The 72,089-nt window shown below is 39.8% G+C and overlaps 4 protein-coding genes across 6 annotated transcripts; 2 read left to right on the top strand and 2 right to left on the bottom strand.

Moving 5' to 3' along the window:
- Nucleotides 1–20,319: 20,319 nt before the first annotated feature.
- LOC113278909 lies at nucleotides 20,320–22,032 on the top strand. Its single transcript, XM_026527631.1, has one exon. The coding sequence runs from the start codon at nucleotides 20,320–20,322 to the stop codon at nucleotides 22,030–22,032; it is 1,713 nt and encodes a 570-aa protein (XP_026383416.1).
- A 10,300-nt stretch (nucleotides 22,033–32,332) lies between these two features.
- Nucleotides 32,333–34,069, bottom strand: LOC113281268 (probable xyloglucan endotransglucosylase/hydrolase protein 5). The gene is made up of 5 exons (XM_026529968.1): nucleotides 33,915–34,069; nucleotides 33,618–33,816; nucleotides 33,412–33,512; nucleotides 33,126–33,319; nucleotides 32,333–33,037 (listed from the first exon to the last, which is right to left on the bottom strand). The coding sequence occupies exons 2-5, from the start codon at nucleotides 33,814–33,816 to the stop codon at nucleotides 32,644–32,646; spliced, it is 888 nt and encodes a 295-aa protein (XP_026385753.1). The 5' UTR covers nucleotides 33,915–34,069; the 3' UTR covers nucleotides 32,333–32,643.
- Nucleotides 34,070–38,966: 4,897 nt separating this feature from the next.
- On the bottom strand, nucleotides 38,967–44,092 carry LOC113281269 (OTU domain-containing protein DDB_G0284757-like). Of its 2 annotated transcripts, XM_026529969.1 has the most exons (10): nucleotides 43,899–44,092; nucleotides 42,784–43,049; nucleotides 42,528–42,601; nucleotides 42,046–42,100; nucleotides 41,865–41,939; nucleotides 41,689–41,762; nucleotides 41,528–41,576; nucleotides 40,592–40,676; nucleotides 39,514–39,570; nucleotides 38,967–39,376 (listed from the first exon to the last, which is right to left on the bottom strand). In XM_026529969.1, exons 2-10 carry the CDS (start codon nucleotides 42,952–42,954, stop codon nucleotides 39,330–39,332), a joined length of 687 nt encoding a protein of 228 aa, XP_026385754.1. In that variant the 5' UTR covers nucleotides 42,955–43,049; nucleotides 43,899–44,092; the 3' UTR covers nucleotides 38,967–39,329. The 2 variants fall into 2 exon arrangements, with proteins under 2 accessions (XP_026385754.1, XP_026385755.1); XM_026529970.1 differs by lacking the exon at nucleotides 40,592–40,676.
- A 6,601-nt stretch (nucleotides 44,093–50,693) lies between these two features.
- LOC113281270 lies at nucleotides 50,694–54,700 on the top strand. 2 transcript variants are annotated; one of them, XM_026529973.1, is made up of 3 exons: nucleotides 50,694–51,072; nucleotides 53,090–53,168; nucleotides 53,967–54,238. In XM_026529973.1, exons 1-3 carry the CDS (start codon nucleotides 50,762–50,764, stop codon nucleotides 53,979–53,981), a joined length of 405 nt encoding a protein of 134 aa, XP_026385758.1. In that variant the 5' UTR covers nucleotides 50,694–50,761; the 3' UTR covers nucleotides 53,982–54,238. The 2 variants fall into 2 exon arrangements, with proteins under 2 accessions (XP_026385758.1, XP_026385756.1); XM_026529971.1 differs by lacking the exon at nucleotides 53,090–53,168 and having other exon boundaries at nucleotides 50,701–51,072; nucleotides 53,967–54,700.
- The last annotated feature ends 17,389 nt before the right edge of the window (nucleotides 54,701–72,089 follow it).

Below are 72,089 nucleotides of genomic sequence, written 5' to 3' on the forward strand. Positions count from 1 at the left end.
GTTCTGGTCTCAACACCTTCTTCGCTGCCCTCCCTAAACCAGCCCTTCTCCTCCTCTTTGTGGCCGAAGCAAATCCGGAACGACCATTTCTTGGTTTAGGCCATATTTGTATAGATTGATCTCTCGAACTTAAAGTATTCCCGTGCAGTACATTTGTTTAGGGTTTAGATCTGTTTCTCACTCACCCACCGAAATTACCAAAATCAGCAGAAACGATTTGCACCCATAAACAATTGGCGACCACAGTGGGAGATCAATCTCTCAGTTACAAAGTTGATTTGCGATCTCCGGCATTGCCTTTCTAGTTCTATTCTTTCATCATGGTAGAGCTAAGGTCAGGATCCGCAACAAACCCCGAGGACACCAGTACGGAAATCGCTCCCGGCACTGATGGTTCTTCCAACGACACTGCTACATCACTTGCCGACCTTGGCAACACGGAAAGCACCTCTTTAAGCGTTACACCAACTGTCACCAGAGCCAGGGCCGCTTCCATTCTGAATGCCCTTGCGCAATCCGCTAACCCGAGTGGTACAGAAGGTACTCATTCAAGTGTTACACCACCAATCACCAGAGCTCAAGCCGCCGCTACTACCCCTAACGCTTCAGCAAGCGCGGCACCTCCAACTACCACCCGAACAACGTCTAATCCACCACCAGGGCGAGAAACCAGAGGAGGCAGACCTTATATCACCATCGCTGATCTGAAGGAAAGACAAGAAGTTCTTGCTAGAGCCCAGACAGACATGGTTTCAACTCAAAAAGAGGTGCTTGTTTTTCTGAAATCCTTAACGGAACGACTGTCACGGGAGTTACGACAGCCGAAATCGAGGACAGATACTCCCAACAACCCTGAGGCCAGCACCTCAACCCTGCGGGGACTACACCAACCAGAGTCAAGGACAGACACTCCCAATGACACTGGGTCCGGCACCTCAGCAGAGCGCACTAACACAGGCGAAGAAATTCGTGTTGGAGCCTCAATAGCAAGAAACCATCCATCCAACTTTGTCACACGAGAAGATTTAGAGAGACTTCTCCAAAGCCGAATCAAAAGTGACGATACGGATACACATCAGCACCAACCTCCTTACCCAATCGAAATCCAGAAAATTCCTCTCCCAAGAGGATACTTGTCTCCTCAATTTTCTTTATACGATGGAACCGGTAAAGCCCGAGAACATATCTCGCGATTCCTGAAGGCCTTGGGAGAACATGAGTACAACCACGTTCTACGTTTAAGGGAATTTTCGAAATCACTTACTGGAAGAGCATACACGTGGTACAACAGTATCACACCAGGCAGCATCTTCAATTGGGGTGAAATGGTTACGTCATTCTACAGGAAGTACTTCTTCGTGTCTGAACAAGTCACTCTCTCAGATCTAGGGAGAATGTTCCAACAAAATAACGAACATCCGAATGATTTCGTCAAGAGATTCAGGATCCAAGCACTGGACTACCACGATCTGAATGTGACCGAACAACAATTGGTGAATTCATGTATCAATGGCATGACTCCCATCTACCGCACCTTACTGGAGAACCTACGATTCCAGACGTTCTCCGAACTTCATGAAGCCGCCAAACGATCAGCCACGACAGCACCGGCTTTATTGGAAAGAACCAGACCATCCAGAGGCGAAGATGTTCGTGAAGTCCGGAGAAGCGCGCGCCTCCTTAACAAGCCATACAACACCGGATGCTCCTCTGTAAGCATGGTGGACGAAAAAGGGAAGAGGAAGGCCCAGATGATGGATCAACACCCTAAAAGCGCGGCCCTGGCACGACGGGCAGCCCCGCCGTGAAAAGCTACGACCAAGGCTCCCGGATCTCATCCTGAAACAAGTGAGGATGACCTAGATTTTACGTTTCCAATCGAGGAAGTAATCAAACTCTTAGAAGCGTGGGTTCAAGATGATGTCATCAAAATGCCGCCTCTCATACGCCCACCAACCGAGGCCGAAATGACAAATCCCAAATACTGCCACTACCACAGGTTCGTCCATCACCCAACCAGCGACTGCAACAAGCTGAAGCGCATTTTCAAGGAAAAGGCAGAAACAGGAGAGCTTCGGCTAGGGAACGTGGGAGTACATAAGGACTCGCTCCCCGTAAGGAATTGCGGAATCTCTGGGGACTCCGTGCATGAAACTGTGCAGTCCATGATGCAGCACGTATGTGAAATCCTCTATTTCTCCAGGGTACAATGCCAAGACATTTTCGCGGCCCTCAACCACATAGTATCTGGCAAGCGGCTTCTTCCTGCTACAGAAGCCGCACCAAGGGAGCAAATCTTCCCCAATGATGCTACTGAGAAGCACAACTGGGGACTTCTAACTACAGTTCATTTGAAGAACACCGAGTTCAGCAACACACTAATCGATGCGGCCTCAGGATTCAACATTGTTACTTTTAAGACCCTGAAAGCAGCAGGAATAACAAAGCAAGAGGCTGTCCATTCCCCATTAATTATCAAAGACCTTAAGGGAAGAAACCTAAACGCACCCGGCTACGTCAATCTCGAAGACAGCGTGGGAAATTCCGCAACACATGGAAGGTTCCACATTGTCAAAGAATTGAGTTACGACATGGTCCTGGGACGCCCGTGGATACTCGACAACAAGGAAAAACTAGGGACATCCCCTCTGACCATGTCAACACCCGAAAGAGTATACAACAAACCATCCAACCTACTGTTGTGTCAACAACCTACTGACGCAACTCAATTTCCTGGGGAAAGCCTGTCGACGCAAGCTCACGAACTCCAAACTCAAGTAAGTCTGACTGAACAACCCTCTATACAGTCAGTCATTCTTCATCATAACCCGTCATGGGGACTCAACACGATTACCGAGAACGATACCGTCAAGAGGTGTAAATGGAACGCTGGGCCCTTCAAGCGCTTCGCCAAGGACTTGAAAATTGCCAATGATGATGACGAAAGAAGGAACCGAGCGATCGTACAACAACCAAACCCGTTCCAAATCGGAGATATGGTGGTCAGGGCTACCTCGTTTCAAGTTGGAAAGGTGATAGTGGATATGACGGTTCGAAAGGACCCTCCTGAAGGAAAGGAGGATGAACCATATCTGGTGAACAACATCCTTCTAGGCGGTTATTGCAAGCTCATCAACACAGACAAACTGGAAGGTGTGGTGATTCACTCACGGTGGCTCAAACCCTTCAGTACCTGAAATGCCACACCACCTCACTCTCCGACATCCACTCTTTGATATTTCCTTCAGCAATTTTCCTTTTCACCATTATAATTATATTCCCCCGAGATAAATGCACCACTTGCATTTTTTACAGCAGGGTTCCAGTTCTCTTATTATTAAACAATCTTATCTTTCCCAGTAAAATCTCCGAATCAAAAAAAACACACGTTACCCTTCCAAACCTAACCAGAAATCAGAACCGTACCAAGAAGACCATTTTCAGTCAACTGGAAGCTCCAAAAAGAATAACACAGGAAGCAAAGCAACCCTTTCTAGTAGAAGTCTCCGTTTTATGAGTTTTATTCAATATGAAGCCACAAGAGGTACATTGACCAACGAAATATCAAGTTCAGCATAAAGTAAAAAAAAAGGGAGGACTTGCAAGACGTCAAAAAACGACTAGGCAACGAGAAGAAGCAGTAAAAGGAAGAAAGCTATTCGCCGACAGAGGCTCGAATCCCTGACGCCTTATCATGTCTTTTTCAAACACTTTCCCCAGCAATCCTTCAGGCAGCAAAGGTTCCACAAGAAAGGTGTGTCAACAGCAACAGCCTCCATGTCCCACCTGGACACCGTCTCAGCAGCAGCGATATCCCATCCCTTCCTGGCTTAGCTACAGTAGTTGATCCGGTATGCGCCACCATGATTCCCCCAGCATCACCATCAAAGTTTTCGTCGTACATCCCAGAAACTTTCTCAGCAGCCTTTTGAGGAAGACCCCCTGACTCATCCATGTTAGAATCCATAGACGTCTAGGCATTCACCTGTACCTCGCATGGGTAGACGGAAGGAATATCCTGGATGATTGCTTTGATTTCACAAAACAGAGACCCGATCTTGTCCAATGACTCATCATGGGAAGGGGACTGACCTCCACCAACCCCACGACATCTCTCCAAAGACCTGGCGGTGCCAGGACACGCCATCATGATAACGAGAGAAGAACATGGTTTACCCTACCTGCAAACAACTGGAAAAATGGAAAGACGATGCAATTTCACCGGACATAAATACTAGAGAACCCAAAAGGAGAAAAAGAAGAAGTAACGGGTGTAACGTTTCCAGATTTTGAAGAAGGAAAGAATGCCCTGATTAAAGCCGTGCGTGAAGAAGGGCAATCGGGCCCACAGGGACAAGTTTTGCCGCTCCCAAGACACGCGCGTCTTCCCTTACCAACACCGGCCCTACCATGCCTTTCCATACCAGCATCCTCTTTCCAGCACCAATCCGTGTTGGCCATACCCTCCTTGCCAACTCCACGCTCTGCCAGACGGCCCGCACCCATTCCGAACTTATTGATGATGACAAATTCCCTTTCACACCAAGTCTATGCTAGCAGCTCCGCCTCGAGTTCCAAAACCTAGCTCCAAAGACACCTAGTCATACTGGGATTTGTGCAAAGCTACCAGATGCAAGGATTGCGAATTCTACTTATATCTCGAAAAAGGTCAGACAAGTCTCCTTGACCCTCTTTCATGACTTACTATCTCAGTTCTATCCTCGTCTGTCACCATCTTATGCTTACCTCGCAACAAGGCCCCTGTTCCAAGCTAAGCAGGGGACTTAATGTTGATGGTGGTTTTTAGACAAGGGGTAAAACCGTAAAACCTCACATATAGCATGACGTCACCGGTGACACTAGCACATTTATTAGAGCATTTAACGCGCTTATGTAAAAATTACCAGGGTACCCTTTTTCAAATACTAAATTAGGTTTTTCGACACACAAAACCCTAATTCTACGCATACCGCACAACCATTGTGCAAAAGCATGGCAAACATGCCAAATGCACGTACCGTGCAATCATCACGCAATACATAGCAATTGCATGTACCGTGCAATCATTGCGCAAAAGCATGGCAATCATGCCACTCACACATACCGTGCAATCACTGCGCAAAAGCATGGCAAACATACCAAATGCACGTACCGTGCAATCATCACGCAATACATAGCAATTGCACGCACCGTGCAATCATTACGCAAAGCATGGCAACCATGCCAAAAACGAGCCGCACAATCATTGCGCTTCACGGCAGCCATGCCAAAACCAAGTCGCACAATCATTGCGCTTCACGACAACCACGCCAAAACAGAACCGCACAATCATTGCGCTTCACGGCAACCATGCCAAAACCGAGCCGCACAATCATTGCGCTTAACGGAAACCATGCCAAAACTGAGCCGCACAATCATTGCGCTTCACGGCAACCATGCCAAAACTGAGCCGCACAATCATTGCGCTATATATGGCAACCATGCCAAAACCAAGTCACACAATCATTGCGATATATATTGCCACACGCGCCATCGGCACATGCCAAGCAACCCTTGCAAATTAGGGATGTCAAGCCGTGCAAACCTAGGGGCAAAGCCGCCACACACGCCATTGGCACATGCCAAGCAACCCTTGCAAATTAGGGCATACCAAGCCGTGCAAACCTAGGGGAAAAACCGCCACACGACTCATTGGCACATAGCCAGCGACTCTTGCAACATGGCATACCAAGACGTGCAAACCAAGTCCAAAGCCGCCACACGCGCCATTGGCACATGCCAAGCGACTCTTGCAACCTAGCATACCAAGCCGTGCAAACCAAGGCCAAATCCGCCACACGCGTCATTGACACATGCCAAGCAACTCTTGCAACCTGACATGCCAAGCCGTGCAAACCAAGGCCAAAGCCGCCACACACGCCATTGGTACATACCAAGCGACTCTTGCAACCTGGCATACCAAGCCATGCAAACCAAGGCCAAAGCCGCCACACGCGCCATTGGCACATGCCAAGCAACCCTTGCAAATTAGGGCATGCCAAGCCGTGCAAACCAAGGCCAAAGCCGCCACATGCGCCATTGGCACATACCAAGCGACTCTTGCAACCTGACATGCCAAGCCGTGCAAACCAAGGTCAAAGCCGCCACACACGCCATTGGCACATACCAAGCGACTATTGCAACCTGGCATACCAAGCCGTGCAAACCAAGACCAAAGACGCCACACGCGCCATTGGCACATGCCAAGCAACCCTTACAAATTAGGGCATGCTAAGCCGTGCAAACCAAGGCCAAAACCGCCACACGCGCCATTGGCACATACCAAGCGACTCTTGCAACCTGGCATACCAAGACGTGCAAACCAAGGCCAAAGCCGCCACACGCGCCATTGGCACATGCCAAGCAACTCTTGCAACTTGGAATGCCAAGCCGTGCAAACCAAGGCCAAAGCCGCCACACGCGCCATTGGCATATACCAAGAAACTCTTGCAACCTGGCATTCCAAGCCGTGCAAACCAAGGCCTAAGCCGCCACACACGCCATTGGCACATACCAAGCGACTCTTGCAACCTGGCATGCCAAGCCGTGAAAACCAAGGCCAAAGCATCCACACGCCATTGGCACATACCAAGTGACTCTTGCAACCTGGCATACCAAGCCGTGCAAACCAAGGCCAAAGCCGCCACATGCGCCATGGCACATGCCAAGCAACTCTTGCAACCTGGCATACAAAGCCGTGCAAACCAAGGCCAAAGCCGCCACACATGCCATTGGAACATACCAAGCGACTCTTGCAACCTGGCATGCCAAGCCGTGCAAACCAAGTCCAGAGCATCCACACGCCATTGGCACATGCCAAGTGACTCTTGCAACCTGGCATACCAAGCCGTGCAAACCAAAGCCGAAGCCGCCACACGCGCCATTGGCACATGCCATGCGACCCTTGCACTTTGGCATGTCGCGCCTACATCAAAGGCCATGATTCCTCTTAAGATGCAAAATCTCGACCGTCGAAGGTCGCCACCGAGCCGGCATGTCTCACAGGCTCAGTTTATCAAATACCAGCGACATGCTACATGTTTTCCACAAAAACACTCGAGACATCAATACATGTCACAAACTGGGGGATGCTTTTTAGGGTTTTGGTTTGGCGGTTTACAACGTGCGGCATACACAATTGCCCGTTTCAAGATGGTGTATTAAGAATAAAACGGTTAGTAAATGTAGGAAGTAATGGTGAAAGGCTCTTTCATTATGGAACATCAATTCCATCAAATTCCATCAATACCAGGCGTTAACACCTCTTCCCATTTAACTCATCTGTTTCTTTTCTTACGAGGCCAGAGTACGTTTCACTTAGACTTGTAAAAATAGGTCTTACCTATTCCCACCAAAACACAAGTTTTTGGTCAGGGAGAAATACAACACTCAGAAAGGCAACTTTGCTAGCTTTCTCAAAAGCTTTCACCTTCTGATACAATTCAAGTACTACTCTTCCAGAACTGTTCTGGTCTCAACACCTTCTTCGCTTCCCTCCCTAAACCAGCCCTTCTCTTCCTTTTTGTGATCGAATCAAATCTGGAACGACCATTTCTTGGTTTAGTCCAGATTTGTATAGATTGATCTGTCGAACTTAAAGTACTCATGTACAGTACATTTGTTTAGGGTTTAGATCTGTTTCTCACTCACCCACCGAAATTACCAAAATCAACAGAAACGATTTTCACCCATAAACAATTGGCGACCACAGCGGGAGATCAATCTCTCAGTTACAAAGATAAATTAATAACCTTAATTAAAAGATTCTTAACTTATATGTTTCGATCCTGGGATTCTCTTCCATTTAGCCTTTAAGGAATATCTTTGAACAATTATAAAAATACGCATTCAACACGTGTTCAAAGTTTGTCGACATCTTTACTTTGTAAGTTCTCTTTCACACTTACAATCTTGAAACCGATTTGCCACACTTCCAAACAAGTTTAGAATTGGTTCATTTGACTTTCAAGAACTATGTGATTGATCAAACCAACATTCAATCACAATCATGGGTTTGCGGTTCTACCAAAACAAGTTTCGGTTCTACCTCCATGTGAGCACTACGCATAGTCACACTAGTTTACCAAAGATATGGTTGACTAGGTACTAGGATCGGTTCCCTACATATATATGGTATCTAAATTATATGTGTTGCACCCCTTCACAGGATCGGTTCCCCTTTCTTCTGTAAACGTGTTGCACCCCATACAAGGATCGGTTCCCTCTTGCACTGCACCCCTTACTAGAATCGGTTCTCTTCACCCCTTACAAGGATCGGTTCCCCTTACACCCCTTACTAGGATCGGTTCCCTTCACCCCTTACAAGGATCGGTTCCCCTCTTCCATTTGGCAGTTGCATTCCCGATCATACCAAGGTGATTACTTAATATTGGTTTTACTAATAAAAGTTCTACCAATACAAAAGTCAGGACTTTGTGAACAGTTCTACCAAGAACACAACAAGTTGTGAGCGGTTCTAGTTTATATCACTAACCTCAAGTGGAAGGATGATTGTAGTTGTTGTATCTCCTTGCTTCTTCACATCTTCAAGACTTCGCAATACTTGTAATGTCTCATATCCTAATGTTGTCAAGCTAACCTATACGAAATATAACTCTAGTACATAATCAAGCGACTCTTAACATGATTTTTGGTTCACTATAATATGACAACCAAACTTGACATACCAACGCTTGGTGGGTTCAAACGAGCAATGCTCTAACATATTTCATCCTAGGGAACAATGTTTACATGTGTTCTAAGGAAGTAAGTTCATAAACTTGTTTTGTGAACCGAAAAGGAAATTGCCATGTGTTATTGGTTTTGTTACTCATTGCATATCTTATGAACAACCAATATGTGTGATAAAGTAGAACCGCTCAATACTTGTTGTGTTCTTGGTAGAACTATTCACAAAGGCCTGACTTTTGTATTGGTATAACTTTTATTAGTAAAACCAATCTTAAGTAATCACCTTAGTATGTATCGGTTTTATGTATGCCATGGGAAGAGGGGAACCGATCCTTGTAACGGCTGAAGGGAACCGATCCTAGTAAGGGGTGAAGGGGAACCTATCCTTGTAAGGGGTGAAGGGGAACCGATCCTTGTAAGGGGTGCAGTACATCGAGGGGAACCGATCCTTGTATGGAGTGCAATATGTTTACAGAACAAAGGGGAACCGATCCTATGAAGGTGTGTAACACATATAAGTTAGATACCATATATATGTTGGGAACCGATCCTAGTACCTAGTCAACCGCATCTTTTGGGAAGCTAGTGTGACTATGCTTAGTACTCACATGGAGGTATAACCGAAACTTGTTTTGGTATAACCGTAAACCTATGATTGTGATTGAATGTTTGGTTTGATCAATCACATAGTTCTTGAAAGTCAGATGTGTTAGAGCATAGCTCGGTCAACCTCACATGCATTGCTATATCAAGCATATTTGTCAATGTTAGTGATCAAAACTATAAGTCTTAATTTCTAGCCTATTTAGCTAAGTCTTGGACTAGGATAGGAAAGTGTAGTTGAGCTCAAGAACTTCATGGCGATTCAACGAAAACGACGAAGATCTGCACCAAGGAACCGTGGAACTTCATCAACAAAAAGGTATGTGGAGACTTGAACTTATCTATCACTCGAAGGTCTATCTATTCTTCTCCTACTTCTTGAGACGTAAGTCGTATGCTAAATATATAGACTAGATCATAGACACTTGATATTTCGAGCTGAGTATTCAATGCTTATCTTGTTTCTCGAAATCGTGTGTTGGTAAAGCGTTTCGCTTTGATCGGTTTATCTTTACCTAGTGACGAAAGTCATGAAACATTTCAATTGTCTTTGGAAGTTTCTCTGACGAGAAAGGTTGTGAATAACGACTGAATAACGTCCTCTGAGAATGTTTCAATGGTTGAAATAAGATTTTAGATAACATAACCATGTATTCCTTGAACCGAAGTTTTCGAACTTTGTTGAGCAAGAGAAATCGGTAGGATTGTGGAATTGGCTTGCCAAGTCCACGAACCCAGTCCACGAACTGACAGAAGCTCTCATCCCGAGAATTTCTGCTGGGATTTCCAATATAACTCGTTCGCTGTTAAGGCCGCAAACTCAGTCCGCGAACTGGCGGAACTTCTCTTCCCAAGAAATTCTGCTGAGTTTGGAAAACTCAAACCGATTGATTAAGTCCGCGAACTTGTTTGTGTGCTTAATAGGTATGATCTAAATATGAGCTCTGAACATGAATCATTAAATTACTAAGGAATGCTTTATGCAAACCGTGGCTATAATGTTCATTGAGCCGATTCCATCGAATCGTATCATCTTTGATTCAATTGTGTCATAGCAATTGATCACTCTCTAACTAGTTCATTTGAGTCATTTGAACTAGTTATGGTAAAGATGAACATGATTAATATGAGATGCTCATATGGTTGACCTTTTTGGTTATCAAGTTGAACCAACATCCAGGTACACGTTTAGGCATGGTTCTCACGAACCCAGTAGACGTTTACAAAGTCTGTGTGACAAGCTATGTCTTTCGCTCTAACGGTTGAGAGATATTGGCTTGAATCTAAATCTATTTTCATCTAACGGTGAATAAGGATTGCTTTGTACCTAAGGCAAAACCCTGATTTGAAGACTATATATAGGAGACATCTAACTTGAGCAAAAACTTAATCCCCACACGTCTTGTGTGATACTAGTGCGCTCGCTAGAGTCGATCTCCATTAACCCTTGAGTTTCTTCTCTAAATTCGGGTTAACAACTTTAAAACTTCATTGGGATTGTGAAGCCAGACCGATACTACTTTTATCGTAGTTGTGTGATCTGATCTTACATCTTCTATCGTACGAGTATAATCTTTGATTGGCTTGAGATCGTGAGAGTTCTCCGATAGGCAAGATAAAGAAGTCACAAACATCTTCGTCTCACTGTTTGTGATTCCTCGACGAACCGCCTGTGTAGTCAGGAAGGATCGTTGTGAGGTGATTGATTAATCTAGGTTGTTCTTCGGGAATATAAGTCCGGATTATCAACTGGTTCCTGTTACCTTGATTTTACATCAAAAGACGGAAGTAAACTTAGGGTTTATCTGTGGGAGACAGATTTATTCCTCTATAGACTTTTCTGTGTGAGACAGATCTGTTTATTTATCAAGTCTGTGAATTTGGGTTGAAGCAACTCTTTGTTGTGGGTGAGATAAGCAAAGGGAATCAAGTGCGCAGTGTCCTGCTGGAATCAGAGGCGTATGAGTACAACTGTACCTTGTATCAGTGGGAGATTGATAGGGGTTCAACTATAGATCAGTCTGAAGTTAGCTTGGAGTAGGCTAGTGTCTGTAGAGGCTTAATACAGTGTGTATTTAATCTGGACTAGGTTCCGGGGTTTTTCTGCATTTGCGGTTTCCTCGTTAACAAAATTTCTGGTGTCTGTGTTATTTCTTTTCCGCATTATATTTTATATAATTGAAATAATACAGGTTTTCCGTTAGATCATCAACTTCTCTAATTCAACCTTTGGTTGTTTATTGTAGTTGATTGATCCTTGGACATTGGTCTTTGGTACCGTCCAAGTTATCTCTCTTTGATAAAGACTCGCAGATTTCTATTTGCTTGAGTAAAGATCAAATCGAGAGATTGAGATAAAATCTCCTTGAGATACTTTTTATCTAGATTGAGTCTGACTGTCTAGTTGATTCTCTAGCAAAGTGTTTTGGAGTTTGTCCATACAGATTGCTAAGCAAAATATTGGGTGGTATTGTTAGACCCCGCTTTTTCAATATGAACCAATTCTAAACTTGTTTGGAAGTGTGGAAAATCGGTTTCAAGATTGTAAGTGTGGAAGAGAACTTACAAAGTAAAGATGTCGACAAACTTTGAACACGTGCTGAGAATGTTTATTTCTATAATTGTTCAAAGATATTCCTTAAAGGCTAAATGGAAGAGAATCCCATAATTGAAACATAAGTAAGTTAAGAATCTTTTAATTAAGGTTATTAATTTATCTTGGTAGGAAATTATGGAATTAGTAATGTGCATTTACTAATTATATTTTCTGAAAGATTTAGATTATATTTTTGGACAAAGCATTTCCAGGAATTATGAAGACCGAATCTGTGCATTTATGAATATCTTGAGAATATTTTCGGTTTAGGAAATTCCTTGGTGTCCAAACTTCCTTGTCTATAAATACACGAATTTTTCCTTTCTAGCAAACTAATCCTTCGTAACATTTGACTTCCTCTTTTGTCATTGTTATTGGTGTAGCCGCCTATCGGAGAGGAGAGTAATCTAATTAGGTGAAATCTCTTACAGCCGCTCGTTTTATAGTCTTCTTTGGGATTGAGAATCTCTAGCACGACCCGTTGGTGGGAAACTATATAATTGCGGTTTATCTTTGTTTTCGATTGATTTGATTGAATAACGATGGTTGAAATATGATTGCACCTAGTTTGTTTATTCTTGAGAATCTTCTCTTCTGATATAAGATTCACTCAAACTAGATCAGACTTTCGACAGCGATCTTTAGACTGTTGTTAGTTCTAAAGACGATCTTGTGATAATCCATTGTTAACAGACTCCGTTCTATGCGTGATTGTTCACAAGAGATGCAAGTGATTGTGCGCAGGTGTTTATTGAAGATTTAAGAAGATTTGAAGACAAAGAAGATATTGAAGATCTGACTTGGGTTTTATAATCTTTGGTGTGCACAATACTTGTTTGGGAAAAGAGGATCCAATTAACAATCGATTTATCTTGTGGTAGATTGGATTGATTAATTGAGTAGATCGGCATCAACACGTTTCTTCGGATTAAAGGTGTTGTTGGCTTAATCTTTTCCGATTACCTTAGGGTGATTGAATATAAGATAGATCTAGACCCGACGAAGGAGTTTATGTTGAGATAAACAGAAGAGCCTTTGTCTGACTCATATCACTTGGTTGAATAGAGTTGATACCGAACAGATTTCTTGTTCCTTTACAGTTTGGAATACGAACCAAAGGGATTGTTCCAAGTACGTGAATTATTCACAAGTTGGAGGCGTGGGAATACAGACGGAAATAGGTATACTATAGAGTTAGGTACTTGGTCTCAACTATACGAAGTTAGGTGTAATTTTGTGTAGCGGCTTAATCCTGAGAGTATTCAATTATGGACTAGGTTCCGGGATTTTTCCGCATTTGCGGTTTCCACGTTAAGAAAATCTTGCTGTGTCATTTACTTTTATTTTCCGCATTATAATTGTTTTATTATAATTAAAGTAAATTACACAAACATTAATTCATATTTACTTGATAAGCAATCCTATTGTGTTTGGTTAAGTCCGAACCTTTGTAGCAAGTAAACATACTTCGTTGTTGTATTGTCTCGATCTCGTATCCATAGACGATCACACAAAGTGTGAAGCGATTAATTGTATTGTGTCGACTCAGTCCATAGACAATCACTTTCGGAGAAAGGACTTATAGGTAGGAAAAGTTTTAGCTTGAGGTATATTTGGGTACCCTCGCCTTTTCAATCTTTAATATCTCCTACACATATGCAAATGACTCAAAATATAAAGAAAACATATTAGCAAAAGTACAATCAAACCATTCTCAATGTAACAATGCTCATTCAACAGAATAATGCATAAAGATAAGATATCAACAAAAGTTATATACTATGTAATTTAAAGTTACACATGTTGTAAGCCGCGATTACACATTCAATTAAAAAATTTCGGCAAATAATTTTATGCGGGTATTAAATGATCCCAAAATCCAAACACGAAGCCAGTAAAAACATCAATGCCATTGCAACAATCAGTGAAATAAGATGCATCATGCATGCCTAGATAGAGGGACACTATTTTAAACATGTGTATGGCTTGTGTAATATGCAGTTACCCATGCAATTGGAACGCAAGTATCTCAAAAAAATATTTCAAAACCAAATAAAGCAATCAAAATTATTGCCAGCACCATTCAATATTTTCAGCATACTTTGGCCATAAATGAACCAAGAATCGTGTAGATACATATCATCGTGTAAGCTTACACCAGCTGACTTGTGTAACTGAGAGTTACACATGCATATAACATGTGTAATTAAGAGATACACATGCATCTGACTTGTATAACTTTCAGTTACACATGCATATATATATGACTAGCGTAACTAGGAGTTACACATGCATATGGATAGTAATGATGGATGGATGGATAAATTCAATCAAATATGAGATGATGATCAGATTTGTAAACTGATTAATCAAATGCACAAAGGATGAACACATGCATACCTAACTTCACCCGTGAAACCACATCCTTTCTTCACCTAGCAAACAACCACTTGAATCTCATGGTATAATGACCTTTTAGCGAGGTAAGGAACACAAATGGAGGACTGACCATAACCTCTATACAAAAAAACATTCCCAACTACATCTAAATACTTTTAATCCATAGAAGTAGCAAACGTAACAGCGTATTCATAACATTTATCACCGCATCCACTCACCAACAACATATATGGATGTAATTTCAGCACCGTTAGTGTGTCAAAAATCTTCTTCACTTGGTCCTCAGTTCCATTCTGAAATTCCACAATTACTCAATCATGAATTCCACTTCCTAGTCCTCATTTCATCATTTCAGCGCCAACTCCAATTCCAGGTAGACCATCCTACAAAAATACCACAAACAAGCAGTCAATTTTATTGAGTTATTGGAAACCGGAAGAAAACAAAAATCAATAAGCTTTTATGAGATTAAAAAGAACAATACACACAACAATGTATAATCAGTTTTACATGCACTTGACTAGTGTAAATAGGAGTTACACATGTATATGACTAGTGTAACTAGAAGTTACAGAGCATCCGAATAGTCTAACTGAGAGTTACACATGTAATTCGAATGTGTAGACGCAAGTTACACATGCGATTTGGATGTGTAGACGAAAGTTACACATGTTGTGCATAATCATCAAAATGAGAAAATCAATTGTATTGAAATATTAATCAAATTCTGAACAAAAGAACAGTAAACTCAAACCATAAAGTATATACAGTTTCAATGTGATACATTGAAACCATAAAAAAAAATATCAAAGAAACTTATCTTATTTCACTGATTTTCTATCGAAATAGTTGTTGAAGTTGCTTAGATTCAACTGTATGCTTCCAGTTATCTTCATCGATTAAGATTTCATCTTCAAGACAAGGTACTGAATGTAGCAAATATAGATTGAATTTAAAACAATAAGCCAAGAACAAAATCGATTAAAGATGAGCTTAAATCAGTTCGAAAATTAAAGTAAACGAAAATCATGTCAAATAGATGGGTAAAACGAATAATGAGTCACATGTTTCTAATCTGAAAACCGATTTTCGATCGAGATGAGAGATTAAAAGATAGATTCAATTCTGTTCAAGAACCCTTGAAATTTTTCTTTGAAATTTCTTTGGAAATTTTCTCTCAAAAGTAAAATTGAGGTAAGACTATAACAAATGTAACTCTATTAATGATTTATGTAACAGATTTGAACTAAAATGAAACTATTAAAGTTTCCCAAATGATTTTTCAGAAAATAAAAATTCGAAATCTCAGAATTAAATCAACCAATTCAATTGAAATGTTAAAGATGAGTATGCTTATTTGTTCGATTTGATTTTGTAGGCGAATCTTCAGATTCATTTGTTGCTGATGATGATTATGACTTCGTTTTCCGTTGATTTTCACTGAATCTTCCAAGAACAAGTGATGATGATGTTGAATTAGGTTTAGATAATCAGTATCTGTGTTTGTAAAAATTAAATCTAGGTTTTGAAACCATTTTTCTCTGAAAATTTCGATGAAAATTTGTTTCTTCTCGGCTGGATTTTTCTTCGAGGAGAGCAAAACAAAATGAGAGAGAGGAACAGAGAAAGTGAAAACAAACTGAAAACTAAATCTGAACCTATTTTTATTACCTATAAATACTAAAGGGAAATCATGGTATTATTAGAATTATTATGGATAATATTCTTATTGTTAAGCCCTGAATTCTAAAATTTTGGGCCTAGAAATATCAAAACGTGAATGAATGGAGTTGATAGTGAAGGATCCATTTTGTGGGGCTTCTATGTATTAAACCCATATAGTAAGGGGTTATAGTATTTTTTTTTTACTACCTAGTACCCTCGACAAACTTAGTTCTTGTGGGTTTTTTTTTTGTAAGTTAAATGCATTAAAGAAAATTAACTTAGGGAGTTAGTAACCCTTACATCATAGGGAGTAGAGTCATCCAATGTAGAAGCAGAATTAACCGTCCTTACATTAGATGTATCTACTTCCAAAGCATTTCTAATACAAGAGGGAGATATGTTCTCCCAATTTAAAACATGACTAAAAAATTTGGTTTCTTTTGCTAAAGTATCTGCTACATTGTTTGCAGTTCCCGGAACATAAAAGAAACCTAAAAAGTTTTGACATAGATGTAATTCTCTCTTGACTTCGTTCATAATGGCTTGATTCCGCCATTCTATCTCCTTCCACCAAAAGTTTATATAAAAAGTTCTCGTGGTTTATAACATGAAAAGTTTATACAAATAAGTACCCAATAATAATAATACAATAAGACGATATAGTAAGGTGTTATAGTATTTAAACAAGGGTCCTGTTAAGGCAATAATTATTTTACTTTCTCTATATGTCAGATTAATATTCCACTGGTACCCTCTGAAAGACAATTAAAAAAGCAATTTCCACGTTTTCTCCTCGTTAATATCGCGCTCTTATTTCCTTTAATATCTCCTTCTTCTCCGTTGTTGATCCAGAAAATCCCTCATCTCCATTTTTTATCTTTTTAATTTTTCATCTTTTTAATTATCCATTTTTCATCTTTCCCATGTGCAAGAAAAATAATAAAGTCGTATTTTGATGAAGCTCAATGGGAATCTTCTCTTCTGCCATTTATAGATTCATGAGAAACTCAGAAGCCCATCACAAAATTATTATTTTTTCCTTTCTCTTTTCGGTTACCAATCGTCCAACAAAATGAATAATTTCCATCTTTTAAAGCTTAGAATAATAACAAATAACAAATAGAAGAAAATCATTCATTAAAATTTCCCAAAATTAGTGGTCTTAATTTTCGTAATAAGGTGATCCAATGTGAAGATAACAAAGTTGAACAATCTAAAGGAGGCTGATAGAAGATAAGTATTGAACTGCAGTTAGTAATTACTTTAAAAAAAAGTTAGGGTTGCACCAAGATAAATCTCATGTTTTTGGGAGAAATTGATTTGTATTGCTGTAGTAGGTTTGAAATCAGTATTAAATGACGTTTTAATTTGATTTGGTAGTCTAGGTTAATGAAAGATTTTTCTTTTAAACGAACAGATTTTCAGAAGTTTTTTTTTTTCTTCTTTTAATGGAGTTCCTAACCGTGAATAGAGAGAAGAGAGGAAAACGGAAGGGGTTAGAAAAGCACATTCAATCCTGATCGTACATATTTAGCGGATCTTATGTAGCTAGGGTCCACGTAAAACAAACTCAAGGGTACTTAGGGAATATTATTAGCGTAATACTTTTTATATAGAAGTTTCTTGGAAAATGTACAAAACGGTCCTAGAATTAGGATCCGATTCACAAAAACATCCTACTGTTACAAACTATTAACAAATTGATCATACTTCCTTTAAAAAGAGAGTTAAGTGGCGACTCACAGTTAAATATGTTAATAAAATTACCTATATGTCCTTCATATTATCCTTCCACACACAATTTTAACTTTTTCCTTCATTAATAATTTTTTTGACGGTGGTGCTATTTGTAGGTGGTGGCGGTGCCGCGTACATATCGTTACACCGCATTTAGGATCGTAGAACCACATTCAGGTTCGTTACACCGCATTCAGGATCGTTACACCACATTCACCCAAAGGGCTCACCGCTTCCCCTCCGGGATTTAGCAGGTATTCTTAAGTTTCTACCACCACCACCACCACCACCACCACCACCACCGCTTCACCACCACCACTTCAACCAATTAGTTAACTAGGAAGGGTATTTGGAGGGAGGGTATATGTGGAAAAGATAACACTATTTTATTCAAAAGTGTTAAATCGGATGGAAAAAGACCATTTTGTAAACGAATTACAAAAATACGATCATTTTGTGACCGAATTACAAAAAGTATGACCATTCTGTAATTGGCCCAAGTTTCTTTTCCAATATAAAATTTTATAGAATCAATGAAATGATTAGCCAGTAATTAAGGCTAATCCTATAATAATGTAATTATTTAAATATGATAATAGAAATTAATGATAAAATAAAATACACCAGGTGTGAGGACTAGGGATGGCGTGAGGTACTACATTGTCTGTTTGCAGTGAAAATTGTGCAAATATTGGGGATGGTGCTCATACACACCCATATGAATATTCAGGACTCAGAAGGCAAAGACAGCAAAAGTGAAATGATAATGAGAAGCCAAAAATCGAAGGAAGAGAAAAAAATGAAAAGCCAAAAATCAAGCTATCCTGGCAGTAATTGTCTACGCGCCTCGCAACACTTTACATTATGTCTTTATCTTCTTGCTTAGCCCTCTTTTTTATTCTGTTATATGAATATCCTCTGATATTACTGCTTGACTAGACAAGGATGAGTCCAAAGGCTTTGAGTCGATGAGTCATCCCACTAGAATGACTTAATGTATGCAGCGTATCATTTATATTGATTAAACTATATGCGAACATTGTTTGTGAACACGTGGATGCCATCGTGATTTATGTGTTCACAATCTGGCGCTAGAAACAGGGACTCTCTCCCGGTAAAAGATTTATCTTATCCTGTGACTTTTACACATCTTTTCTGTTCCGAGCACCGATCTCTGAAAATAACGGTGCCCGGAGCCTTTTTCTGTTTTAACGATTCATCAGATCTACGTCATTATCAGTAGATCCGCGCTTGCTAAAATATTTTCAAGTTTTTTCCTTTGAAAACCAAAATTTTATAGCCAAATCTACGTCATTATCAGTAGATCCGCGCTTGCTAAAATATTTTCAAGTTTTTTCCTTTGAAAATCAAAATTCTATAGCCTGATCTACGTCTCTTTCAGTAGATCCGCGCTCATTAAGGTATTTTCAAGTTTTTTCCTTTGAAAATCAAAATAAAATTGGGTGTAGGGATCTACGTCATTTTCAGTAGATCTGCGTTTTCAGAAGTTTCAACAAACGTTAATCTTCAGAAAATCAGAACCCACGGGTAGATCTAACTTATCCCAAGGTTTTACCGTAGAACCCGTCTCGTAAAGTCATTAAAACCCATTTTAGAGTCCTTGTTGTTTATAGTTAACCTATAAGTCAAAAACTATGCTAGCATCTATTCCGTGGACCCCAATCCTATTTGTCTGCTACTTATGTTGTGCAGAAAAAGATACCAGGAATGGAGAAAAACAAAGACGGAGGAAAAGTGAAGGTTTCATCGAAAGAAACACCACGAACTACACCTGTAATGACTAGGAGCAAGCAGAAGGGTGAAAAGCTTAAAACAGCGGACAAGAGGCAAGATGGAGCTGAAAGAAAGATGCCTTTAGATGCAACCGCAATTGCAGCGGAAGCACTAAAGGCCGCTGCTGCCAAAGCCGGAGCCTCTAAAACCGGAGCCTCCATAATAGGAGCTTCTAAAGCAACAGCTGCCAGCCGACCGCATGAACAGCGTGAAGGGATGGCAGAGTCATTTGTACAACAACCTATTTACGGGATGCCTCTCACCAACAAGCAGAATCTACCACTCCAAGTTGGACAGCCGCTCTTGATAGCAACTCAGCCCGCGCTGCAGCCAGCAGAGGTCCAAAACCCGCAGATAGATCCCCCAGTTCCCCTGATACAAATTGTTGACGAAGACAACACAACAGATGTTTTAGTACAATTGCAAGTGGGGACACCAAATCAGTGATCAAACCACTCCACGCAGGTGATGGCAGAGCTTGAAGAATTAAGAAAAAATCAGCGGATATACGCGGATGCAGTAGCGCTGTTGGCCCAGGAGAACCAGCAACTTAAAGATAGGATCACACTAAGCGCAGAAGTAGAAAACAACATGAGGAAGCCAATTCCATGACGTCGATGCTAAATCAAGATCCAAGAATGGTGGTCGCTAACAATCCAAAGCCTTTGAACCGAAGAGATGCAAGAAGAAGTCAAAGGTCATACACAGACTATAATCCAGGAGACTCGGACTACTTCGATAGTAACACCTAAAGACCAGGACGATCCATTATTCATGAGGAACATCAGCGTGCAATGGAGAATCTTCATGCTGAAATGATGGCAGAAATCAAGGAGATGAAGACCAAGCAGGGGGGTGGAAGGCTGGATCAAGTCATGAAAGAAGCAAATACCACCCCACTGACTCAACTCTTGGCCAAGGCTCTCATCCCCCAGAAATGCCCGGTCCCAGCTTTCGAGTGTTACGACGGGTCCAGTGATCCCGCGGCCCACCTCCGAAATTACAATCGAATTTTGGTCCGATGGAATTATGACGACGCCATCCTCTGCAGATATTTTCCTTCCAGCCTAAGAGGATCCGCGTTATCTTGGTTCGACAATCTACCATCAAATTCCATTTATTCCTTTGGCCAGCTCACCGAAAAGTTCTTGGCAACCTACATGTACAACAAGGTCGTTAACACTGGAATGGATAAGATCTTCTCGTTGGCAATCAAATACAAAGAGACCATCAAAGAATACACTGATAGGTGGCACAAGATCTTCCAAGCTATAGGGAATGTGGACCCAGTAGTTAGCATCAATTGCTACAAGTGGGGGTTGGACAGAATGAGCCCCCTATTTGTCGAAATCCATGGTACCATCCCTGCTACTGAAGGAGATCTTCGAGTAATCATAGAGAAACATGGCATACTAGAGGAGATTCAACGAGAAAACCCCAGAGCTCAGGCTCAAAGGCCCCCGCGGACCAACTCAGTAGAACAAGCCAGCGGATCCAAAGGAGGTGGTTCAGATGAACGACCAAATGAAGATAGGAGAGAACGAAGAGATGACCGTCGACGTGATGATCGGAAATTCGAAGATCAAGTCTATACAAAATTGAACGCCAGATACGCACGCATCTTAAGGGAAATCAAGGGTCGGGAAAACCTTGACTGGCCTTGGTACAAGGGAAAGCAACCTCCAAGGTCGGAAAAGTCGAAAGAATACTGTGAATATCATTGTTTCAACGGCCACCAAACCGAGAAGTGCAAGAATATCAAGATAATGATTCAAAAGTTGATAGACGCGGGAGATCTTAAGCAATATGTGCAAAAAGATGGCTCTGAAGACAAGGCAAAACGAAGCAAACAAGTTCAGCTTCCTGAAGGAAACCGAACTGTAAACACCATCTCCTGCTCTGAAACCACATGCCCATCTCTGACGGCCCAGATATGGAAAAGATTGAGAAAGCAATTCGAAGACTACTGCGAGTTGTACAAAATCGATGGAGTTGAGGTGGATGAACACGAGCATTGGATGAACGCACCTATGTTTTTCGATGCTGAGGACATCGAAGAAGACATGGAGGACCACAACGACTCCTTGGTGCTCACATTACCTGTAGCAGGATGCAACATCATAAAAATCCTCATCGACGGAGGAAGTTCCATCAACGTCCTTTTTTACGATACATTCAAGCGTATGGAGATCAACGACGAGCAGCTGATGTCTTCGTATTATACAATCTACGGGTTCAACGGAGCGGCAACAAAACCATTAGGAGACATTGTCTTGCAAGTGGAAGCAGGACCAATGAAGGTGGACACTCGATTCAGTGTGGTGGATGCACCCTCACCCTACAATTGCATAATTAGCCGAAGATGGGTGCACAAACTCAAAGGAGTGGCAGCAACTTATCATCAGTACCTCAGATTCCCAACCCCACAAGGAGTGATGAAAATAAAAGGGGATCAGGTCACTGCACGGGAGTGCCAGGAAATACAAAACCAGCTTAATAACGAGTAAGACGATCTGCGAAAATCCCGAAGATCGCGAAACAAAGGAGAAATCAATTGACGCCTATTTGAAGGAAATCTCAGGAAGAAGCCTCTCAAAGGAGAACATAGTTGGGAACGCGGAAGCAAGTATTCTAACACAAAGGAGGCCGAAGAGCCTACCAAATAGCAATTAAAGAATGTTCCTCTCCTTGGGGAACCAAAACCCACGTTCACATTTGTGGAACCTGTGAAAGAAGTTAACATAGGGACTGAAGAGAACCCGAAAATGATCAAAATAGGAACGTTGATGGACAAAGAAAGAGAAGCCTCATTAATCAAGCTGCTCTAGGAATACTCGGACATCTTCGCTTGGAAACTAGGCGATATGCCAGGAATCTACCCGAAGATAATCCAGCACGAGCTTCGTATAAAGCCCGGCAAACCACCCGTCAGGCAGAAGGTGTGGAAGGTGGCACCAGAGTACCATAAAACAGTCGAAATGGATCTCCACAAACTGCTAGAGGCAGGATTCATCAAGGAAGTCAAATATCCAACGTGGATCTCAAACATGGTAATTGTGCCAAAAAATAAGGGAGTTAGAATATGCATCGACTTCACCAACCTTAACAAAGCGTGCCCGAAGGATAGTTATCCACTACCGAGCATTGACCAACTAGTTGAAGCAGTTGAGGGGTACGAGGGGATATCATTCATGGATGGATACTCTGGTTACAACCAATTATTCCTGGCAGAAGAAGATCAACAACACACAACATTCTACACCCCGCACGACCTCTATTGTTACGTAAGGATGCCCTTCGGACTTCGAAATGCAGGGGCAACATATCAGAGGATGGTTGATGCTATCTTCAAGCCATGGATTGGGAATACTTTGGAGGTTTATGTCGATGATATGCTCGTCAAAGAAAGCTGCGCAAAGACCACCATCAAGATTTGAGGGATATATTTGAGGCAATAAGGAAGCACCACATGAAATTAAACCCAGAAAAGTGCACATTCGGTGTTACCTCAGGGAAATTCCTTGGATACCTAGTGACGAAGAGGGGCATCGAAGTTGACCCTGCCAAAATCCAATCCATAGTAGGAATTCCATCTCCGAAGAACTTGAAAGAAGTACAAAAGCTCAATGGATCCCTATCGTCACTAGGGAGATTCATATCTAGATCGTCGGACAGATGTAAGCTTTTCTTCAACATCCTCAAAAAATGAAGCAAGTTCGAATGAACTGGGGAATGCGAAGAAGCCTTCCAAAAAATCAAGGAATATCTAGCCGAGATCCCAATCTTGCAAAAGAACGACCCTGATGAAGTATTGGCCTTGTACATAGCAGCAACGGATGACGCTGTAAGTGCAGTAGTTGTTAAGACAAATACGAAGATAAAGCAGCCCATCTACTACGTCAGCAAAACTCTCGACACAGCAGAGATAAATTACACGAATATTGAGCAGCTCATCTTAGCACTAGTTTGGGAAACCTTAAAATTAAGGACCTACTTTCTGACTCACTATATCCGCGTCCCATGCAAGGCGCCATTGGAGTCAGTCCTCAAAAGCGCGGGAAAAGTAGGAAGAATAGCAAAGTGGAACACACATCTCGACCAAATCAACATCATCCATGAAGTCCAACACTTTCAAAAGTCACAAGTCCTCGCGGATTTCCTAGCGGAATTACCTCTGGATAATGACGAAGGGGTAATAGATATACATGCAGCTAACGAAGACAAAGATCCGGTCGATATTTTTGAGCCTACAAACCCAAGACGATGGGAGGTCTTCGTCGACGGATCAAATAACAGAGAGGGTGCAGGTATAGGCATCGTGATCACCACACCCACGGGGGACAGGATCGTGCATGCCTTCAGGTTGGAATTCAAAGGGCATACCAACAACATTGTTGGATACGAAGCTGTGGTACATGCCCTTCATCTGATCATAGAAATGGGAATAACTGATGTACGTTTGAAAAGTGATTCACAGCTAGTCATACGGCAAATAGGGCTAGAATATAATGTTTATGATAAGACCCTGTTAGCATACATGGCCCTAGTCCAGACACTGCATCTCAGATACCAAGCATTAAGTTCCGACACCTATGCAGAAAATAACTCAGGCACACAGACGCCTTAGCCTATGTGTCATCCATGCTAAAAAACGAAGATGTCAAGGCCATCCAAGTAACCAGAGTCTATGAGCCCTCAGTTGTCTCCCAGGAATTCTGCGCTGCAAATCAAAAAGACAGTGTAGGAGATGACATTGCAGAGGATGATGTAGGGGAAGACATCGCCGACGACTTCCCAGAAGATGATATCATGGCAAGAGCTGACGAAGATGAAGATTTCAGCACAGAAGAAGACTGGAGATCTGAGATTCACCATTTTCTTGAAGAAGGAACACTGCCTACGGATCTAAAACAGGCTCGGAAAGTACAATCGAAGGCAGGGAGGTACGACTTGAGGGAAGGAATTTTATACAAGAAATCATTCCTCGGACCTTTGTTACGCTGCTTATCTAGATCCGAGGGGCATCTGGTTCTGAAAGACATACACCATGGGGACGCAGGAAACCACAGTGGGATGAGATCTCTGGCAGACAAAGCAAAAACTCAGGGATATTACTGGCCAACAATGATACGAGACGCGGCTAGAATGTCAAGAAGATGCGAAGAATGTCAGCGTTTTGCTAAAAGAATCCACGCACCTGCAACAAAGCTAAACTCTGTGGACAACACTTGGCCATTTTCTAAGTGGGGCATAGACATCATAGGTCCCCTGATTGAGGGGTCGAGTAAAAGGCGATTCTTGATAGTAGCCACGGATTATTTTAGCAAATGGGTAGAGGCAAAGGCACTCGCAAGGATCCGTGACTCGGATGTCTTCACATTCATCTTTCAAAATATCATTTGTAGGTTTGGAATCCCGGAAGAGATTGTCTCCGACAATGGCAAGCAGCTACAAGGCAAGAACATTGACTTACTCTTCGATACTTTCAAAATCAGAAAAAATAAGTCAACACCAATATACCCTCAGAGCAACGGACAAGCGGAGGCCACAAACAAGACCCTTGTGCTCATTCTCAAGAAACAGCTAGATGAGCATAAGGGGAGGTGGTGTGAGCAAATGCACAACGTATTATGGGCATACAGAACAACTCGAAGATCAGCCGCAGGAGAATCACCATTCCTACTCACCTATGGAGCAGAAGTTGTAATCCCCACAGAAATCATCTTGCCAACCACAAAGACCGAAGCATGGGAAAAGAATCTGACCGCGGATATGATGCTGGAAAGACTTGATGATCTCGAAGAAAGAAGGGAGGCGGCACTGCAGAAAATGAAAAATTACCAACGAAGGCTAGCAAGAGAATACAATAAAAGAGTTAAACTCAGAAACTTTGTAGAAGGACAGTATGTGCTGAGAACCATACCCCAATACCAGCGAGAAAAGAAGTGGGGTAAATTAGCACCAACATGGGGAGGATCTTTTGTCATACATGATATCACAGGAAATGGATCCTATTACTTGCGCAACCTAAAAGGGGAAGTCCCCAGACACCCATGAAGTGCAAATTATCTCAAGCCGTACCATCCTTAGAAAACAGCGCAGTTCTGCATCTGCGTGAAGAAAACCAGAAGAAGAAGACGACGCATCCGCTCGGCATGTTTCTATCTCTGGGCGAGGAATAGCAAACCTTAACTTATCAATCAAACAAGATTTTTGCAAAGAGTTCCTATCTGTGTAAATAATCTAAGTAAAAATCAAAGGGCAGCATATCAGTGGGATGAATGCTTGTAAATATAGCGTATTACAGACCCGGGAACGCTGCGTCTACGCAACAAAATATCACTATTGGGTAAAGTAACTAGTTACAATCTCTCAGGACTCCCCTATCAGCGTCTATAAGTGTAAGACCACGAGGAAGGCTTCCAGCAGAATGAGATACCCAACCAGTTATAAGGCAGCGGGTCAACGGAATGGGTGCATGTAAATATTATAAATAAGCACCACATATCCTAGAACGCAGCCTCGACCCCCACCGTATGGGAATCCTCTGGCCAAGGATTAACCAGCGGGGTGACAGGTCTCAAGACGATCACGAAGGTACATGCCTTCAGCGTCGCACTCAAACACTTTAAACTTCATTAATTCTTTACTTGCGTAAACTCAATAATCAAAACAATAGATTAATTAATAATGCAGGTAAAGCATAAGGCATACATTCTAAAACGATGATCCATCCATGAAAGTTGATTACAAGCTCGGAAAAATCAGCAAAAGGCGACAAATTCATCAAAACAAATGGCCCTAAGCCAGGTAATCAACAAAGATCAAATTTTTATAATCAGCACGGGAATCTACTTAGATGACTCGGCTTGATCAGTGGGATTCTTCTTCTGAGAAGAAGGCATGCTCCCACCCGAAGACGGACCAGAAGACTGAGTCAACGGCTCGGGCATTTGACAACGAGGATAGTTCTTAACGATGCCATATTTTTTCTTCAGATCCTGCTCAATCTTGGCCAGAGTCTTGTTTGTTTCTTCGGCTAACTGACAATGAGCCTTGTAACCAATAATGGTGCTTCTTAGTTCATACTGAGACAACAGAGACATTAGCCTGGTCACTTCCTTGGCAGCACTATTGGCAGCTTCGTTACGAGATCCATCCAAGCCCTTGTAATACGTGGTTTGGCAACGCGAAGGAAGATTGAGCTTTTTCAAGCTTTTCATTTGCAACGCGAAGCTGTCCCTCAAGCGCTGAGAAAGAAAAACACAAGATATTAGAATCACAGAATCACACACGGAAAATCAAAGATATACCTTCGACATTAGCCGAAGCTATTTAATATTCGTTAACAACAGCGTCCCGGGCTTCGTCAAGAAAGTCATATTCGTCGGATATTTTCTTATAATCCGTTTGGAGGATTGTAAGAGCAAATTGACACTCATATAACTCTACCTGCTTCATGGAATACTGATGACGAAGATGATTGACTTCGTTATTCAATTCTTCTATCCCTTTATTAATTCTGTACATATTCACTTCAATATTTCTCTCAGACTCAACCAAGTGAGCCACGTCGGCCCGAGACGCAGACAAAGCCTTACTAAGGGCGCTGGCCTCATCCCTGGCATCGTCCCTCTCCCGATCAAGACGCTGGATATAATCCATGACTTCTGAACCCTGAGATGAAAAAGCCTGCGTAACTCTTCTTCTTGAAGAGTTACTCTAGCTTCTAGAGACGAAGCATATTCTCTAGCTTCACGAAGATTATCCCGCGTCCACATCAAAGTACCATTAAACTGACGATGATCGGTATTATACTTATTCTGCATATCAACTATCTGAGTATGTCTCAGCCGCCACACCTCGGCCTTAGCATTCCATCTATCGGCCTCAGTCTGCATAGTTTCCACTAACTCTTTGATACGAGACTTTTGTCGTTCCCTGTCATTCCGAAGCCATATCAACTCTGGGACACTACCCACTGGAGATAGGATGGGGAGACTCAGACAGAACTCTAAGTGCGGGGAAGAAATAACAATGGGAAGAATGGTCTATGAAAACAAACCTGTAAAGGACGAAGCGTTTTTATGGGCCTGATCCAACTCACTACGAACCATGGCTAGTTCAGTACGAAGCTTCTCCTCTTCTGCACCAAGTTGTTATTTTCCCTTAAGACGATTCTTTAGTTCAAGTATTTCTTTATCTTTAGCAGATTAGCGGTCTCAGCGGCAGATAATTCTTCCTCCCTATGACGAAGCTTGGCCTCCAATTTAAGAGACTTCGCCCTAAAGAACTGGTACAGGGTGTGGTTGCAATGCTCGCTCCTCATCATTTGTGTTTCATTAAAAAAATATGGATAATCGTCACGAGGCATGACAGAAACACCTTGCAATTTATAAAAAGGAAGAGCAACTTACTTCTAGCAGTCGTTGTTGGGGGAAACCATACTGATACCCATCATCTATGGCCATCATATCATCAACGGCGGAAGGAGGATTGACCAAAAGATTGGCTTCTAAAGCTTTTAGATCTTTGTCCCACACACCAGTCACTTTTTCTTCAGAGGATAGCTGCATCATCCAACGAGTATAAGCGTCGGAGTTCTTCTCACCAGGGACTACTGGAGCAGGGTTGGGGAGGAACATCAAGTTTTTCTTTTGAAGCCATTCAAGGATGGCATCGTCTCCATCATGCATCAAGGATTGCATAAAGTCCTCCAAAGAAGACTCATAGGAAGCTACATCAGTAACAACAGCCTTCCCAACAGCTGGATTCTTCTCGGCCGCGGACTTCTTCTTTGCCTCCGCCTCCTTAGTAGCAAGAGCTTCGGCATCCTCGCCCTCAGATGAGTCTTACTCATCCACGGCCTTCTGACCTACGGCATTCCCCTTGTCAGAGTTACCAAGAACATCCCAATCATCGTTTGGGGAAATCAATGAAAACTCTGAAGCAAGACCCATGGCAGCATTCATATCAAATTGTTCCCCCACGGAGTAAATCCTACCAAAAGAAAACTCTTGGTTGACAACGGGAATAGGACCATCACCAGGGAAACCTTCCTCGTCACAAGTTCCACCACCACCAGGGGAAACTTCCTCGTCACCAGTTCCACCACCACCATGGGAAACCTCTTCATCACCAGAACCATCAGTACCGTGGCCACCAGGGATAATTTCTTCCTCGCCTCGACCTAGTTCCTCCTCGACGACATCATTACCATCTTCGTGATTAGGAGGAGAAGTATCAGTACGTTCTTCCCCATCAGATAGCTCCTCTTCAGCAATAAACTCTTCATTCACAGGACTGTTGACCTCCTCGAGAACCTCTGTTTCATCAGCTGCAACGGTGGAAGATTGCTTAGTCCCAAGCTTATTTTTCTTCGTCACCTACAAAAGCAATATAAGGAATCAATCTGAAGGTCGTTTCCTTCTTCCTTTAAGAAAATATCATGTTTTCTCAAACCAAGAAGATAAGGGGCAAATATACGGAAAAACCATACCTTAACCGCAGCAGTACTCTTCGAAGGAAGAGTGGCTTCAGAACTTTCTTCGTCATCTGCGTCAACAACGTCGAGGGCATAAGGAAAAGTCATGCCTTCTAAATTCAAGTGACAGGGGCAGTAATTTCCATAACGGGTTGGAGCAGCTTCACGAGCCTTGCTATCAGCATTAGGGCACCATCCGCGGGGACCAGGTACCCAGCCATAAGCCCAAGGACCAACGACTTCGATAACAGTAGAATGCCACTCATAGTCGTGATCACGCTTAATCCTCTCACGAGCAGGAAAAATCTTTTTCTTGGAAGACCCTTCAGTACCAGGGACATACTTCAGCTTGGCATCACTCACCTCACTTAGAAGACGAACCTCACCACGAGGAGCAGCAATATTACGAAGACCAACACTCCACGGCTTACGGTTCTTTCTATTAAAGTAATCTCCGAAGGAATTATTGAAGTTTTCGGGGGTATACCACTCCCGCTCGTCAGGGTTAGGGATGTAGTGAGTCATCATCGTTTCTCCCTTACTTCGAAGATAACATTCCCTGAGTGCCCGAAGGTAATTCCCAGTTAGCTGCGACACTGAACGGTTATGGGTGTGTTTACTGGAACCCTCGCGGTTAGCCAAGAAATCGTAATAAAAAGAATCACCATACTTGTACAAAGGCAACATAAGGCCAGCTTCGAAGACCCCCACGATAGTCAGCAGATGAAATTCATCGAACTTGTACGACTAAATCAGATCATAAGTAAGATCATCATCGGGAGCATAGAATCGAACATCGAAGCTATTGAGTTCATGCTTCTTTTTTTTTGAAGATATCAAGATCTATATGTTTGAAAGTGACTTTCTTCCTACCAACCCAAACGCTTTGTATTTCTAGGGCAGCGTCTTCATCATCAACGGGATCATATGGAGGATCCTTCGGAGGACTCGAACCCAAGGTTTTCTTCTTGAGAGGGGGATCTGACAGGGTACTCTTCGGAGGGCTCATATCCAAGGCCTTACTTTTGGAAGGAAGATTCTTTGACAAGTCAGCCTTTGAAGTAGTGACTTTAGAAGACTTCTCTTTAGCAGGGGGAGCCGAAGGCTTCTGTTGTATTGTCGTAGGTGGAGCCACGGAATGAAGAGGTTAAATATTCAGTGTTTCACCACGAGAAGGAGGAGGACCCTGCGTATTCTTTGGCTCAGCACGCGGAGGAGCAGAAGGACGGGTAACAACGTACCTAGAACCTGGAACACCCTTTGGTAGATCTCCCCTCGTGGTAGTGGAAGCCCTTTGACCGAAAAAGATGAATTTTTCTGGGTACGAGGATCTAACTGAGAAGTTCTAGATGAACCACCCCCGACGGAGATATATCAGGGTTTCTACGCGGAGGAGATCTACGAGGACTAGGCGGCAGAGTCTGATAAGGAACCCGCTGACGATCAGCCATATATGCGGGAAAATACAAGAAAACACAAGATAAAGACGTTAATAGAAAAGCAGATAAAGATCAAAAACTGGAGGAACACCAAAACCTCTATCAGTTTATCAGAAAGGTCTACCAAAAACCCTAGATTTGAAAAATTAGTCCTATCTTCAACTGACACATTAGTCAGAAGAAGAGGGGTAAGTATTATCAACACTTTCATCATGGAATCTGCAAACATCAGTCCGTGAGTTTTGTGATGAAGAACATGGGAAAGTATATATACTTTGTATATTTGTTCTTCATCACAAAACTAAGAACACAGTAGCAAAAGATGAACTAGCGATTAAGATCGAAGAAAAAGCTCATACCTATATCAGAAAGCTATATGAGTAGAAGCGGATGGTGAGAAGACGATAAACAGCAGAAACTGTCGCACTCTGGAAAGTCCAAGGAAGATATCTCTCACGACAACACCAGCAGAATTCAATGGCAAGAAGACAAGAAAAAAATGAAAAAGTTCAGGAGAAATAAAGAATTATGAACTGACAAGAGAATGAAGGAATGAAATTTATTTCAAACTTTTAACATTCTATCTCCTATTTATAACACTAAAGGAATAGAAACCGTCTCATCACCCAAGGAGGATTTAATGCGGGAAGTTATTGCAAGGCGTGGGAAACGTGCCCTAAAATCTAGGGGAAGTTATTGAAGAGAGGGAGAAAATATATGCGATCGTGGTTTTCTTCTAACTTCAACTGACGCCTAAGTTAGAAGAAAGGGGAAAAATTGTATGCACATAATTTCATCACTCGCCACCTGTCCGAAAAGATACACGTGAAGGACGCATGGCTCAGAGCATCAAGCTAGGATGTCACACGTGGATAGCTGAGAAACACGCCTTATCCATGCAAGATCACCATCCGGTACAACCGACGGCTGAGGACCAAGGAGCACTGGAGAGAGGGTCCACTGCGAAGCACTAGAGCAAGCCCAAGGATTCACTTTATTCCATCTCGGGATTGATCCAAGATCAACGGCGGGGGTTGGTCCAACTGACACGGACGCGACAGAGGCAGCAGACGACTTTCTGATGCGTGCAGACAGCTCAACCACCCGCATTAAACACCCAAAGATAGGATACGTGTCGAATAGCCTATGGAAGATATAGAGAAAGGTCCGCGGGATAAAGCACTAAGCACTGGGGGAATCGTGTAAACACGAGGATATCAACGGAATCATCACAAAGCACAAGACGATAAAGTTACAACGGTCTTCAGAAGTGGACCCCATGTAAAAACCTTATAAATACCCCCCTCCACCAAGAGAGAAGGGGTCGACCAATCCTTAGCAGTGAGAGGAGAAATTAGGAGAGAGAAATAGGAAGAGTAAGTAACCCCCATGTCCCAATAAGCTTTGTTGCTCACTTAAAAATCATTTGACTACCATTGTAACTTCTCAAAGCATAGTGAAACACCAACCCCGTGGATGTAGGCCTTAGTGCTGAACCACGTAAATCATTGTCTTATTTACATTCAACACTTACATTATGTCTTTATCTTCTTGCTTAGCCCTCTTATTTATTCTGTTGTATGAATATTCTCTGTTATTACTGCTTGACTAGGCAAGGATGAGCCCGAAGACTTTGAGTCGATGAATCATCCCACTAGAATGACTTAATGTATGCCACGTATCATTTATATTGATTAAACTATATGCGAACATTATCTGTGAACATGTGGATGCCATCGTGAGTTATGTGTTCACACGATGATAAGCACAAGATGAACTCATAAATGATTGTGGATGGAGAAGTACTTGTCTGAGTCGTGGATGGAGAGAATAAGAATAACAAATCAAACACATGCAGTAATGTTGTTGTACTAGATAAAGAAGTGATGTTAATAATAAATCAAGTATTTATTGTATTAATGGAATAAGAAAGAAATCTCAACAACAATTTTTATGGTTTGCTGCTCACACTTGCTTTTACAATAGTAAATAATAAATGGTACATTCCAACTTATGGATGATAATCCTCCTCCTCGGCCAGCCTTCGATGCGCTTGCATTTCTTTTCTTGTACATACACATATTTATAAATAAAAATATCAACTCAAGCAAATAATAAGATACACAATCAAGCATTCCCTTATAGATAAGCTACGGCCGGGCTTTATAGAGAGTTTTGCATTGAATGGTGCAACATTAGACATCTCTGTCGATCTTGCATTCGATGGGCATTGTAGGGAATCTGACTCGGTCAGTGCAATAGTTGTAGATGGTGTATCTTCGTCGAACGTCAGCCAATTTCCTGTACTGAATACCATCAAGATCTTGAAATGCCTTTTGGTCCCACCATTTCTGGCCTTGGGTTCTGCAATATTTGGCTGTCACGGATTCCTCACAGCCGTCTATGTGGAAACCTTTGTAAGCAGCGATGAATGGTGCCTTTGACCAGTCGGTCTTCTCGAGCCCACCCCTTGTTGCCCAATCATCTGCATTCCATAGACTGTTGTAGATTTTCATAGGTTGGTTGAATGGGAATTTTGATCCTTTCACGTTCTTGAATACCCTGATTGGGACGCTATCCACAAAGAATCTGGCAGTTTTATCCAAAAGGGTTTTGTTAGAAAACGATAGACATATAAAACGGGCAACTCAACAATTACTAAGGAAGGAATACTTACACAATCTGGTAAAGGTTCCACAAAACGGAGTAGGAATGGAAATCTTTGGTTGGGTCAAACCAGAGAAAGATCCTTTGTTCCCTGTTACCCGTTCCTCCGGTGAAGACATTTGTCTGTAAAATGTAAGGTTGTCCAGTTCTGTTTCCCAGAAACTCAAAGTCTATCTCATCGTGTTCATTGTTGTTAGATGACAACTGAAAAATCAAAATAACCAATTAATAAGAAACCAAATCAAACTGAAAAAATATATCTAGCCAGAAATGTAAGAATGGTGACTACTTCTTACATAGAAAGCGGTGACTGTTCCTGCAGAATCTCCTGGTACCATCTTAATATCCATACTGAAGTGACCAAACAGGTAAGATCCCTTTGATTGAAATCCAGTTCCTTTAACCAAGAAAGAAATAAAACCAATCAGGATTGCTCAAATAACCAGTTTGTTTAATCTGAAGAGACTTGATTGAGGATTGTTGGTTAGTGAGCTAGTAGTACCTGTGTATTTGTCAAGCATGAGAGTAATGTCGTTACCACCATTGTAGTATTTGATGTGATCAAAAGCCCATGTAGGCTTGTAGTTCCTTGAGAAGGGTACACTCACTGGCCTTCTTGGTGCAGCAGCAAATGCTCCAGAAGCCAGAAACAAGAGACCCAAGCATAGACTTAAAAGCTGTGGAGACGCCATTTTCATCATCTGCAACAATACAACAAGTAGTGTAGCAAGTTAGTTTGCCTGCCAGACATAGAAAGAAAGAAAATGGTTATGAATAAGATTGGTTCTTAGTTTATTACCCACAGAGAAAGAAGACTAGGATGAGAAAAAGAAAGAGAAGGAAGTAGTGATGAATGAGTGAAGAGAAGTGTGTGGTTTGCTACTACTTTTATAGGCAAAGAAAGACAAGAAAGAAAAAGAGTTTCTTTTAATTTTTTAAATTTTTTTAAATTTATGAAAAAAGGTGTTGTAATCTTGTAATAATAACTTAGTACCACTATATGTCATTCATTGGTTCAGAATATTAAAAAAAAAATGTAATTGTTGTGCATCTAGTGTATTATGGAATGTTTTGGTACTCTTCTTTATTAGATGGAGAAAGAAAGAAGGAGAAGTCCAATAATGTATAGTTTTTGAATTAGACTGCTGGTGTTGCTGTTGCTGCTGCTAGCTAGCACGAGTGTTACTGCTTGGAAGGTCTTGGGGAGGGAGAAGCATCAGTGATGATGAAACACTGTAGCTACTTTACTGCCATTGATTATGAGGTCCCATATGGTATTTCCTAGCTAAGCTAGAGGCAGAGGCTCATCCAATACTCTTTTCATACATAATGGTCCTTCCTTTTTCCAGTCTATTTGGACTCAAGTCATTATCATCGGCTTTGGGCTTATGAGAGTGACTAGAACTAATTACTGTTAACTCTAGTCATTATCTATTTCGGTCTCACACGGATATGAAGTCAAATCTTTAAATCTCTGCACCATGCATGTTTCCTAATACAGTAAAAATAAAACATAACTATTATTAGTACTTGTATTAGAGACCATAATGATAGTTAGCACTTAGAAATTAGAATCTGTTAGTCAATAATAGTTTCGCGGACAATTTGTTGGGCAGTCCACAGTCAGTAGATTGATAGCACTAGAAAACATGCATGCATCAAAATACAAACCAAATACTACGAAAGATTCACTAAATAATGGATTTAGTTCAGCTAATGGGATTCATTTCTTGGCAAATATGATTTTTGTTACGTTGTACAAGTCTTATCTATCTGGACTCTGGCCCAACAATGAATATGTGAATGATCTTGTGGCCACAGAATGGTGCATGCAATCAAATCATCGACAGCTAGTTGGATGTATGTATGTGTAACAGCTGCATGATGCGTATACATCTAAGTCTTGATGAACATTTAAAACTCCATGGTCCTACGTGTTCTAAACTCAACGAGTCCTGCTACATTGATTGGTCCTACGTACTTGGCCCAGCTACAATACCTATATTTGGGATGTAATAGTATATTTGGATTTTATTCTAGGTTCTCTGCTTATCAGGCGATGATTATATATTTGAAGCGACCTTCTTGTTTTATCTCTATCAATCGAGGGCGTGGGGACTGTGATGTGCAATGCCCATGGATCCATCAGCTTTTCCGTTTTACTAGCCAAATTTGAGGACTATGAGCTTACCCCTATATCATGTTCAATTCAGTAGTAAAGTTATTAGGTAATGATATTAGAGACCTGAGTTGAAATTTCCCGATATACCAAATACTAATCGGGAAAAGAAAGATACCGTTATTTCTGAATGAACGGTGATACTATCCATTTGTCTTATTTATAAGCTTAACGTTAAAAATTGTCATCTTAAGAATAAGTCTCTCCTCTAAAGTCTACTTGGACCAAACAGACTCGATTTGAAACATCACTAGTCAAAATATATTCGGATAATGGCTCATTTGTTCAAATATTTTTAAATTACGGTTCAAATGGACGATTAAAAAATAGTTTGGGTGAAATGGCCAAAAAAAAAATAGTAAGGATGAAACTGGTTTTATCCTAGTTTAAATTTAAAAAATAGCAAGGATGAAACTGGATACATCCTGTGTAAATTAAAAATAAGAAGAAATATTTGAAAATGTCACGATGAAACTGGTTACATCCTGCCTATTTTTACATTTTTGTCCATTTAAACAGTATCAAAATCTAACTTTCCATTTCACATACGAATTATTGATTTTGGTCTTTTTAACAAATTTTATGAAATATATGTGGCCAGCTAGTGTGAATTTTTCTGCTGTTTGGGACTACTTAATCCATCCACAGGCTAAAATCCAAGTGAAACTGAATTGGAAATGAAAATTTTGAGCACTTATTTTTAAAATTATGATATGATACCAAGTTAAAAAGAAGATAATATTGTTAATCAAACCTAGTAATAATATATTGTTAAGCTAGTAGTACTATGCAATACTAGACTTGACTTTAATTCACATGATAAAGCATATGTTTTATGGTCGCGGGCCGCGATTCGATACAACCCGATTACCATCGTTTATTTTATTATACCTAACTGACCGAATAATTATCTAGCAGTACATTTGTTTTCCTGCTACACGCGTGTGTATGTAGGTTAAGAAAAGAAGATTAAGAAATTAGTCAAAGAATTGATTTTGTCTCGATAAAGTCGTTGTGTTAGTTTTTAAAAACTTTGTATTTAAGCTAGTTCGAAGATTTGCATATTACCGTTGAATGTTCATTTCACATATCAAAGCAAATCATGTTCCGGGCCGGCATGGTATCCAACGTTTTACATCAGCTGATCATTATAATTTGCAGTTTTAAACTGCAACTTACTAAGACGGGGACAATTTGGTTGATTAGAATTAATCAGAGAGAATTGAAATCTGTCTGAATGGTTTGGTTGAGGCTGCGGACAGGAGCCCCAAGGGCCATGTGCCTAGTCTTTAAGACTAGAAACCTCACCACATGGTCATTTGCTCTATCTACTAAATTATTTGAATAATTAGTTTGAGCTAGCACTACCAGCTTTATTGTGATTTATTGCTATGAAATCAGCATCAGAATATATAAGTACATTTATAACTAATTTTTAAGATAGCATTTACCCAAAACAGTTGGAAAGATCAGCACATATAACAAAAACAAATCCTGCTATGTAGGAAGAAATCTTAGTTAGTTACTAGTATAATATTAAATTTTGTTTTTGGATTGATTAGTATAATAAAAATAATAATATTGTGGAGATTGAATGGAGTGAAGTATGAGAATGATTGATTTTAGATGAGTCTACTCACCAAGGACCAAGGTCACACAAATTGTTCTCTAATCAATCAGCAACTTCGACGGTATAGTTTTCCGATCAATCATCAACATATCCGACTCAGGGATGATAAAAATAACACAAAATTGGTTAAAAAGACTGAAATCAACAATTTCTGGATGAAATGGACAATTAGATTTTTATACTGTTTAAATGGACAAAAATGTAAAAATAGCCAGGATGTAACCAGTTTCATCGTGCCCATTTTCAAATATTTTTCTTATTTTTAATTTACACAGGGTGTATCCAGTTTCATCTTTGCTATTTTTTAAATTTAAGATAAGATGAACCCAATTTCATCTTGCTATTTTTTCGTTTTGGTCATTTCACCCAAACTATTTTTTACTCGTCCATTTGAACCGTAATTTAAAAATATTGGTACAAATGATCCATTTTCCGTAAAAATAATAACATACACATAACATGATTTTGATTAACAGCTTCTCCCAGGTGTCGAATGTCGAGTTGGTTATTACCTAATGCACATGCATCATTACTACATGCTGGTTGGTGATCAAATCATATGATTTGGTACATCATGGCGTGGCTAGCTTCTGGCCTGTTTTCGTGCATCTTCTGTATTCCCGAGTCTGCATTACGAACTGTTGATAGTACCATTCAGAATATCAGTATTTAGTCATTTTTTCCTTAGTTTTTGCATACAAGTCTTTCTTTTTCACGTAAGAATTCCCATTTACATTTGACCTTTTTGTTACTGCATGGATGCACAAACTGCCTCAATAATTTCTGCTAAATCTGATACAAGGATTTCCTTTTCATTTAGCTATAGTGTTGGTTTTGAATCCTTAATTTTCTTTAGTTCGTTTGTCTGCTATAGAAACCGGTCAACCATATATGCCCGATAGAAATCAAATAGGAAACAAAGGAATGTGCACAAATCAGTAATAGCCACCGTCATTGAAGGAAGGAAGGAACACAATAATGCATCGGCTACGGTTGCTAGTGGGCAAACTGAGACGCTGAAAATCAGAAACTCAGATATGTATCGGAGATTTGGAGGGCCTTGGCACTGGCCATGCCAATCTTGTTTTTATTAGCTGCTTATTTCATTGAATCAATACTCAAAAAGGTTTTGTCAACATTTAAATTTGTAGGGTTGTGTGGACGTTTCTTTTGTTTTGTTGTTACCGTGTCACATCTGGGCTGGATAAGGGGCAGCAAATATAATCTCCTCACATGCATCCATGCAGAACCGAAAGGTCTCATGCCCACACTGATCCATTTTCTTCCCAAATACAGAATCAAGTTGAGTCTAGACAGCCAAATCGCTGAACTGGCTCTCTTTAATTTAGTTGGTTATGTTTCATTTCAAATCCTCAATTGATATCGTCTTCAAATCTTCCTTTTCAGCACCAACCGAGTAGTCTCACCAAATTCAACAAAAGACTCCAAAGTTTTGCTTTTCTACAGTCCATAAGCATTTGCCCAATAATTCAATTCAGGTATAATCGAACACACCACTTTTTGTAAAATCCAGCTGTTTGATTATTTTTTATGGAATTTTTGAGAAATTTGGAGGAGTACACGAATAAACAACTTCATTTTTCATGGCTTCACATATTTTGTTTCACGACAATAATAATTTACATGGTTTTGATCATTTGAAAAACCTAAAGTTGTGTTATTTTTCTTAAAAATATAACACACAACATAAAAACAAAAAGTTCACTATGAAGAAAGAAAAGAACAGAAAAACAAAAATGTACCAGGCAAAAAAGATCAATATATAGCGGTCATCAAAACAGAGGGACCATCAGTACTAGTTCATGTGGAAGACGACTTTATACAAATCTCTCTAATCAAAAAAAAAAAACTTTATACAAATCTCTGCATTATTTACAGTATGCGGAAAAAGGTTGATTGCGACTGAAAATGAAAACATACATGAGAACTGAGATCATAAATAATTGAAAGTAACCAATGTATTTGAATTCTGATTCAGTCCATTGACATCAGGAGTACACTATTACGATGTAAACAATCTCTAGGAAAACATAGACTGCTTTAAAAATAAAAGGTACAATTAACTCTTCTAAGTCATTGTATTTTGAAATTTATTCATCCAGCACCCTAGAAAAAAATTATTCATGTGTTTACAGAAAGTAAAACACAATCGAGGCAGCAACATATATATGGTACAAAGGTTGAAGAAACAATTTATACGAATCAAGATGAATAAAATGAGCAAAAATGACAACAACCAAACAAATACAGTATATTGCAGTACGGCACTTGATGAGTATGCACAATGGAAGTATCTCTGCAGGACCTCTCTAGGCTCTCCTCCTATTGATCAATGATTGAATCATAAAAATCCCTTTCTTCTTGTTCTTTTCCTACTACTACTACTAGAACAACCAATGCTTCTTCCTTGGCTTGCTAGGTAGTGGGGCATCTACAAAGTACAAAAACAAGAAAAACACTATTTTGAGACAGCACGAAATGTATCTAACCAGAATAATATTAATTTCAATCTTCTATTTTATCAAGGCACCACAAAAGAAACATTAGTAAGTTGAGTCCAGAACGTACTCCTCAGTTCGTATAGCGAGTTATAGTGTACTTCTGACCAGAAACTTAACCATAGCTCTGCATTTGCAATGAAAACTAAAGTTAGTGGGGGCATGACAAAAGCTTTCTGCAACAACAGAATGAGTGCTTGCTCGTAAATACAATCAGACTGATCTCTTTAACTTCTGAACCCAACTTACACTACACAGATTAAAGCTACATCCAATCAAAGGTAATGCTACTATTAGATAACAGTTTAGACTTGTGGACCAAAACCTGCCCACTGAAAAACTTCGTCACTTGTGCAGTACCCCAGTACCACAAATTGACTTAACCTATCAGCTACTGGATCCTTACTTAAACTAGTTTCAGTCTAGTGTACCCTGTAAATTCTGCCCCATAATCTGACACAGCTCAAACTCCGCCTGTGTAGTTTCTCTGCACAGCCTGTCCCAAGCCAGGATAAAGGAGGAGGGTTCGTGATTGGCGTGGGCCACGTGGCAAGCCAACGGTGAAAAACACAGCCATTCCCCTATGAAAATAGGGTCGTGATAGGCGTGGCGAGCCAGCGATAGACCAAAGGAGGGCGAGAGCAGTACCAAGATGGGTGACCGCTTGGGAAGTCCTCGTGTTGTTTGGTTGAAAACCAGCCATTTCCTTAGGAAAGGGCGGCGAGTGCAGTACCAAGATGGGTGACCGCTTGGGAAGTCCTCGTGTTTCCTTTCTAGCTTACCCCAACTTGTTTGGGACTAAAGAAATTTGGTGAAATTTCATATACTTGATCGTGTTTACATGTTCAAATGCAAACGCGAACTACGGTACTTTTACGGACCAAACTCCTTCCTCCTCTCTGGTTAGTCCATTCTGGACAAACAAAGCTAGAATTCTAAGAAAATTGGTTACACCTTTGCTGCATCTAAGCTTTGTTAGAAACATTTACTTAACACTAAAGGCAGTGGAATCATTTCAGTGAAACAAGAGGAAGGCACTTTTACTTTTCAGAGGAAAACAATTCGAAAACTTAAGCATATAAAATCCTGAAACACAACATATGAGAAGAATAGTACGGTTACTAGTAATGGCTTGCCTAAGTTCTTACCTCGTTTGGGAGCATGGTTTCGTGGAGTGATTTCAATAAAGCAGGTATCTCTAAATGAAGTTAGAAGACATATCTTTGCTCCAAACTGCAGATACACAATCAGATTTCAGACCTATGCTACTATCAAGGACAGGGTATGAAGTACTAAATGACCCTTAAATCTCTTATGCATGTATAGTTTTCTCAAAGTGGATATAAAAAGTGAGATGGGGCATGGGGGCGTTTTATGATGGGGAAAAATATTTGATGGGGACGTTTTATGATGGGGGTGTGAGGGACAAATCATGTCTTGACACGTGTCTTTGCTATAAATTGATTCCGTCAAATTTTGTTTCCAAATATATAAAAGAAGTGTATTTTTGGTGAAAATATTGGTTATCTTAATTGATGATATTTTATCCTTTTTATTTTCTGGTAATAAAATTTGTTAAAACAATTAATTGGAAAAATACATGTCAAGACATGATTTGTCCCCCATGTCCCCATCATAAAACACCCCCATCAAAAATTTACTCGATGGAATGGGTGGTAAGCTATGTTGTAAAGGCACCACTTAGGCGCCAAAATTGAGAGTTTTGGTGCATAGGCGCCTCACCCAGCCAAGGTGCCGCCTTTATCTCCGGATCTTTGTTAAGACCTAATTAAGCAATCTAACCCCTGAATGTAGAATTAGACCCATCATTTATATCTTGGACTCGCTTATTTCACTGGGATTAAAGCCCCGGATATTTGCTTTTTGAGTAATATACTATTATATCATCTAATTAAGTGTTCTGGTTGTAAAATAATGTATGACTAGAAGTGCGGCATATATTATACCCCAACACTGCAGTGTACACCTCGCCTTAAACACAATGGTCGGTCAGTTTTCAAATAAAACAAAGTCGTCATGTTATGAACTTATGCAAGAAAAGTTGTGGGATAACAATAGTATACCTTATCGGCTGCTGCTTGTAACGTCAAATGGTCTCCCCACTCACCAGATCTGCATGATGCATGAAATTAGGTCCTGTAATAGGATATACAGATCTTCTTACTTTAATCAACGAAGTACAGCAACTAAATCATGCACAAGATAATCTACAGAAGAAACCTACTTGGCCATTTTCTTGCAATAGTGTTTATACTTCATAGGAACGTAGCTTTCATACAGAGAACGGTTGTCTTTAAGCTGAATGGGAAAGAAAAAGGTCTGAAAGGTGAGAAACCTCACATATATATTGTGAGAGGAAAACAACTAATGTAATGGTATAACATGCTCAGTACAAAATACCTGCTTTATAATCTCTTTTCGTACAAATTTGTGATGATCTGGAGACTTGAACATTTGGTCTGAAAGTGCACGAAACTGCAAAAGTGGAAAACAAGAAAGGATTTAACAAACTTGAAAAATATTAATGTTTCGACGCTTTGCCTTGAACGTTTCTCAAAGATGTTGGCTGGAGTCTACAAACCTGACAATTTCCATCCCCAGAGACCTTCACTTCATATAAACCATATACATGTAGCCTAGGAGAATGTGATGAAAGAAAATGGTTAAGCGCTTTGTACATATTAGATGAGATCATGTAGATGCTACATATAAAAAAATAACCACTCTGGGGATACCGGAAAAAATTACAATCTAAAGATTCATAATTAATGTTATAGCTGTAAAAGATTAATAATGTAGGTATGAAGAAGGCTATATTTGTACTTGTCCCAATCTTTCTGTTACCGGTGAACATTAACATAGGTTACATAGCATCAATTCATCTTTTAAGTAGTTTAACAAAAATCTCCAGTCATTCTGGGGCCAATCTCACAGAACAATCAATCTAAGAAGCAATCAAAACAAGCTTAAGAGAAAGCTTCTGCCCAAAAGATCATAGACTTCAACAATGAAGAATTCATATTCTAGTTACTAACTTCCAGATTTATATGTTAAATTAGGTACCTCTGCAGCAGTCGTTGATGATCCAGACTCGCGTCACTGAAGTTGGGTATGTATGAATTTATCCGTGGAACATGCTGAAAATATCTGATGTTAAAAACTAGATGGGCCTCAAGAAGCAACAATATTCATCACGAATGGTAAGAGTTTGAAAGATGACAATACTGAACACAAGCAAGATTTTGTATTCACTTAACAGAGATATTAACAATTAGACAACATAGTTATGAATGCAGATGCAACATGAGTAATAACATGCCTTAATAGGTGCTAAGTTAGCAAGGCGTGCAGCAGCTACACCATCTAATTTAGCATATTCTTCAGACAGAACAACAGCTATCATCTTATCATCCTCAATATCTTGTGGACTACTTAACGATGTAGAGGCAGAGCTTGAACATTCACCAACATCGAGTGTTCCATTTCTCATACTTAACCCTGGTGTCAGTCAGACACTGGAAAATTCAGACTGATTAACTTCCACCAGGTGATCTGTTTTAACAATCTACAAATAGATGCCTGGAGCTGCCAATTATAAAAATTATCAGAATTTTAGCAAGAGCATGTGCGCAAAACAATGACTACATAGGAAAACATCGCGAGTATCTAGAAACCCTTCTGAGATACATCCTGAAATATGAACATTGAAAGATTATCTAACTGTCTCAATAGTGCGCTTGTAAACAACAAACATTTGCAACATTACAAGTATTTTCTCTCTGCTCAATGAGCATTAGGGTTAATTACGACTATCTAGCAGTACAATGTCGTCGTTGTTGTTGTTTACCCAATAACTCATTCTCAAATGTTATTTTATAGTAATGCCTCATGGAATCATCATTGGTTACATATTCTAGAATTCAACAGAAACCAAATTGATGATGATGCACAATAGTATAAAATGAACATCGAAAGCTAATCAGGACAATCTAACCATTTCGATTGTGTCAGTTTAAATAATCGAGATGATATACTCTCTCTGGTCATTCATCAGACATTCACACCTACCTAGCTCTAATTGTATTATTGCTTATGAGTAACTCATTGTCAAATGTTTCCTAGTAGGGACTTGGGAACTAATTTTGAACATTACAGTAAATTCAACAGAAACCTAATTAATCACTACCCATTAAAACCCCCAAATTACGCTAAAATTAGTCATCATACACCTCAATTATCATCCAAGAATCAATCAATATCAGAACCAGTATACACAGGATCATCATAATGATCATCATTATTGGAAGAACGAAGCAATTCAATAGGAAAGTTAATGGAAATATTCAGCAGAAACAGAAAATGATGCAGTGAAGGTATAAGCAAGATCCATTATAACAACAATGAAGATTGATCTAATTAAACAAATTCTCTTACCTATGATCAGCTAGGTCGAACTATATTCTTCTTTGTTGTTGTTAAGGATGAACAACGTGAGATAGAGAATCTATAAACGAGATTAAAATTTCTGGGGAAGGAAGGAATATAAAGGATCTTTCTTAATTTGTAGATGTTTGTGTTTTAGTCAGCGAAATGGGAAGCCCCCGGCCTAGACTAAGAGACAAAACCTAATAATATCTGTGTATCTAAATCCCCCAATAAAAAACGCATTTTGGGTGTTCTGTTCTGTTAATCTGGACCCTAGTTAGCAATTCGGGATTCGGAAAACGTACGGAACGTCAAACGTACGAGTATTATACGGTTTTGTAAAATCTAGAGTCGGTCCAAAATTCGGTCAACGGGACGTGATTCGTCAGTAATTGGGAATGGCATATGTACGTGTATAATTCGATTTATAAATGTGAGTTCGGCTCTGAAAATTCGGTATCTATATATAACAAATAATTTGTATTTATAAGTTCATAGACCAATTTTTATGCATATGTGTGAGTTATTTAAAGAAAAAATAAACTTAATATGATGATATTAATAATATATACAACATTAGTTATCCAAGAGGACGTCGTATGGTGGCTTAGATGCTTGGTTAGTGAGTTTGAGATCTCTCTCACCTTCACCTTCAAATCTCTTCAGTCGTTTTTGTTTCATAAAAATTACAACACGTCTAATATTCGGTCGTGTATGCTCGGAAGGCAGTAAAGCCCAAAAAGTGGAGTCTTTGAAAAGTAAAAGCTAAAGAATTTATGGCGAATTAAGCGGACGTATCATTCGGAATACGTAAAATTCGTGAACGGTTCGCGAATAATCCGGGAATGCCACATAATACGCGACTTGGGTTCGGAGTTGCAAACGTACGCGAATAAGACGGTAAAATTCGTGATACGGAAAAATTCGTGAATGATTCGCGAACTTACTAACTAGGATCTGGACAGTCCATTTATGCGTGAGAAATGAAACCTTACACTCAACCCATGTTTGGTTAGCTTCGACGCGGAAAAGACACTGCCAATTTTTTGCATTTTTCCAAGGAAGCAGTTGAGTTCTTTTCGACGCGGAGTTGGTAGGTGGTCAGGCATTTGCATTCGACGGGTGTTCATCTGTTACGGTCATTCAAGTGGCGTATAATGATTACGCGTTACAGAGTTGCAGGCCAAGTCAGAGTCCCGCCGTAATGGTGCAATGCGAAGCCATAATAGCGCAACGCAGGCCATAATAGCTGTATGTTGTATAGACTGTCGAGCACTAAGATAGTGGAACCCCGCAGGGCCAATGAAGTGCAAGGGTGGCACTACATTGTAAATGCATTTGGCTAAGTAATGAAGCTATTGGCCGACACAATGAAGCTTCATTAAGCAGAAGGCAAGACAAAGCCAAAGTTGCGAGATGCAACATGCAACATGCGAGTTGGCATGTTGGCATGCGGCATGTTGGCATGTCCGTGGAATTGAGTTGGCCCAAACTCAAGGACGACGGAAGCATGTAGAATAGACTAAGGATTGGTCTATGCATGAGTTCCAGGCAGGGCCAAAGCTTGGACAAGTGCAAACAAGTTGGTAATGCAAGAGTTGCATTGTTGTTGTCAAGCTAATTGGCGAAGTGAAGCATATATGACGCATGAGTAACTAGAGTGAGCTTAAGGAGATGGCCTCGATGTATGAAGCATACGGATTGTCCGTGCATGAGTTTGGAATAATAAACATGCAGGGCCAAGAGAGATGAACGTTGGTGCAAGACAGAGTCCAGTATGGCACAACGAGTGCGCAATACGGCTCAAGTAACGGTTATAAGTTGGTTATTGGCTTCACAAGCGTGCCAAAGGTGCGAGACAAGTTGGAAGGGTTATGAAATGAGTTCATAACCTTAGTAGAGTGTCCCTAACCGTTCAAAACAAGTGTGGCATCAGTTGGCATGACAACACAAAAGGTGGCAATTGGAAGTGGCGGTTATGGAAACTACTTGGACACTTGGATGTCCAAGGCTTGTGCAGCGGTTGCACAGAAGTTTTGGCATGATCCTAGTTAGTATAAATAGATTAGGAATCAATAATGTTGGTGTTGTTCGTTTGGGAGAAGAACCACTAATGTAGAGAGTGTTTTAGGCATTCACCAAGAGGGTGAATGGCCTGTTTTTGGTCCATGTAATGGACGAGTTTTGTAATCTTCCTTTAGTGCAATAAAATGGGTTTGTTGCAGTATTCTTTGTGTTCATTATGTTGCTGATGTTGTGTGAGAATTGATTAAGTACATGGCAGAACCTCTTATGCTTATGGGGGCATGAAGAGTTAGAGAGAAAGAAGAAAAGACTTCCGTTGTGCAATGCCTTATGAGCGAAGGCAGATGCGTACTTTGATGCAAGTATGCAACGCTGAGTGATTGTGGGTGAAGATGATTCACTGAACCACAATCATTGTCAGTCATGTCCCATGAAAATTTTAGGCGATTAAATGGGCATGTGACAGCCGGTATTAGAGTTGTGTTAGGGGACACAGTTTGCTGATTTTTCTCTCTTTTACTCAAGTTGGTGTCATTTGTTTGTCAAATTCAGTGAAGAATTGTTTGGGTTTCACTAGTATGGAGACTATAAGAAGTTGGTCTTGTGTGGAAAGATCGAATGGAATGAACTTGAAGCTTGAAGTAGCAGCAGGCCATGAAAGTTTATGACAAAGGTGTCAAAATTCCATCCCAAAGTGTTAGACGAACATGCAAGAATCATTGAAAACCGGTTTTCAAGTGATGGCATGATAAAACTATGGAGTATGCTGACTTTATGATGCAAGTCAGGTGTTTAAAGTCCATGTTTCTCACAAGTATGCAAAGATTACGCATTTGGAATGCATATCTTTGTGGTGTTATCAGTAGCGAGTACATTACAAGAAGTAATGGGAATTTTAGGGGAAATTTCTGAACTCAAAGAAGTTTATGGCCTTTGCAGTGGCAAAGTAGATGAAGAACATGTCTATGCGATAAATTGAAGGTGTTTTCATCGTAGCCAGTTGATGGAAGATTATAGTTATCTCTCTTGAATGTATGTACCTTGGTGGTAATGCAAAGTCTGGTTGCGAACCAGCATGTTTGTGGCAATGTGATGCCATGAAGGAAGAATTGGATGGCCAATTTTATCTAGCATAAATCTTAGGGAAAGGCTGAAGACAGAATCGGAAGTTAGGGGAAAACTGATACACCACGGTCTTGCGTTTGTAAAGAGTTCTTCGTTGATGCTAGATGTGCACAAGGAGTATGCTTGAGTGGGATCAATATGCTTGGACAAGGGTGTCCAAACACCTGCATTTGATCATAACCACAAGCGGATGTTCTTGTCGACTGCAAATCAACAATTGTTGCTACTGAAGTTGATTTTGGAGAAGGAGAAAGACAAGAGTTGCCAGATGTGCATGTGCAGTAAAAATGAGTTCTAAGTTTGAAGAAGAATGTGGCATTCTTGCTTCATGGAATGTAGGCAGTGGCGCCTCATTTGCAAGGATTATGGCCTTGTTAAAATTGTCCAAAGTGTTTATCCGCGGAAGTTATTAAGTGATATGACTTTGCTGAGCTCTATGGTGATGCTCAGAATCACCAAGTTAAGTCTGTTCCAGTTGTGCAAAGGTGCACAAGTTTGTGTCAAGATTTGGGTGCTAATTGGCATAACATATATGCAACAGTAGCATGCGCCAAATGGGATTTTGGCATGGCCAGAATGCATAATACGTGAAGAAGTGCAAGTTAGACAAATTGTAGATGCATGGAGAAAGAGGGACAAAGTAGTGGTGATGCATAAAGATGGCATGTGTCCATTATTGAAGAAATCTTCATGAAAACTAAATCAAAATGATAGCATCAGTCTAAAAGGAGTATTCAACTAATTGTCAATTATATTGTGCTTTGTTATGGGAGTTGCATAAGAACGTTGATAGTTGGGAGAGTGCATGTGGTAAAGTGAATTGCTACATTGGGGACAATAGGTGCTGTCTCGCTTCCTTTGTTGCTTAGAAGCGAATATGAAGTCAGTATTGCAAGGCTTGTTGGGTCTTACAAGTTGCAATCAGTTGGCGCGAGTATTTGCTCAAGTTTGAGTATACTTTCAGTTTGGGTCGAGTGGACCTTGGTGTTGGAATGAAGTCTGTCTATGTAAGGTAGTAGTGAATGAGGGTATTTGAAGTGAAAGATCTTGCCTCTTTCTTTCAAAGTAAAGCTAGTTCGCGTGGAAGATGCTACATAGCATATTAAGCCAAAATATGCAATAGAAGACGCTGAAAGTGAAAGAAGCAAATAGAGCTGGTGGCATAGTCGAGTTTGCTGTTGAGAGTTATGTGGAAGTGCAATATGACATCGATAGCATGGAGTAACGCAGCAAGAATGAAGATGTAAGTCCATCAAGTAAATGAGTTAAGAGTAACTCATTGTTTGGAAGAACATGATGTTGTTTTTCCGCCACATTAAAGCGTAGCAGTTTGAAAGAGCAAGTGATGCTTAAAGTGCTGATTTCAAAGGCGCGTGAAGAGGATGCCTGGTCTAAAAAGAGGGTCTGATGTCAAGGGTATCCTAAGTCATGACTATACCAAAGTCATGCATTTCAATCGCGATGTTGCGACAATGCAAGCAAATAAAAATAAGGTGCAAGTTCTTTGGCATACAAATGATGTAAATCCAAGAAGGTGAAGATTGCAACATGATTTGGAGGCCAAATCTAGTCAAAGTGTTGATGTTTGCAAGGTGCAACAAAGGCTATAGATTGTGGCGCATACTAAGAGTGGGGTGAAGTCATAAAGTGCATACCTTAAGGCATGGCATGATTTGGCGTAGGCGCATATGATTGAAGAATGAGGCCAAGTTTTGTATAAGTCCTGTTATGTTGCGTGGTGCAACTAAAGTCGTAGAATGAAGGCAAAAGACTATGGTAATGATCATTGTGATCAGTTGGGAAGAATCATTTCTTGTGTGTACTTAGGCGCAGATGATTCAAGTGAAATTCAAGCCTAATTCAGGGAATTGACAAGAGGAATTTCAAGTTTGCATTTGGGTGTTGATATATGATTTGAGATGGAGTTGAAAGCGGTCGCGACGCAACAACAAAGTTCAAGATCAGTAGGATCAATGGCAAGGAAGTAAAGCTAAGTGATGGCATAAAGTACTAGGCAAAGAAGTTTTGGCAAGGTTGAAGGTCAAGCAAACTTTGCTGATTTCTGAGAAGGGCTCAGAAGCGTACAAGGCCAGAGAACAAGTATAGAGTTTATACTTGGTTGCGTTCAACGAGGGCGTTGAACGGATTAGGTGGGAGAGGTTTGTTACGGTCATGCAAGTGGCATATAATGATTACGTGTTACAGAGTTGCAGGTGAAGTCAGAGTCTTTCCATAATGGTGCAATGCGAAGCCATAATAACGCAACGCATGCCATAATAGCGGTATGCTGTATAGACTGTCAAGCACTAAGATAGTAGAACCTCGCATGGCCAATGAAGTGCAAGGGTGGCACTACATTGTAAATGCATTTGGATAAGTAATGAAGTTATTGGCCGACACAATGAATCTTCATTAAGCAGAAGGAAAGACAAAGCCAAAATTGCAATATGCAACATGCAACATGCGAGTTGGCATGTTGGCATGCGGCATGTTGGCATGTCCGTGGAATTGAGTTGGCCCAAACTCAAGGAAGATGCAAGAATGTAGAATAGACTAAGGATTGGTCTATGCATGAGTTCCGGGCAGGGCCAAAGCTTGGACAAGTGCAAACAAGTTGGTAATGCAAGAGTTGCATTGATGTTGTCAAGCTAATTGGCGAAGTGAAGCATATATGACGCATGAGTAACTAGAGTGAGCTTAAGGAGATGGCCTCGATGTTTGAAGCATAAGGATTGTCCGTGCATGAGTTTGGAATAATAAACATGTAGGGCCAAGAGAGCTGAACGTTGGTGCATGACAGAATCCAGTATGGCACAGCGAGTGTGCGATACAGCTCAAGTGACGATTATAAGTTGGTTATTGGCTTCACAAATGTGCCAAAGGTGCGAGACAAGTTGGAAGAGTTATGAAATGAGTTCATAACCTTAGTAGAGTATCCCTAACCGTTCAAAACAAGTGTGGCATCAGTTGGCGTGACAACACAAAAGGTGGCAGTTGGAAGTGGCGGTTATGGAAACTACTTGGACACTTGGCTGTCCAAGGCTTGTGCAGCGGTTGGACAGAAGTTTTGGCCTGATCCTAGTTAGTATGAATAGCTTAGGAATCAATAATGTTGGTGTTGTTCGTTTGGGAGAAGAACCACTAATGTAGAGTGTTTTAGGCATTCACCAAGAGGGTGAATGACCTGTTTTGGTCCATGTAATGGACGAGTATTGTAATCTTCCTTTAGTGCAATAAAATGGGTTTGTTGCAGTATTCTTTGTGTTCATTATGTTGCTGATGTTGTGTGAGAATTGATTAAGTACATGGCAGAACCTCTTATGCTTATGGGGGCATGAAGAGTTAGAGAGAAAGAAGAAAAGACTTCCGTTGTGCAATGTCTTATGAGCGAAGGCAGATGCGTACTTTGATGCAAGTATGCAAGGCTGAGTGATTGTGGGTGAAGATGATTCACTGAACCACAATCATTGCCGGTCACGTCCCATGAAAATTTTAGGCAATTAAATGGGCATGTGACAGCATCCATCATCGCGGACGGCCCCATAGTCCTAAATATTCATAATGGGCTCCATTGGCCTCATTTAGTTACGATTCTTACGAACACTTTGGTAGTCAGCCCAACCCAATGCGACTGAAATTATTAGATTCAGAAAACAATACTTTATTGGGAACCATAAGAGACTTGCAAATTTGATTCCTTTGTAAAATTAATATACGAAGAAATGGGAAATCTCGGAAAATTAACAAAATTAGGTGTAGTGATTGGAATAATCGCGATATTGAGAAGTATAAGTAAACAGTATGGATGGGATAAAGAAGAAGCTATAATATTTTTCAAAGGTTTATCAAATGAATTAGGGTTTTGGGCAATACCACTTTATGTATTAACTCATACTATTACTCTTGCTCTTTGTTTACCTTATGCTGTTTTCTTTGAAGCTGGTGCTTCTCTTCTCTTTGGTTTCTTCCCTGCTGTGCTATGTGTGTTTTGTGCGAAGGTTCTTGGTGCTTCTCTCTCTTTCTGGATTGGCAGGTCAGTGCAATTCTCAATATTGTCTTTACTTTGTTATGTGTTTTTAGAATTGGTTTGGTGTATATCTGAAACTTAGATTTAATTCCTAGACATAACTTAGAAATGCATAACATGTAGTCTGAAACTATGCCAGGTGTAAGAGGGATGCTTTTTAAGGTTTATAGAGAGATAGATCTAGAGAGAGGACTTATGTGGTGATGATTAGAATTGTATTACGTTTTTATGTAAAATGGAAACAATGCATGGTGCAGTTGGCACAGTTGTGTCTACGTTGAAGGTCTATATACGGCTCTAAGGGATTGATATAGTCGATATCTGAGCGTAAGAGGAGGAGGTTGTTTTAGGTGTATAAGGAAATCTAGGAGAAGGACTTACCCGTTGATGACAATTTTTTATTTGTGTACATAAATAGAAACAATTCATGATGCAGCAGTGTTGTAGACAGCCTCTTTGTTTGAAGGTCTGTAGGTGGCGGTTGAAGGGGCATTCCATACTTTGTGTTTGAACCTCCTTTTTCAATACTCTGTGATGTGGTTAGCTTTACATTCCTTGTGTTAGATGCAGGAACGGCGAGGCGTAGGTATACCTGAAGTATGCTATCGTACTTAATCTGAGCAAAGTATTCAGTATCATTTTTTACAACCTTGAGTTTAAGTACACAGCATGAAACATTCAACTTTAGCTTTTGAGATAGACAGAATTCCGAATCTAAAATGTGCATGTAAACAGAAACAATGCCTGACCCAGTGCCTGATCTTTTATAGATGATGTGATGGTTTCTTAGAAGCTATTACAGAGCTTAGCAACAAAGAAAATAAAAATAAAAAACGAAGAAGCTATGTCATCGAATCTAACATATAATGTGATGGGAATGGGGTTTTCCTTCTTCTAAGAAAGATAGGCAAGATAGTTCAATAATCTTGCGGATAGTCACAAAGGGCTTAACATTGTGGAAGCTTAATGCAAATTTTTCTTCTCAATTTCATTTGAATTAGCGGATTGCATTTTGCTTCTGAATATCCTTTGGTGATTGTTGTTTTCTTTACCTTTAGTAGGCTGTTTTTGCTTGGGGCTTTATGCTCTTCTTAAGTTGTACTCGCTTTCAACCGGCTTGTGTGTTTTTTAATAAGATAATCTTTGCGGAGGAAATAAATTATATAACAACAAAATAGCATAATAAAACAGAGATAAGCAATAGAACACGAAACTGAAACAATAGAACACATATGAATCGAGGTTAGGTTAAACCCAACACTCTTATATAATCATTTGATAATATAAGTTGTAAGAGAATTAAAATTAACGTCTGTCTACTGACAGACTCAATAAAAGCTATTTATACTATAGAGAAATTTAGAAAAAACATTTTGAAAAAAAAAAAAAATCCTAAGAAAAGAAACCCAAAAGTAAGGACTGAAACACCCTCCTAAAAAGTAGAAAATTTAGCAAGACACTCCTAAATAGGAAACATCCCTAAAGAAGCACCAATGCTCCTGCGTTATAATGTCTTCAGATTGAGACGTTTGAACGGACATATGTTCAATACCAATTTTCTTTTCATATTCGGTGATTATGTTAGCTCTTCAATCCTTTGAATACAGGATATTCGTGAAGTCTGTTATTTTTTTTAACATGAGAGAAGGATTTTTAGTGTCCTTTTGTACGACTTTGAGTTTAAATAAACAACATGAAGTATTCTGCTTTTGCTTTTCTTTCCTTAAACGTAACTCAGAAAATGCTAGGTGTAGACAGAAATCTGTTAGTGTGTCTGATATGAGAGAAGCATTTTATTCTTCTTTTAACAACCTTGATCTTAAGTGAACTGCACGAGAAATTCAGCGTCGAATAACAAACTTGTTATGCACATTAGTCATATCTAAGTTTAACATCGAGGAACTTCTTGAAGTTTGCAAGGCTGTTCTAGGAGATCTGAATGTTGAAATGTGAAAAGTAGCTCAAACATCCAATCCTGAGGAAGATGAATTAATATTCTTGGTTTCGGTTTCTTGCTTTATAGGTTCAGGGTTCGTTTAACAATAAGTTGGGTTTTGGTGATTGGATTTGCCATCGTCGTGTTGCTGCCTGCTCTTTTGGGGGTATTGTTTCTTTTCTTTTTAAATATTGTGGCTTGGTTATCTTAGTGGTATGTCTAAGTTACATAGAGAGGTCTAGAAAGGGGGCTTATGCTGATGACTGAATATGAAATGTGTGTATGTAAATAGAAACAATGCACGACTTGGTTGACTGGGACGAGCTTTTGTAGATAGTGTCTTCTTTTGAAGGTCTATTAATGGCAGTCGAAAGGACCACCCATACTTTATGTTCGGAGTCAATTTTTTCCATATTCAGGGTATGAGTTTCATTCTATTAACATACAGGAAATGCCAAGGTGTAAATATTCCTGATTGTTGAAGGATGTTATGTATCTTAGGTAAGGATTCTCACTGTCATGAAATGACATGAAACATTCGATCTTGTTCGTTCATTCATATAAGACCCAGGAAAGGGTAGGTATATAATAAATAGACCAATTTTTTTGACTGTATCTGATCCAAGAGAAGGCTTTTTCTGTCCTTTTTACAACCTTGATTTAAGTGAATGTCATGAAAGTTTCAGCGCCAAATTTCATGATAACTTTATACTGGCTGCGGGAGTAGCAAACTACTTCAAATCATAGTGAAATAATATAATACTGGCTCCGGCAGGTTTGTGAAACTATAAGTTTGGTTTTGGTGCAAGTCAATATAGTCGATTTGCCATCGTCACGTCACAGCTCTTTATTGGGAAATCGTTTTCTCCTCTTTTAATCCACAAAACTAAGTTTATGCTTCAGTCATGTGTGTGGAATTTCTGCTTTTTGAGCAGTGGTTTATTCTCTAATGGGTCTGTTTCAGGTTTGTATTTCGTAGATCAAGCTCAGCAATGCAATGGGCCCATGCAAATAAGTATTTCCACATCCTCAGCAAAGGAGTTGAGAGAGACGGCTGGAAATTTGTTCTTCTTGCTCGCTTCTCACCGGTCCCTTCCTATGTCATCAACTATGCTTTAGCTGCAACAAACGTTGGGTTCCTTGTGGACTTTCTGCTACCTACAGTTGTTGGAGGTGTGCCAATGATTTTACAGAATACATCCATCGGCAGTCTTGCTGGTGCTGCTGTGGCGTCTGCCTCTGGTTCTAAGAAATCTCCTGTACTCTCTTACATTCTTCCACTTCTTGGGATTGTGTCAAGCGTTTTAATATCATTAAGGATCAGGAAGTACTCCTCGGAGATACATTAGCCGATTCATCTTCTTCTAGTAAGGATATTGTTAGCACTAAAAGTGAGGGGAGCCGATTCATCTTCATCAAGAAGTGTTCTTTTACATTGGTTCATCTTCTCTCAAGATTTGTACCGTAAAACTAAAAGTGAGGGATTAAGGAAAAGATGATACTTATAGCTTCACCATCTTATCAAATCTCTTTACGCTAAGTCCTATGGGCTAGATTGAGCTGCTAGATTAGAAAAAAGTGTTGCAGTTAAAAAAAAAGTGTTGTCTATTTGTAAACACTAGAAATTTTAAAATCTACCAGAATTTCAGTCACTTTAAAATCTACCAGAAATTTTATGTTGCTGGTGAGTTTTAATTCTGCCTCTGTGTCTATTTGTAATGATGTGTTCTCATCCTTCATGTTTTTTTGAAAATGTTAACTTAGTGTGGTGAGATTGCATATAGGCTGTGAAGCTTTTGTAGGGGCTCAGAGAGTTTCATGGGAGTGCCAAATTATTTTGTGGCATTCCTAGGGGACTGCACAATCGTCAGGTTGGCCAAATTTCTGTCTAGTCTAGAAACAGACTTGCACCGTTTTGTGGCATTCCTAGGGGACTGGCACAATCGTCAGGTTGGCCAAATTTCTGTCCAGTCTAGAAACAGACTTACACCTTGTTTGTTTTCTCCTGACTTGTCTGGGTTTGACTGAAATCACCCGACTAATTTGGATTTGGCTCAATATGTTTGTTTTTTGAGTTAAATCGGACTCAAAAAATATGAGCCAGTGGTCTTTCCCCATGAGTTGGGGGTCTTTTAAAACTTGATTTGAACGGGTTCGAGTCAGGGTTAGGTCTGACTTAGATCGTGAATCAAATATGACTCAAAAAAACAAAAAGAAAAAAAAACTCGGGGCGGGTCAGATCCAGATGTCGAGTCAGCAAAAGACAAACATGATGTTACTTTACATTACCTTGTGAAAAAGAAGAAGGTACGCAGTAGCCATTATTTCACGGCTCTCATCAATAAATATTGGCATTCCTATGTTCTGAATTAGCAAGAATTCAAGGAAAATATCATATGAGCAAACATACAAGGGGCAAACAAGGAATCAATAAACAGAACATATCAATAAACGAAACAGTTTGATCTGAAAATATAAATACCCTAATAGGGAAACAAGAACTAGTATGAGCAAGTCCGATGGGAAAACTCAGTTTTGGGCAGTCGGGAAAGAGTTTACCAAGGGAATTATAGCCGATTGTTGCAGATTAAGACGACCGTCTCAATTTCTTATGATAACGGTCACATTTTCAACAACAACAAAAACGGTCACATTTTCAACACCTCTAAATGCGATACTCGTTGAACTTCTCAACTCACACCAAAACTCACTCTTTCCTTAGATTTTTCTCCACTGAAACTTCTTCTAATTTTTATTCAACTTCTCTAAATTTTTCAATAGAAGGTCTCAATCTCAAGATATTAGGCTAAAAAGAAACAGAAAACCACCTCTGAATAAACTCAATCAACCTGTGCAGGAAACACAATCAAAATCTGATTAAGAGAACAATCCCAATCTACTTTCCGGTCGATAATTAGCCAAAGCTCCAGGTCATCTGTCAAGTTGAGCGAGACAACGATGCTCAAAAACCAAGAAGTGGTTGGTACGAAACTAGAAAAGTTTATGCAAAGCTACCTCATGTCGATAAATTTCCTTGAACTACTTTGTACCCTATTGATGCGAAGAAACAACAAACCAAATTGGTCTTTGTATTGGTGGAGTGCTGGTGGTATTACACACACGTTTCATTTTACAGACCTCGAAATAGGTATGTTTAACATTCTATAGTTTTAATGTCATCAATATGAAGATGTGTATGAAATTAACAATTTAGATGTTTTTACAGGAATAACACCATTAGATTTTTACCAAGATTTTTAGACTACGTAGAAAAATATTCCCCTATTGTAGTGTAGTATAATGCCGGTAAGTGGCATAAAAAACAAAACAAAGGAGAGATAAATAATGTACATATGTGGAGATACCAACACATGCTTAGGAGAAAACATACTGATAAATGAATGTCGTATGAGGATTTTGGGGACATAAGCTATCATGTTTCCCAAAGAATCAAAGATTTTTTACTCCAGTGCATTGTGTGATACAGTCCAATCAGGGATCGTGGTTTTTATTGTTATGAAGATAGATGTGTTAGAAAAATAGTTAGTAAAGTTAGACTGCCAAAAAAGCCTCGATCTATGGCTACTGTCTTTGTAACGAAACACACTACATTGAAAAGAAGAGTCTAGAAAAAGTATGAGACATTATTCACCCTTTGTGACAAAGACCAATACAACGAGTGTTAATAAACAGTTGTACATCCGATTATTGGTCAAGATGGTATGCGCATCTATGGTGTTCCGCAGTGGGTAAAGCATTATCGAAAATACCGTGTCCAACACATCCATTTCCGGTGATTCAATCTTTCATCTTATCCTTCAGGAGGAGCTTCATCTTCATAGGCGCCTACAAAACCGGAATCTTCGTCGTCTGGGTCTGATTTTCCAGACCTAAGGCGAGAGCTAGACTCTCTTACTGTGGGTGGAGAGAGTCGGATAATACCAATTGTATCACAAGGTCTCGACCGTCCTAATTCATATACAGGAACATCAACCATCATTAAAAATTGGTAGAACAATTAAATTAAATGGAATTAAAAGATATGAAAACTACGCGTATGTACATATAAGAGTTACGCAGGTAGAAAGCATGAGCTTCAGTCCTAATTTTTTAACCAATAATGGAAATCTAATATCCCAGGATAGAGTGGCAGACTCACAAGTCAACATTATTCTAAGGAAAGAGTATCATCCAGTGAAACCATCTCCGTATCGTCAAGCCCCTCAACAAAATCCCCAAGGTTATCAAGATTATGGAAGATCATTAGACTTCGAAGGCTCTCCAGCTCAAGGATTAAATCAATGGTTCGACAATCAAGGTGAATGATCTCAAGGTGCAAGATTATATGAAGAGTTTGAGAATATGATGCATGGGAACACGTATAACAAGAACTGGAGTGGGAGCGAGTAGTTATACTTATGTAAACTTAATAACATTTAGTTAAAATTATAAATGATCTTATGTAAATCATTAAATTTAATTATACTAGTCAATTCAAAAGCAAATCAAAGTAAAATTAAAATTGCATTTACATTTACATTCAATTAAACTTTAAAACAACTTCATAAATCTCTTGTTCGAGTAATATGTTTACTTTTTAACATCTCATACGGGTTATCAAAAACTCTATAAGGATTGCATAATGAGCTTCGTGAGTAAAATTTGTTCTTTTCCATATTTTCCATTCCTCTCTAGCTTGTAAGACAATTTCGGTATTTGTTTCACTTATAAGTCGATATCAACTCACAACCCGAACTAAATCTATAAATTCTTTCGCTTGTTTAGGCGATTGATATAACCAAACAACACGGTTGCATTACGCTTATTCGGGTTACGAGTATCAATACAGTTTTCATAAATTATACTCCAATAACTCAAACTCACTAAACATTTTACCGTCATTCCGCAACCCTGGCCGAATAACATACTACAGAGTTTCTACACAAAGATAAATCTTATCTGCGCTAAACCCTGCAGGACTAATATAGGGATTAGAGTCGTTGGACGGAAGTAACCATTATCGGCTCAGTGAAGGACGATCGACTCAACCTGAGACGACCATCGTCTCAATCTAAGTCGAAACTCGGTGTTCCCTAGGTCAAACATCTCAGGTTGAGTCGTTTGTTGAGGGGTGAATATGATATTGGTCCTACCCGTCCTAGTCACACCTAATGACAACACTTTTCTAGGAATGGCAGAGAGATTTTGCTTTCTATTGTAATATGTACCTCCTGAAAAAACGAGGGTCTAACAACCACACCCAATATTTCGTTTAGGCAATTTGTATGGACTAACTCCAATATAATTCCAAGAGAATCAACTAGACAGTCAGACTCAATCAAAGAAAATATATCCAAGAGCTATACCTCTGTTTCTCAATGTAATCAGCAAATCAAACAGATAGAAATCCGCGAGCCTGATAATTATGAGAAACAACTTGAACAGTACCAAAGACCAATGTTCAAGTCTCAATCAATTTCAATCAACAACCAAAGGTTGGATTTACCAATTGACTGAACTATGTACAACCTGTGATATTTCAATCATATAAACAAATATAATGCAGAAAAGAAATAACACAGACACAAGAAGTTTTATTAACGAGGAAACCGCAAATGCAGAAAAACCCCGGGACCTAGTCCATATTTGAACACCACATTGTATTAAGCCTCTACAGACTCTAGCCTACTACAAGTTAACTTCAGACTGGAATGTAGTTGAGCCCTAACCAATCTCATACTGATTAAGGTATAGTCGCGTTCCTTACGCCTCTGAATCCCAACAGGACTCTACGCACTTGATTCCCTTAGATCATCTCACTCACAACTAAGAGTTGTTACGACCCAAATTCGAAGACTTGATAAACAAATCTTTCTCCCACAGAAAAGTCTATTTTAATAGATAAATCTGTCTCCCACTTAAATACCTACGAAGTTTGTTCCGTCTTTTGATAAATCAAGGTGAAAAGGAACGAATTGATAATCCGGTCTTATATTCCCGAAGAACATCCTAGAAATATCAATCACCTCACAATAACTTAACTATATGGTAGTAGAACAAGTTATTGTGGAATCACAAAGAATGAGACGAAGAGCTTTGTGATTACTTTTTTATATCTTACCTATCAGATATAAATCTCGAGAAAATATTAGAGAAGATAATATTCAATACAATAAAACAAGTAAGATCAGAACACGCGACTACAGAGAAAATAGTTGGGTCTGGCTTCAGAATCCAATGAAGTCTTTAAGTCGTTAACCTATAATGGTTTTAGGAAAAACCTAGGTTAAAGGAGAATCGACTCTAGTCGCAACTAGTATCACACATGAGGTGTGGGGATTAGTTTTCCCTTATATAGTCTTCAAATCATGGTTTGATAACTTTGGAACAAAGCAATCAATATTCACCGTTAGATGTAACCTGATTCAAGATTCAAGCTAATATGTTTCCATCATTACTCGTTAGATAGTCTTAGCTTGTTACACACAAATGAAATATACCTTCATTTAGATATGGGTAACCGTACCTAAACTTGTATATTGAGTTGGCTCAATAACAGTTAACTGAAGTTAGCCATATGAACATTTTTCTCTTAACCATGTTCATCTTAACACTTCTAGATCAAATTATAATCAAATGAATCTAATTGTGTTACCATAGAGTTGTTCAATTGTTTATATTCTCATAGAAGTATACAAGACAAAATAGAAGCAAAATCGGATTGATTCAAAAGAATCAGTTCATGAACATTTTAGCCATGGTTTGCAAAGATTGCATTCCTTAATTTATAAATGTATTTGTTCATGAGTATGAAATCATACTTAATCGATTTTAGAACTTGAACCACTTAAGTTTGCAAACGGGTACGCAAACTTAAGTTCCGGACATTGGTCACAAGCCGACAGTTTGCAAACGGATAAGCAAACTTTAGATCCGGACCGAACTCAGTTGAAACCATTTGCGAACGGGTACGCAAACTTGGTTCCCGGACTTCAACAGTTAAATCAGTTTGCGAACGGGTACGCAAACTTAAGTACCCTGACTTAAACAGTTGAATAAGTTTGCGAACAGATATGTAAATTTTCGGTCCTGAATTCCGTCACAACAGTACGTACACTAAGTACACAAACCGTAATGTATCCAGACATGGGTTTTAGCTTAACTCCCATTTCAATATTGAAACATTCTTAGAAGACGACAATATCTGTCTCACACAAACTATTAGCTTATAAACAATTTTCAAGTGATCGAATGATCAATACGAAACATTCCGAGCCTACAACAAATGACTGTCTCAAACAAATCATGTAATATGTTACCAGGTGATTTTCACATGATCATCTTTTGACTTTCGCCAAGAATAATGATGAACGTAGTTAAAGCAAAAAGCTTTCCAACACATATTTCGAGAAATATATAAGCGAGTTAAACTCAGCTTGAGATATCAAATGTGTATAATGTAAAGTATATATAGCTATACGACTTAGTCTCAATAGGAGATAGAATAGAATAGACTTCTAAGTGATATATGAGTTCAAGCCTCCACATACCTTTTGTTGATGAAGTTCCACAAGCTCCCCTTAGTAGTTCTTCGTCTTCAATCGACGAACGCCGTGAAGTCTAAAGCTCAACTACACATTCTATCCTAATCCGAGACATAGCTATAAGTAGACTAGAAATCAAGACTTATAGTTTTGAAAACTAAACTTGACAAACAAGCTTGAGATAGCAAATCTTGCGAGTTCGGCAGAACAGTGCTCTAACACCTCCTTTTATAGACTTTCCCAAAAGCCCTTCCTTTTATAACATCATGCCACATGTACCTAAACCTCCTTAATTACCACTAATACCACTACTTCTCTAATCAACCTTAACCTTTCTTGTTAATTCCCTTCCTGTCATTTCCATCTAGTGGATACCTTCTAGTGGACTTGGGCTTTAGTCCCCAAGTCCCCCATGTTTCACATTGGGTTTGTCTTTCCTTTAGGGGCTTCCTAGCTCTGCTAAGGGGTAACTATTATCATGTATCAACATTAGTCCCCTGACTATTGGGTTAATTATTAAATAACCCGATAGTCAAATCTCATTTCGTCCCAACTCTCCCTTCTTCTCATACACCAATCCCTGGAAGGAATTCTCTCGTCGTACCCGCTTAACTATGCGGAGATCTTCACCGTCCATTGGGGCGGTCATATACCTTGGCATGCATTGGCTGGTCCGTGCTTTTTCATATACATAGACACTTAGTGACTCTTGTAGTTTCATAATCATTCCTTACCCAGCTTCCCCTCCGTTCCACTCGTTTGTCTCCTTGGTCTATGCTCTGTTCAGATGGTGCGCCTCCTCCATGGCTATGTCTTGACCTTAACGCCCGTTCCCATGCTGGCTACGGTTTTGTTCAAACGTGAGAAGTTGACGCGGTTATTGCTTGTGAAGGCTGAAGTTGAGGTACTCCGGGAACAAAGGGAAGCGAACCGGAATACTATGCGCGCGCAATTTAGTGAGCAATACGAGACACACCAGATTTCCTGACCGGCTCGGGCGTCTGGGAGCGTGTTATTTGAGTTTCAGTGCACGTTGGATGATGTTGTTGAAGCTCTCTATGTTGTTGACCAGCTGTTCAAAGAGTCCATAACAATGGTCGATCGTTTAGACCATGTCGTAGATGACTGCCGTTTTTACATAGCTGAAGAGGCTACCCCACAGCTCCATGAGTATACTTTGACTCTGGCAGCTGTGTCTGCACACGTTCGCTCCTCTTACTTGCAGGATGAACTAAAACGCTTGCTCGTGTTGAGGGAAGAGGTGGGCATGTTGTTGACCATAAGGATGATTCATGAAGACAAAGCGCACAATGCCTATGATGAACACAAGGATACCCTCTCATTGGCACGGAAGTCGCAGGCTTCTGACAAGTTTTTGGAGGACGTTCATAAGTTGGTTGATGAGGCCGATCATGCCATAGTCTTAGTGTTAGAGCACTACTCGGTCGAACTCGCAAGCGTTGCTATCTCAAGCTTGTTTGTCAAGTTTAGTTGCCAAAACTATAAGTCTTAATTTCTAGTCTACTTGTAGCTAAGTCTCAAATTAGGATAGTAAGTGTAGTTGAGCATTAGACTTTACGGCGTTCATCGATTAAAGATGAAGAACTACTAAGGGGAGCTTGTGGAACTTCATCAACAAAAGGTATGTGGATACTTGAACTCATCTATCACTCAAAAGTCTATTTACTCTATCTCCTATTTGATACAAAAGTCGTGTAGCTATATAGACTTCGATTATACACATTTGATATTTCGAGCTGAGTTTAACTCGCTTACATATTTCTCGAAATATGTGTTGGTAAACTTTCGCTTTAACCAAGTTCATCTTATATTATTGACGAAAGTCAAAATATGATCATGTGAATATCGCCTGGTAACATCTTACATGATTTGTGTGAGATAGTCATTTGATGTAGACTCGGAATGTTTCGTATTGATCATTCGATCACTTGAAAATTGCTTTGAAGCTAATAGTTTGTGTGAGACAGTTATTATCGTCTTCTAAGAATGTTTCAATGATTGAAATGGGAGTTTAGAAAAATTAACCATGATTGGATATAACACGGTATGCGTACTTGTATGCTAAACTGTCGCATGGTATTCCAAGTCCGGGAATCATAGTATGCATACCCGTACGCGTACTGGTTGGTTAATGAAAGTCCAAGAATGCACACACGTATGCATACTGGCGTATGTCCGGAAATTCAACTGAGTTTGGAGGTATGCGAACCCGTTCGCATACTGGCGAACCCAAACTTAGTCCGACCACTTAGGTATGCTTACTAGTTTGCATACTTGAGTAAGTTATGTTCTAAAATCGGCTTGTTCATGAACTAATACATTTATATATTAAGGAATGCAATCTTTTACAATGTAATTGTTACGTACTAAGCAGGGAATTAATGTTGATGGTGGTTTTTAGTTCATGTCTAAAATTGTGAAACCCTATATTTAATGTGTTGTCATTCTGCAAAGAAATAGAGCCATTCAAAAATAATGAGTGCCTAGGCCTCTTTACTTACATATGTATTGAGTAATTCAGTATACGTATATAAAATTTATTCAGAATGGTGCATGTAGCAACAATCCCAAACATTCTATAAATTTTATTAATCTCTCGCCTACATTATTCATTAATGTATGGATTATTGAGTAATTTTCCTATGCTATGTTCCCCGGCTGAACCCTTAATATTGATATGACATGACAATTAGTGTTCACTCGCAGTTGAGTAGCATGAATTTCTTGAAGTATCAATATTAAGATCTGCATGAAAGTACTCAGTCAGAAGACGCGCTGACTACTCTCTGAGAATAAAATTAAGAATTTTTTGTCAACACACAGAATTCACCAAATTTGACCAATTTTGCGACAACTCACAAAATTCAAATTTTAACCTAATTAATTTGCAAAAATTAGGTTTTTTGCGCCCTACGCAATATCTCGAACCCTATTGGTCGAGACCAAACCTAGGTGAGCTAGGAAATTAATCCGCCATGGACTAATAGGAGCAAAAATCCTACCAAAAGTAGAAAACAAGAATAAAGAGGAACTGCGGCAAGTAAAAGAAGCAACAAAGGGAAGCGTGGCCACGCCACTTGGCCGGCCGATCCGATCCAGCAGGCATCGCCCGTGACCGATCGGCCACACTCCATGTTGCCGCTTGCCGACCCCCTTTCTCATCGACCAATCAGATCGCTTTAAATGCGCCACACGCACTTTTAAATAAAGTTGGAAGTTGGCTGGTCGACACGCCTAAATTCCTTAAGGAATTTAATATAGACTTCCCATGACACTCTTAAAATGATCACGACCGTACGTTTTGGCCACTCGATTTATCAAGCTTAGCCGCTCCCTAATGCGACCGAACAAGCATCATCAGGCACACCGGCGGGCCCACTAATACAACGACCAATCGAAGCCCTTCCAACTCGCCAATAGTGCCACTAACCGATTTCCCAAAGCTAGATGGCCGCGCGACTTGCGAAACCCTAGTTTCTGTTAAGCAGCATTACATTGCTACTGCAAAACGATCTCGGCCGTCCAACTTCGCCAGCCGAATTGACCGGCCGAGATCGCTTTAAATGCGCCAATCAAATGGCCGCTCCCTAATGCGACCGAACAAGCATCATCAGGCACACCGGCGGGACCACTAATACAACGACCATTCGAAGCCCTTCCAACTTGCCAATAGTGCCACTAACCGATTTCCCAAAGCTAGATGGCCGCGCGACTTGCGAAACCCTAGTTTCTGTTAAGCAGCATTACATTGCTACTGCAAAACGATCGGCCGTCCAACTCGCCAATCAGATCGCTTTAAATGCGCCACACGCACTTTTAAATAAAGTTGGAAGTTGGCTGGTCGACACGCCTAAATTCCTTAAGGAATTTAATATAGACTTCCCATGACACTCTTAAAATGATCACGGCCGTACGTTTTGGCCACTCGATTTATCAAGCTTAGCCGCTCCCTAATGCGACCGAACAAGCATCATCAGGCACACCGGCGGGCCCACTAATACAACGACCAATCGAAGCCCTTCCAACTCGCCAATAGTGCCACTAACTGATTTCCCAAAGCTAGATGGCCGCGCGACTTGCGAAACCCTAGTTTCTGTTAAGCAGCATTACATTGCTACTGCAAAACGATCTCGGCCGTCCAACTTCGCCAGCCGAATTGACCGGCCTAGATTCAATTCTGATCGACGGACAAGGCATGGATACGCGCACTAGCGACCCGAATATATCACTGGACGGTCGAATAGTCTACAACATGCCGCCAACACCAAAAACTGTTAGCCCAAAATGGGTTGGCCACACGGCTTTTAAAACCTAAATTAAATCAACGACAACCATTAACAACCGCAAATCATCTCGGCCGCCTAACTTCGCCAGTCGAATCAGACAGCCTAACTCCTATTCTAGGCGTTCAACAAGATGTGTTCATGATCACTGGCCACCTCTCTTCAATAAGGAACAATCGGCCACACCGCGGCCTGCCCATATGGCTTCTAAACGATCGCCCGAAGATGGATGTCCACGCTTCTTGTAGGAGTTTTAACTAAATTAGCGGCAACCGATAATTGCCTCAAATCATCTCAGCCATCCAATTTGGCTAGCCAATTTAACCGGTCTAGATTTTACTTGGACCGACCAATAGGATGTCATAATGGCTACCAGCCACCACTCTCCTATAGGGACTGATCGGCCTCCCTTTGGCATGCATAAATAGTTCCCAACAACTTCCTGAAAGTGTCTGGTCATGCTCTTTTTAAGACACTAGGTTCCAAAGACATGCTCAATGTAACAATGCTTCACATGCATCGATTATTTTGAGCTGCTTGCTCAAAAACGATGCTTTACATACATCGAATACATACGATATTTTATGAGTATCGACTTCACAAATAACTTAGTTATTTAACCTAATAGCGTCACATGCTATTCTTTGCGGCAAGTCTCATGACTTGGATCGTCACATATGACTACCCGCCACTTAGCTTGCGCGTGATTGGTCAGAATAATTAGGCAAGACCCACTAAACAACTTGCTATATATTTTCTATAAAATACTCGAGACATCAAACATGTCACAAACTGGGGGATGTTCATCAGGGTATTCGTCTGGCGGTTTACAGCGTACGGCGTGCAACACGCACATTATGAGAAAGTGTCAGGAAAGGCGGACAGTTAGTGGCAGCAGAGAAGTAGTGGGTGTAAATTGACTCGTATTCCCTCATAGTAAGACATGGTTTTCTAAATTTTCACATGACCCCACTTCTCCATCACTCAACTACTCCCACTTCCTATGAGATTAGGGTGCGTGCAACTATGACTGATATTAATAGGTTTCGACCTATTTTGACCAACGACAACTGTTTTGGCTATCAACACAAGTATCCAGAAAAACACCAAAGAATTCATAGCTTGCATTCCGCAAGCGAGTTCCACATTCTGATACAAGTCATAAAACAACCACACCTTCAAAGTTAACTATTCTGATCTCAACACCTTCTTCGCTTCCTTCCCTAAGATCAACCCTTCTCCTTCATTTTGTGACCGAAGCAAGACCGGAACGACCATTTCTTGGTTTAGGCCAGATTTGTACATATTGATCTCTCTAATCTAAAGCACTCCCGTGCTGTACATTTGTTTAGGGTTTAGATTCGTTTCTCGGCGGCACACCCAAATTTACCATTTCCAGCAGAATCACTTTATACCCCAAAACAACTCTGATCTTAGAAGACGTTCTGAAGAGCTAGTTAATCTCCAGAAGAAGTTGGATGAACAAATCCGGATCAATTCTGATCTAGTTGCAGAAATCGCAAAGTATAAGGATTTGAAGTATGTCAAAGTATCTTCAATGGATTTGAGTGAATCCTCTAATTCTTCCCTGAGGAATTTTCGCAAATCAGGGATAAGCGAGGTTTAGGCTTTATAAAACCTGATGTGACTCAGAACTACTCAGATGAGTCTAAAGATGTTGGTCCATGTATGTTTTGTGATTCTCATAATAATTTTCAACATACATGTACATGTTTCAAGAAAAGTCTAAAGGTTGCGAGTACTCTTCATAAGAAAGCTGAACAACTGTTTACTTCTCTAAAAAGGTGTGTAAATCTAACAAGAAATCCCAAACGGGATAGTAGCGTTCGTGTAGAAGCTTTTGCTCTAAGATCAACATCACCCTTTCAATGGTTTCTTGATAGTGGATGTAGCAGACATATGACTGGAGATCTTTCGTGGTTTGTGAATTTAAGCGACTTTGAAGGAGGTCCTGTAACATTCAGAGATGGGAGTTGTTGCTACATAAGCAAGAAGGAGACGATCAAACTTCCTGGTGTTCCTGAAATCCATGATGTAGTATACGTTAAAGGTTTGACTGCAAATCTTCTTTATGTTAGTCAAATTTGTGAGAAAGGCCATAAGGTTGTCTTTAATGCAAATGGATGTGACATTGTAGACAAAACTGGAAAAGTAATTTTTTAGGGAACTCGTGGTAAAAATAACTGTTATCTTCTTAATACCCAATTTAGTAATTGTTGCAATTTGACTAAGGTGGAATCTACACATCTTTGGCATGAACGTTTTGGTCACATCAATTATCGCCTTATAACTAAGATCATTAACAAATAACTTGTTAGAGGCGTTCCGAAAATCAATGCAAAGATTAATGGTGTCTGTGGTGCCTGTCAAAAGGGTAAACAAACGAAAGTTCCACATAAATCATCTCGAGATATTCTCACTAAAGCTCCATTAATTCATATGGATCTCTTCGGCCCTATTCAACAACCTACGGTTGCTGGGAAGAAGTATGCTTTAGTTATGGTAGATGATTACACCAGATTCACTTGGATGGCATTTTTAGCTCATAAGAATGAAACCCTTGGTGAATTCAAGATTATTATTAATAGAATCCAGAATGAACAAGGTCGCAACCTAAAGTAAATTAGAAGCGACAATGGAACTGAATTCTAGGACACTAAGGTGTTTGAATTTTGTGACAAACTGGGGATTATTCAACAATACTCACCACCCATTACTCCTCAAGCGAATGGAGTTGCAGAAAGGAAGAATAGGAATATTCAGGAAATGGCCAGGGTAATGCTCCATAACAAAAGCATATATCCAACACACTATCGTGGATGGTCTATCTTATACTTTTGATACTAACGCTGATCTTACTGCCTATTCAGATGCAGATTGGGAAGGATGTGTGGAAGACAGAAAGAGTACTTCAGGGGGATTTTACTATGCTGGGTTGGATCTTGTGGCATGGGATAGCAAGAAACAAAACTCACAATCCATTTCTACATGCAAAGAAGAATACATTGCTGCAGGTTCGTGTTGTACTCAAATTCTATGGATGAAACAAATGCTTTTTGATTATGGAATCGACACTGGTGTAATGAAGATATTTTGTGATAACTCAAGTGCGATTTGCATCACTGAGAATCCTGTTGAGCACTCAAAAATTAAGCACATTGACATAAGGTATCATTTTATTAGAGATCTCTATGAAAATGGTATTATCAATATGGAAATTTGTTCCTTCCCTACAACAATTGGCTGATATTCTCACTGTTAGAGCACTGCTCGGTCGAACTCGCATGCATTGCTATCTCAAGCATGTTTTTCAATGTTAGTGATCAAAACTATGAGTCTTGATTTCTAGCCTATTTATAGATGTCTCAGACTAGGACATAGTTTGTGTAGTTGAGCTTAGACTTCACGGCGCTTATCACTTGAAGACGAAGAACTACTAAGGAGAGCTTGTGGAACTTCATCGACAAAAGGTATGTGGAGACTTAAACTCATCTATCACTTGGAAAGTCTATTTCTACTTTATCTTTTATATTGAGACATAAGTCGTGTTACGATATAGTTTTCTCTATACACATTTGAGATTTCGATCTGAGTATATCTCGCTTACATATTTCGCGAAATATGTGTTGGTAAGCTTTCGCTTCGACCAAGTTCATTTTATATCATGAGAAAATTACCGAGTAACATCTTATATGGTTTGTGTGATACAATCATTTAGTGTAAGACTTGGAATATTTCGATAATGATTATTTCAATATATTGGAAATTTCTTTGATGCTAATAGTATGTGAAAACAGATGTCGTCATTATAAAAGAATGTTTCAATGATTGAAATAAAGAGTTTAGATCCTATAACCATTCTTGGATATAAGCATACTGTGTTCGCACATTAGTGTATAAGTCCAAAACCGGGAACCTAAAGTATGCATACTTGTGTGTATATAAAAAGGTTGTAGGAGACTGGGTAAGTATGTGTACCCGTACGCATACTGGCGGAAGTTCACGTCCGTGAATTTATGCTGAGTTTGAAAACCAAAACCAAACTCATCCGGTTACCTAAAGTACGCGTACCCGTACGCATACTGGCGGAAAGTTCACGTCCGTGAATTTCTGCTGAGTTTGAAAACTAAAACAAACTCAAATCCGGTTACTTAAGTACACATACCCATACACATACTTAAGTGGTTACTTTCTAAGATCGGTTGTACATGAACCTAAAACATTTATCAATAAGGAATGCAATCTTTGCAAACCATGGCTACAATGTTCATGTATCGATTCGAGTGAATCAAACCGATTTTGCTTCAATTGTGTTCTTGTATAAATCTATGAGAATATAGCAATTGACCAACTCTTTAACTAGTTTCATTTGAGTCATTTGAACTAGTTATGGTTAAGATGAATAAGGTTGATATGAGAGTAATCATATGGCTAACCTCGGTTAACTATTTGTGAACCAACATGGTGTACGCGTTTAGGTACGGTTACATAAACCTAAATGAGGGTACATTTCATTTGTGTGTAACAAGCTAAGTTCGATATAACGGTTGAAATATATTAGCTTGGTTGAATCAAGTTTTTCATCTAACGGTGAATATTTAATGCTTTGTTACCAAAGTAACTTGGATTGCAAACTCTGATTTGAAAACTATATAAAGGAGAACTCTAGCAACTGGGAAACCTAATCCCCACACCTCCTGTGTATTACTAGTTGCATAACTAGAGTCGATTCTCCTTTAACCTTAGGTTTCTTCTCGAGACCCTGTAGGTTAACGACTTGAAGACTTCATTGGGATTGTGAATCCAGGCCCAACTATTCTCTTTGTAGTTGCGTGATCTGATCTTGTTGTTTCTATCATGATTGAGTGCAATTATAAAATTGTCTTGAGATTTATATCTCCGATAGGAAAGATAGAAAAGTAATCACAAACACCTTCGTCTCATCGTTTGTGATTCCACAATAACTTGTTTCGCTAGTCGATTAAGTTTATTGTGAGGTGACTGATAATAATACGTTATTCTTCGGGAATATAAGTCTGGTTTATCAATTGGTTCTTTTTCACCTTGATTTATCAAAAGACGAAACAAAAACTCTTGGGTATTTCTGTGGGAGACAGATTTATTCAATCTACAGACTTTTCTGTGTGAGACAGGTTTGTTTATCAAGTCTTCGACTTTAGGTCGTAGCAACTCTTAGTTGTGGGTGAGATCAGCTAAGGGAATCAAGAAAGTGCGTAGTATCCTACTGGGATCAGAGACGTAAGGACCGCAACTGTACCTTGAATTAGTGTGAGATTGATTAGGGTTCAACTACAGTCCAGTCCGAAGTTAATTGGTAGTAGGCTAGTGTCTGTAGCGGCTTAATACAGTGTGGTGTTCAATATGGACTAGGTCCCGAGGTTATTCTGCATTTACGGTTTCCTCGTTAACAAAATTCTGGTGTCTGTGTTATTTCTTTTCCGCATTATATTTTGTTATATAATTGAAATATCACAGGTTGTGCGTTAAGATCAATCAATTAGAATATCCAACCTTCGGTTGTTGATTTACATTGATTGACACTTGAACATTGGTCTTTGGTACCGTTCAAGTAATTCCTCTTATATTCAATCAGGCTCGCAGATTTCTATTTGCTGATTGCGGATTGAATTAAGAGTTAAAGATATTAAACTCTTTGATATACTTTATTCTAGATTGAGTCTGACTGTCTAGTTGATTCTATAGAAAGTGTATTGGAGTAAGTCATCTCATATTGCCAAACGAATTGTTGGGTGTGGTTGTTAGACCTCCGCGTTTTCACTCACCAAACCTTTAGATACTGCTACGTTTCAACACTCACGGCAGTCTATTGGTGTTTTTTTGGTTCATTAGTTGTCTAATCTTTTGCCCCTGGACTTATCTGTATTTATTGGGAAATAAAGGCTTAGAATGTCAGTGTAAGTGTTGTTTCAATTTCGCATTTGTTTCTACGTAGATAACAACTCTGTTGGGGATCTAAGTATACAATTAAATCCTTCTTTTCTTGCAAAAGTAAGGTCGCTCTTGTTATTCTTTCGGGAATGACATTTTATGGGGGAGAGTTCTTACTTGAACTTGTGCTTAATTTCCAAATCTTTGTGGGGAGTGTGGTGTGGAATATTGTAGGAGTTTTCTTGTATCTTTATAGACTCCTTGATGAATGCAGTTAGTTTCGACTATATGATTGCATCTAAACAAAGTTGATATGTTTTCTTTTAGTCATGAAGAACCTCTATGAGAATTTCATTATGCTCCCACTAGTTTTCGTACCTTTGCCAATTTATATTGACAAAAAGGGGGAGAATTAATGTGTAGTTCACACTGCAAATACATATGGCTTACGGATCATTATGTAAGGGGGAGTGGTTTTCATATGAGATGAAGTATTGACTAAGGGGGGCGATACATATCACCATAGTATTGTTGTCAAAGTTGTGATACAATTGGACTTTGATGTTGTGTAATAATACTATGACACTGTATAACAATACGAAAACATATTGTTTTTATATATTGTTATACCTATGGATCTTCAACAACTATGCTGCTGAGTTGAACACGTTTTGAATCACTGGAGTACTTGGAAGTGACGAAGATTTCGAGTAATGTTGAAGAACCAAGGAAATCAAGCATTTGGATGAGAAGCTACAAAGTTTATTAATTTTGTAATCCATATGTATTGATAGTTTTGTCACTAAAATTGACAAAGGGGGAGATTGTTAGAGCACTACTCGGTCGAACTCGCAAGCGTTGATATCTCAATCTTGTTTGTCAAGTTTAGTTGCCAAAACTATAAGTCTTAATTTCTAGTCTACTTATAGCTAAGTCTCGGATTAGGATAGTAAGTGTAGTTGAGCATTAGACTTCACGGCATTCATCGGTTGAAGACGAAGAACTACTAAGGGGAGCTTGTGTAACTTCATCAACAAAAGGTATGTGGAGACTTGAACTCATCTATCACTCAAAAGTCTATCTACTCTGTTAGAGCATTGCTCGGTTGAACCCACCAAGCGTTGGTATGTCAAGGTTGGTTGTCATATTTTATTGAACCAAAACTCATTTAAAGAGTCGCTTGATTATGTACTAGAGTCAACTTCGTATAGGTTAAACTAGAAAGTTATTAGGATATGAGACATACAAGTATTACTCGAAGAGTTGAAGAATGTGAAGAAGTAAAGAGCTACATCGATGACATCATCC

Source organism: Papaver somniferum, chromosome 5 (assembly GCF_003573695.1).
Source record: "Papaver somniferum cultivar HN1 chromosome 5, ASM357369v1, whole genome shotgun sequence".
Taxonomy (NCBI): Eukaryota; Viridiplantae; Streptophyta; class Magnoliopsida; order Ranunculales; family Papaveraceae; genus Papaver; species Papaver somniferum.

Bases quoted from the DNA above. Each gene is read 5' to 3' on its own strand.
- LOC113278909 (XM_026527631.1), top strand. From the start codon at position 20,320: ATGGAGAATCTTCATGCTGAAATGATGGCAGAAATCAAGGAGATGAAG.
- LOC113281268 (XM_026529968.1), bottom strand. From the start codon at position 33,816: ATGATGAAAATGGCGTCTCCACAGCTTTTAAGTCTATGCTTGGGTCTC. The intron at 33,320-33,411 runs GTAAGAAGTAGT...TTGATTTTTCAG, and splicing joins GAACAGTCACCGCTTTCTAT to TTGTCATCTAACAACAATGA. The intron at 33,038-33,125 runs GTAAGTATTCCT...TAAAACTGCCAG, and splicing joins TGGAACCTTTACCAGATTGT to ATTCTTTGTGGATAGCGTCC.
- LOC113281269 (XM_026529969.1), bottom strand. From the start codon at position 42,954: ATGAGAAATGGAACACTCGATGTTGGTGAATGTTCAAGCTCTGCCTCT. The intron at 42,101-42,527 runs GTACCTAATTTA...ACATTCTCCTAG, and splicing joins CATCAACGACTGCTGCAGAG to GCTACATGTATATGGTTTAT. The intron at 40,677-41,527 runs GTATACTATTGT...GTGTATCTGCAG, and splicing joins TACAAGCAGCAGCCGATAAG to TTTGGAGCAAAGATATGTCT.
- LOC113281270 (XM_026529971.1), top strand. From the start codon at position 50,762: ATGGGAAATCTCGGAAAATTAACAAAATTAGGTGTAGTGATTGGAATA. The intron at 51,073-53,966 runs GTCAGTGCAATT...GGTCTGTTTCAG, and splicing joins CTCTCTTTCTGGATTGGCAG to GTTTGTATTTCGTAGATCAA.